The following is a 72089-nucleotide window of genomic DNA, read 5'->3' on the forward strand; positions in this document are numbered from 1 at the left end:
AATATAGTGTTATAGAATCAGTTTCAATATCTACATTCAAACAGCATCAAATATACGTGTATTCAATGTGAATATAGTGTTATAGAATCAGTGTATTCAATGTGAATATAGTGTTATAGAATCAGTTTCAATATCTACATTCAAACAGCATCAAATATACGTGTATTCAATGTGAATATAGTGTTATAGAATCAGTTTCAATATCTACATTCAAACAGCATCAAATATACGTGTATTCAATGTGAATATAGTGTTATAGAATGAGTTTCAATATCTACATTCAAACAGCATCAAATATACGTGTATTCAATGTGAATATAGTGTTATAGAATCAGTTTCAATATCTACATTCAAACAGCATCAAATATACGTGTATTCAATGTGAATATAGTGTTATAGAATCAGTTTCAATATCTACATTCAAACAGCATCAAATATACGTGTATTCAATGTGAATATAGTGTTATAGAATCAGTTTCAATATCTACATTCAAACAGCATCAAATATACGTGTATTCAATGTGAATATAGTGTTATATAATCAATTTCATGACCTACATTCAAACAGTATCAAATAAACGTGTATTCAATGTGAATATAGTGTGATACAGTGAGTTTCAATATCTACATTCAAACAACAAACAGCAAATATACGTGTATTCAATGTGAATATAGTGTTATAGAATCAGTTTCAATATCTACATTCAAACAGCATCAAATATACGTGTATTCAATGTGAATATAGTGTTATAGAATCAGTTTCAATATCTACATTCAAACAGCATCAAATATACGTGTATTCAATGTGAATATAGTGTTATAGAATCAGTTTCAATATCTACATTCAAACAGCATCAAATATACGTGTATTCAATGTGAATATAGTGTTATAGAATCAGTTTCAATATCTACATTCAAACAGCATCAAATATACGTGTATTCAATGTGAATATAGTGTTATAGAATCAGTTTCAATATCTACATTCAAACAGCATCAAATATACGTGTATTCAATGTGAATATAGTGTATTCATATAGTGTTATAATCAGTTTCAATATCTACATTCAAACAGCATCAAATATACGTGTATTCAATGTGAATATAGTGTTATAGAATCAGTTTCAATATCTACATTCAAACAGCATCAAATATACGTGTATTCAATGTGAATATAGTGTTATACAGTGAGTTTCAATATCTACATTCAAACAGCATCAAATATACGTGTATTCAATGTGAATATAGTGTTATAGAATCAGTTTCAATATCTACATTCAAACAGCATCAAATATACGTGTATTCAATGTGAATATAGTGTTATAGAAGCATCAGTTTCAATATCTACATTCAAACAGCATCAAATATACGTGTATTCAATGTGAATATAGTGTTATAGAATCAGTTTCAATATCTACATTCAAACAGCATCAAATATACGTGTATTCAATGTGAATATAGTGTTATAGAATCAGTTTCAATATCTACATTCAAACAGCATCAAATATACGTGTATTCAATGTGAATATAGTGTTATAGAATCAGTTTCAATATCTACATTCAAACAGCATCAAATATACGTGTATTCAATGTGAATATAGTGTTATAGAATCAGTTTCAATATCTACATTCAAACAGCATCAAATATATACGTGTATTCAATGTGAATATAGTGTTATAGAATCAGTTTCAATATCTACATTCAAACAGCATCAAATATACGTGTATTCAATGTGAATATAGTGTTATAGAATCAGTTTCAATATCTACATTCAAACAGCATCAAATATACGTGTATTCAATGTGAATATAGTGTTATAGAATCAGTTTCAATATCTACATTCAAACAGCATCAAATATACGTGTATTCAATGTGAATATAGTGTTATAGAATCAGTTTCAATATCTACATTCAAACAGCATCAAATATACGTGTATTCAATGTGAATATAGTGTTATAGAATCAGTTTCAATATCTACATTCAAACAGCATCAAATATACGTGTATTCAATGTGAATATAGTGTTATAGAATGAGTTTCAATATCTACATTCAAACAGCATCAAATATACGTGTATTCAATGTGAATATAGTGTTATAGAATCAGTTTCAATATCTACATTCAAACAGCATCAAATATACGTGTATTCAATGTGAATAATATGTTATACAGTGAGTTTCAATATCTACATTCAAACAGCATCAAATATACGTGTATTCAATGTGAATATAGTGTTATAGAATCAGTTTCAATATCTACATTCAAACAGCATCAAATATACGTGTATTCAATGTGAATATAGTGTTATAGAATCAGTTTCAATATCTACATTCAAACAGCATCAAATATACGTGTATTCAATGTGAATATAGTGTTATAGAATCAGTTTCAATATCTACATTCAAACAGCATCAAATATACGTGTATTCAATGTGAATATAGTGTTATAGAATCAGTTTCAATATCTACATTCAAACAGCATCAAATATACGTGTATTCAATGTGAATATAGTGTTATAGAATCAGTTTCTAATATCTACATTCAAACAGTATCAAATATACGTGTATTCAATGTGAATATAGTGTTATAGAATCAGTTTCAATATCTACATTCAAACAGCATCAAATATACGTGTATTCAATGTGTGAGTTTCAATATCTACATTCAAACAGCATCAAATATACGTGTATTCAATGTGAATATAGTGTTATAGAATCAGTTTCAATATCTACATTCAAACAGCATCAAATATACGTGTATTCAATGTGAATATAGTGTTATAGAATCAGTTTCAATATCTACATTCAAACAGCATCAAATATACGTGTATTCAATGTGAATATAGTGTTATAGAATCAGTTTCAATATCTACATTCAAACAGCATCAAATATACGTGTATTCAATGTGAATATAGTGTTATAGAATCAGTTTCAATATCTACATTCAAACAGCATCAAATATACGTGTATTCAATGTGAATATAGTGTTATAGAATCAGTTTCAATATCTACATTCAAACAGCATCAAATATACGTGTATTCAATGTGAATATAGTGTTATAGAATCAGTTTCAATATCTACATTCAAACAGCATCAAATATACGTGTATTCAATGTGAATATAGTGTTATAGAATCAGTTTCAATATCTACATTCAAACAGCATCAAATATACGTGTATTCAATGTGAATATAGTGTTATAGAATCAGTTTCAATATCTACATTCAAACAGCATCAAATATACGTGTATTCAATGTGAATATAGTGTTATAGAATCAGTTTCAATATCTACATTCAAACAGCATCAAATATACGTGTATTCAATGTGAATATAGTGTTATAGAATCAGTTTCAATATCTACATTCAAACAGCATCAAATATACGTGTATTCAATGTGAATATAGTGTTATAGAATCAGTTTCAATATCTACATTCAAACAGCATCAAATATACGTGTATTCAATGTGAATATAGTGTTATAGAATCAGTTTCAATATCTACATTCAAACAGCATCAAATATACGTGTATTCAATGTGAATATAGTGTTATAGAATCAGTTTCAATATCTACATTCAAACAGCATCAAATATACGTGTATTCAATGTGAATATAGTGTTATAGAATCAGTTTCAATATCTACATTCAAACAGCATCAAATATACGTGTATTCAATGTGAATATAGTGTTATAGAATCAGTTTCAATATCTACATTCAAACAGCATCAAATATACGTGTATTCAATGTGAATATAGTGTTATAGAATCAGTTTCAATATCTACATTCAAACAGCATCAAATATACGTGTATTCAATGTGAATATAGTGTTATACAGTGAGTTTCAATATCTACATTCAAACAGCATGAAATATACGTGTATTCAATGTGAATATAGTGTTATAGAATCAGTTTCAATATCTACATTAAAACAGCATCAAATATACGTGTATTCAATGTGAATATAGTGTTATAGAAGTGAGTTTCAATATCTACATTCAAACAGCATGAAATATATTCAATGTGAATATAGTGTTATAGAATCAGTTTCAATATCTACATTCAAACAGCATCAAATATACGTGTATTCAATGTGAATATAGTGTAAGACAGTGAGTTTCAATATCTACATTCAAACAGCATCAAATATACGTGTATTCAATGTGAATATAGTGTTATAGAATCAGTTTCAATATCTACATTCAAACAGCATCAAATATACGTGTATTCAATGTGAATATAGTGTTATAGAATCAGTTTCAATATCTACATTCAAACAGCATCAAATATACGTGTATTCAATGTGAATATAGTGTTATAGAATCAGTTTCTATATCTACATTCAAACAGCATCAAATATACGTGTATTCAATGTGAATATAGTGTTATAGAATCAGTTTCAATATCTACATTCAAACAGCATCAAATATACGTGTATTCAATGTGAATATAGTGTTATAGAATCAGTTTCAATATCTACATTCAAACAGCATCAAATATACGTGTATTCAATGTGAATATAGTGTTATAGAATCAGTTTCAATATCTACATTCAAACAGCATCAAATATACGTGTATTCAATGTGAATATAGTGTTATAGAATCAGTTTCAATATCTACATTCAAACAGCATCAAATATACGTGTATTCAATGTGAATATAGTGTTATAGAATCAGTTTCAATATCTACATTCAAACAGCATCAAATATACGTGTATTCAATGTGAATATAGTGTTATAGAATCAGTTTCAATATCTACATTCAAACAGCATCAAATATACGTGTATTCAATGTGAATATAGTGTTATAGAATCAGTTTCAATATCTACATTCAAACAGCATCAAATATACGTGTATTCAATGTGAATATAGTGTTATAGAATCAGTTTCAATATCTACATTCAAACAGCATCAAATATACGTGTATTCAATGTGAATATAGTGTTATAGAATCAGTTTCAATATCTACATTCAAACAGCATCAAATATACGTGTATTCAATGTGAATATAGTGTTATAGAATCAGTTTCTATATCTACATTCAAACAGCATCAAATATACGTGTATTCAATGTGAATATAGTGTTATAGAATCAGTTTCAATATCTACATTCAAACAGCATCAAATATACGTGTATTCAATGTGAATATAGTGTTATAGAATCAGTTTCAATATCTACATTCAAACAGCATCAAATATACGTGTATTCAATGTGAATATAGTGTTATAGAATCAGTTTCAATATCTACATTCAAACAGCATCAAATATACGTGTATTCAATGTGAATATAGTGTTATAGAATCAGTTTCAATATCTACATTCAAACAGCATCAAATATACGTGTATTCAATGTGAATATAGTGTTATAGAATCAGTTTCAATATCTACATTCAAACAGCATCAAATATACGTGTATTCAATGTGAATATAGTGTTATAGAATCAGTTTCAATATCTACATTCAAACAGCATGAAATATACGTGTATTCAATGTGAATATAGTGTTATAGAATCAGTTTCAATATCTACATTCAAACAGCATCAAATATACGTGTATTCAATGTGAATATAGTGTAATACAGTGAGTTTCAATATCTACATTCAAACAGCATCAAATATACGTGTATTCAATGTGAATATAGTGTTATAGAATCAGTTTCAATATCTACATTCAAACAGCATCAAATATACGTGTATTCAATGTGAATATAGTGTTATAGAATCAGTTTCAATATCTACATTCAAACAGCATCAAATATACGTGTATTCAATGTGAATATAGTGTTATAGAATCAGTTTCAATATCTACATTCAAACAGCATCAAATATACGTGTATTCAATGTGAATATAGTGTTATAGAATCAGTTTCAATATCTACATTCAAACAGCATCAAATATACGTGTATTCAATGTGAATATAGTGTTATAGAATCAGTTTCAATATCTACATTCAAACAGCATCAAATATACGTGTATTCAATGTGAATATAGTGTTATAGAATCAGTTTCTATATCTACATTCAAACAGCATCAAATATACGTGTATTCAATGTGAATATAGTGTTATAGAATCAGTTTCAATATCTACATTCAAACAGCATCAAATATACGTGTATTCAATGTGAATATAGTGTTATAGAATCAGTTTCAATATCTACATTCAAACAGCATGAAATATACGTGTATTCAATGTGAATATAGTGTTATAGAATCAGTTTCAATATCTACATTCAAACAGCATCAAATATACGTGTATTCAATGTGAATATAGTGTTATAGAATCAGTTTCAATATCTACATTCAAACAGCATCAAATATACGTGTATTCAATGTGAATATAGTGTTATAGAATCAGTTTCAATATCTACATTCAAACAGCATCAAATATACGTGTATTCAATGTGAATATAGTGTTATAGAATCAGTTTCAATATCTACATTCAAACAGCATGAAATATACGTGTATTCAATGTGAATATAGTGTTATAGAATCAGTTTCATGATCTACATTCAAACAGCATCAAATATACGTGTATTCAATGTGAATATAGTGTTATACAGTCAGTTTCAATATCTACATTCAAACAGCATCAAATATACGTGTATTCAATGTGAATATAGTGTTATAGAATCAGTTTCAATATCTACATTCAAACAGCATCAAATATACGTGTATTCAATGTGAATATAGTGTTATAGAATCAGTTTCAATATCTACATTCAAACAGCATCAAATATACGTGTATTCAATGTGAATATAGTGTTATAGAATCAGTTTCAATATCTACATTCAAACAGCATCAAATATACGTGTATTCAATGTGAATATAGTGTTATAGAATCAGTTTCAATATCTACATTCAAACAGCATCAAATATACGTGTATTCAATGTGAATATAGTGTTATAGAATCAGTTTCAATATCTACATTCAAACAGCATCAAATATACGTGTATTCAATGTGAATATAGTGTTATAGAATCAGTTTCAATATCTACATTCAAACAGCATCAAATATATACGTGTATTCAATGTGAATATAGTGTTATAGAATCAGTTTCAATATCTACATTCAAACAGCATCAAATATACGTGTATTCAATGTGAATATAGTGTTATAGAATCAGTTTCAATATCTACATTCAAACAGCATCAAATATACGTGTATTCAATGTGAATATAGTGTTATAGAATCAGTTTCAATATCTACATTCAAACAGCATCAAATATACGTGTATTCAATGTGAATATAGTGTTATAGAATCAGTTTCAATATCTACATTCAAACAGCATCAAATATACGTGTATTCAATGTGAATATAGTGTTATAGAATCAGTTTCAATATCTACATTCAAACAGCATCAAATATACGTGTATTCAATGTGAATATAGTGTTATAGAATCAGTTTCAATATCTACATTCAAACAGCATCAAATATACGTGTATTCAATGTGAATATAGTGTTATAGAATCAGTTTCAATATCTACATTCAAACAGCATCAAATATACGTGTATTCAATGTGAATATAGTGTTATAGAATCAGTTTCAATATCTACATTCAAACAGCATCAAATATACGTGTATTCAATGTGAATATAGTGTTATAGAATCAGTTTCAATATCTACATTCAAACAGCATGAAATATACGTGTATTCAATGTGAATATAGTGTTATAGAATCAGTTTCAATATCTACCTTCAAACAGCATCAAATATACGTGTATTCAATGTGAATATAGTGTTATAGAATCAGTTTCTATATCTACATTCAAACAACATCAAATATACGTGTATTCAATGTGAATATAGTGTTATAGAATCAGAGTTTCAATATCTACATTCAAACAGCATCAAATATACGTGTATTCAATGTGAATATAGTGTTATAGAATCAAAAATATCTACATTCAAACAGCATCAAATATACGTGTATTCAATGTGAATATAGTGTTATAGAATCAGTTTCAATATCTACATTCAGAGAGATCAAATATACGTGTATTCAACACAGGTATTAGATATCGTCAGACCGCTGATTTAGCTTTGGAACCGTTTCAATATCTACATTCAAACAGCATAAAATATACGTGTATTCAATGTGAATATAGTGTTATAGAATCAGTTTCAATATCTACATTCAAACATCATCAAATATACGTGTATTCAATGTGAATATAGTGTGATAAAGTGAGTTTCAATATCTACATTCAAAAGCATCAAATATACGTGTATTCAATGTGAATATAGTGTTATAGAATCAGTTTCATGACTACATTCAAACAGTATCAAATATAAGTGTATTCAATGTGAATATAGTATGATACAGTGAGTTTCAATATCAACATTCAAACAGCATCAAATATACGTGTATTCAATGTGAATATAGTGTTATACAATCAGTTTCAATATCTACATTCAAACAGCATGAAATATACGTGTATTCATTGTGAATATAGTGTTATAGAATCAGTTTCAATATCTACATTCAAACAGCATCAAATATACGTGTATTCAATGTGAATATAGTGTATAGAATCAGTTTCAATATCTACATCCAAACAGCATCAAATATACGTGTATTCAATGTGAATATAGTGTAATACAGTGAGTTTCAATATCTACATTCAAACAGCATAAATATACGTGTATTCAATGTGAATATAGTGTTATAGAGTCAGTTTCAATATCTACATTCAAACAGCATCAAATATACGTGTATTCAATGTGAATATAGTGTTCTAGAATCAGTTTCAATATCTACATTCAAACAGCATCAAATATACAGTGTATTCAATGTGAATATAGTGTGATACAGTGAGTTTCAATATCTACATTCAAACAGCATCAAATATACGTGTATTCAATGTGAATATAATGTTATAGAATAAGTTTCAAAATCTACATTCAAACAGCATTGAATATACGTGTATTCAATGTGAATATAGTGTTATAGAATCAGTTTTTGCGTATCTACATTCAAACAGCATCAAATATACGTGTATTCAATGTGAATATAGTGTTATAGAATCAGTTTCAATATCTACATTCAAACAGCATAAAATATACGTGTATTCAAAGGGAATATAGTGTGATCATTTAATATCTACATTCAAACGACATGTTATTTTTCAATGAGAATATAGGGTTTAACAGTTGTGAATATCTACATTCAAACAGCATTAAATATACGTGTATTCAATGTGAATATAGTGTTATAGAATCAGTTTCAATATCTACATTCAAACAGCATGAAATATACGTGTATTCAATGTGAATATAGTGTTATAGAATCAGTTTCAATATCTACATTCAAACAGCATGAAAATATACGTGTATTCAATGTGAATATAGTGTTATAGAAACAGTTTCAATATCTACATTCAAACAGCATCAAATATACGTGTATCCAATGTGAATATAGTGTTATAGAATCAGTTTCAATATGAGCATACAAACAGCATGAAATATACGTGTATTCAATGTGAATATAGTGTTATAGAATCAGTTTCTTTATCTACATTCAAACAGCATGAAATATACGTGTATTCAATGTGAATATAGTGTTATAGAATCAGTTTCAATATCTACATTCAAACAGCATGAAATATACGTTTTCAATGTGAATATAGTGTTATAGGGATCAGTTTCAATATCTACATTCAAACAGCATCAAATATACGTGTATTCAATGTGAATATAGTGTTAAAGAATCAGTTTCAATATCTACATTCAAACAGCATTTTTATACGTGTATTCAATGTGAATATAGTGTTATAGAATCAGTTTCAATATCTACATCTCTTTACAGATGGAATATACTGCATTCAATGTGAATATATTAACAGAATCAGGAATATCTCATTCAAACAGCATCCCTTATACGTGTATTCAACGAATATAGTGTCATCAATGCGAGTTTCAATATCTACATTCAAACAGCATCAAATATACGTGTATTCAATGTGAATATAGTGTAATATAGTCAATCATGGGACTAGACAAGCGACTATCGCTACATTCAAAGGTTTTCAGGCTATAAACAACGTCTGGACATTCAAACAGCATCAAATATACGCAATGTGAATATAGTGTCGCAGCGGTTTCAATATCTAATTCAAACAGCATCAAATATACGTGTATTCAATGTGAATATAGTGTTATAGAATCAGTTTCGATATCTACATTCAAACAGCATCAAATATACGTGTATTCAATGTGAATATAGTGTTATAGAATCATCCTCAATATCTACATTCAAACAGCATCAAATATACGTGTATTCAATGTGTATAGTGTTATAGAATCGGTTTCAATATCTACATTCAAACAGTTGGAATATACGTGTATTCAATGTGAATATAGTGTAATAGAGACGCCAATATCTACATTCAAACAGCATCAAATATACCGTATTCAATGTGAATATAGTGTTATAGAATCAGTTTCATGATCTACATTCAAATAGCATCTAATATACGTGTATGCAATGTGAATATAGTGTTATCGAATCGGTGGTCAATATCTACATTCAAACAGCATCCACAATATACTTACCAGTCGGCCTGGAACAATTGGCTCGGTTGGTGCCTCAGGCGGGATCTTGATCCCGTGTCAGTACTTTGAATTCTGTGCTAGAGTATCTGGCGGAATACACGGAGAACTGTTCCTATCTACATTCAAACATCCATAAATGCTGTCGACCACCCTTCAATGTGAATATAGTGCTATAGAATCCGTTTCAATATCTACATTCAAACAGCATGAAATATACGTGTATTCAATGTGAATATAGTGTTAACACCTGGGATCTTATTCAAACAGCATGGTATACGTTATTCAATGTGAATATAGTGTTAACGACCAGTTTCAATATCTACATTCAAAAAGCATTAAATATACGTTGTTTCAATGTCATATAGTGTCTAGAATCAGTTTCAATATCTACATTCAAACGCATCAAATATAGAGATTCAATGTGAATATAGTGTTCAGCCGACCGAGGAAGGCAGTTTCAATATCTACATTCAAACAGACATAAATATACGTCTATTCAATCCTGAATATAGTGTACAGTGAATTGGGTGCCTATCTACATTCAAACACAAAAATATACGTGTATTCAACAGTGAATATAGTGTTATAGAATCGATTCAATATCTACATTCAAACAGCATCCAATATACGTGTATTCAATGTGAATATAGTGTTATAGAATCAGTTTCATGATCTACATTCAAACAGCATCAAATATACGTGTATTCAATGTGAATATAGTGTCAATAGACCCAGATTGAATATCTACATTCAAACAGCATCAAATATACGTGTATTCAATGTGAATATAGTTTATAGAATACAGTGGCTCCTAGCATTCCGATTTCTACGGGCGGTTCTTGAACCCCACTCAGCATACTTTGAAATCATAAAAGTTGTATTCAATGTGAATATAGTGTGATACAGTGAGTTTCAATATCTACATTCAAACAGCATCAAATATTCGTGTATTCAATGTGAATATAGTGTGATACAGTGAGTTTCAATATCTACATTCAAACAGCATCAAATATAAAAATTCAAAGTGATTATTAGTGTTATATTTTTTATCTACATTCAAACAGCATAATTAAAAGTCTTTGTTTGTGAATATAGTGTTCCCAATGCAGAAGCAGTTTCAATATCTACCATTAAGACAAAAGGAAGCATCAAATATACGTTCATTCCATGTGAATATAGTGTTATATTCAGTTTCTGGCATATCTACATTCAAAAATCCTTCCAAATATACGAAATTTTTTCAATGTGTTAATGTAGTGTTATAGAATCCCTACTTTCCTCAATATCTACATTCAAACAGCATGTCAAATATACGTTTTTCCCATTCAATGATAAATATAGTGAATATAGTGTTATAGAATCAGTTTCAATATCTACATTCAAACAGCATCAAATATACGTGTATTCAATGTGAATATAGTGTAATACAGTGAGTTTCAATATCTACATTCAAACAGCATGAAATATACGTTTATTCAATGTGAATATAGTGTTATAGAATCAGTTTCAATATCTACATTCAAACAGCATGAAATATACGTGTATTCAATGTGAATATAGTGTTATAGAATCAGTTTCAATATCTACATTCAAACAGCATCAAATATACGTGTATTCAATGTGAATATAGTGTAATACAGTGAGTTTCAATATCTACATTCAAACAGCATGAAATATACGTTTATTCAATGTGAATATAGTGTTATAGAATCAGTTTCAATATCTACATTCAAACAGCATCAAATATACGTGTATTCAATGTGAATATAGTGTTATAGAATCAGTTTCAATATCTACATTCAAACAGCATCAAATATACGTGTATTCAATGTGAATATAGTGTTATAGAATCAGTTTCAATATCTACATTCAAACAGCATCAAATATACGTGTATTCAATGTGAATATAGTGTTATACAATCAGTTTCAATATCTACATTCAAACAGCATCAAATATACGTGTATTCAATGTGAATATAGTGTTATAGAATCAGTTTCAATATCTACATTCAAACAGCATCAAATATACGTGTATTCAATGTGAATATAGTGTTATAGAATCAGTTTCAATATCTACATTCAAACAGCATCAAATATACGTGTATTCAATGTGAATATAGTGTTATAGAATCAGTTTCAATATCTACATTCAAACAGCATCAAATATACGTGTATTCAATGTGAATATAGTGTTATAGAATCAGTTTCAATATCTACATTCAAACAGCATCAAATATACGTGTATTCAATGTGAATATAGTGTTATAGAATCAGTTTCAATATCTACATTCAAACAGCATCAAATATACGTGTATTCAATGTGAATATAGTGTTATAGAATCAGTTTCAATATCTACATTCAAACAGCATGAAATATACGTGTATTCAATGTGAATATAGTGTTATAGAATCAGTTTCAATATCTACATTCAAACAGCATCAAATATACGTGTATTCAATGTGAATATAGTGTTATAGAATCAGTTTCAATATCTACATTCAAACAGCATGAAATATACGTGTATTCAATGTGAATATAGTGTTATAGAATCAGTTTCAATATCTACATTCAAACAGCATCAAATATACGTGTATTCAATGTGAATATAGTGTTATAGAATCAGTTTCAATATCTACATTCAAACAGCATCAAATATACGTGTATTCAATGTGAATATAGTGTTATAGAATCAGTTTCAATATCTACATTCAAACAGCATGAAATATACGTGTATTCAATGTGAATATAGTGTTATAGAATCAGTTTCAATATCTACATTCAAACAGCATCAAATATACGTGTATTCAATGTGAATATAGTGTTATAGAATCAGTTTCAATATCTACATTCAAACAGCATCAAATATACGTGTATTCAATGTGAATATAGTGTTATAGAATCAGTTTCAATATCTACATTCAAACAGCATCAAATATACGTGTATTCAATGTGAATATAGTGTTATAGAATCAGTTTCAATATCTACATTCAAACAGCATCAAATATACGTGTATTCAATGTGAATATAGTGTTATAGAATCAGTTTCAATATCTACATTCAAACAGCATCAAATATACGTGTATTCAATGTGAATATAGTGTTATAGAATCAGTTTCAATATCTACATTCAAACAGCATCAAATATACGTGTATTCAATGTGAATATAGTGTTATAGAATCAGTTTCAATATCTACATTCAAACAGCATCAAATATACGTGTATTCAATGTGAATATAGTGTTATAGAATCAGTTTCAATATCTACATTCAAACAGCATCAAATATACGTGTATTCAATGTGAATATAGTGTTATAGAATCAGTTTCAATATCTACATTCAAACAGCATGAAATATACGTGTATTCAATGTGAATATAGTGTTATAGAATCAGTTTCAATATCTACATTCAAACAGCATCAAATATACGTGTATTCAATGTGAATATAGTGTTATAGAATCAGTTTCAATATCTACATTCAAACAGCATGAAATATACGTGTATTCAATGTGAATATAGTGTTATAGAATCAGTTTCAATATCTACATTCAAACAGCATCAAATATACGTGTATTCAATGTGAATATAGTGTTATAGAATCAGTTTCAATATCTACATTCAAACAGCATCAAATATACGTGTATTCAATGTGAATATAGTGTTATAGAATCAGTTTCAATATCTACATTCAAACAGCATCAAATATACGTGTATTCAATGTGAATATAGTGTTATAGAATCAGTTTCAATATCTACATTCAAACAGCATGAAATATACGTTTATTCAATGTGAATATAGTGTTATAGAATCAGTTTCAATATCTACATTCAAACAGCATCAAATATACGTGTATTCAATGTGAATATAGTGTTATAGAATCAGTTTCAATATCTACATTCAAACAGCATCAAATATACGTGTATTCAATGTGAATATAGTGTAATAGAATCAGTTTCAATATCTACATTCAAACAGCATCAAATATACGTGTATTCAATGTGAATATAGTGTTATAGAATCAGTTTCAATATCTACATTCAAACAGCATCAAATATACGTGTATTCAATGTGAATATAGTGTTATAGAATCAGTTTCAATATCTACATTCAAACAGCATCAAATATACGTGTATTCAATGTGAATATAGTGTTATAGAATCAGTTTCAATATCTACATTCAAACAGCATCAAATATACGTGTATTCAATGTGAATATAGTGTTATAGAATCAGTTTCAATATCTACATTCAAACAGCATCAAATATACGTGTATTCAATGTGAATATAGTGTTATAGAATCAGTTTCAATATCTACATTCAAACAGCATGAAATATACGTGTATTCAATGTGAATATAGTGTTATAGAATCAGTTTCAATATCTACATTCAAACAGCATGAAATATACGTGTATTCAATGTGAATATAGTGTTATAGAATCAGTTTCAATATCTACATTCAAACAGCATCAAATATACGTGTATTCAATGTGAATATAGTGTTATAGAATCAGTTTCAATATCTACATTCAAACAGCATGAAATATACGTGTATTCAATGTGAATATAGTGTTATAGAATCAGTTTCAATATCTACATTCAAACAGCATCAAATATACGTGTATTCAATGTGAATATAGTGTTATAGAATCAGTTTCAATATCTACATTCAAACAGCATGAAATATACGTGTATTCAATGTGAATATAGTGTTATAGAATCAGTTTCAATATCTACATTCAAACAGCATCAAATATACGTGTATTCAATGTGAATATAGTGTTATAGAATCAGTTTCAATATCTACATTCAAACAGCATGAAATATACGTTTATTCAATGTGAATATAGTGTTATAGAATCAGTTTCAATATCTACATTCAAACAGCATGAAATATACGTGTATTCAATGTGAATATAGTGTTATAGAATCAGTTTCAATATCTACATTCAAACAGCATCAAATATACGTGTATTCAATGTGAATATAGTGTAAGACAGTGAGTTTCAATATCTACATTCAAACAGCATGAAATATACGTGTATTCAATGTGAATATAGTGTTATAGAATCAGTTTCAATATCTACATCCAAACAGCATCAAATATACGTGTATTCAATGTGAATATAGTGTAATACAGTGAGTTTCAATATCTACATTCAAACAGCATAAAATATACGTTTATTCAATGTGAATATAGTGTTATAGAATCAGTTTCAATATCTACATTCAAACAGCATGAAATATACGTGTATTCAATGTGAATATAGTGTTATAGAATCAGTTTCAATATCTACATTCAAACAGCATGAAATATACGTGTATTCAATGTGAATATAGTGTTATAGAATCAGTTTCAATATCTACATTCAAACAGCATCAAATATACGTGTATTCAATGTGAATATAGTGTTATAGAATCAGTTTGAATATCTACATTCAAACAGCATCAAATATACGTGTATTCAATGTGAATATAGTGTAATACAATGAGTTTCAATATCTACATTCAAACAGCATGAAATATACGTGTATTCAATGTGAATATAGTGTTATAGAATCAGTTTCAATATCTACATTCAAACAGCATCAAATATACGTGTATTCAATGTGAATATAGTGTAATACAGTGAGTTTCAATATATACATTCAAACAGCATCAAATATACGTGTATTCAATGTGAATATAGTGTTATAGAATCAGTTTCAATATCTACATTCAAACAGCATCAAATATACGTGTATTCAATGTGAATATAGTGTTATAGAATCAGTTTCAATATCTACATTCAAACAGCATGAAATATACGTGTATTCAATGTGAATATAGTGTTATAGAATCAGTTTCAATATCTACATTCAAACAGCATCAAATATACGTGTATTCAATGTGAATATAGTGTAATACAGTGAGTTTCAATATCTACATTCAAACAGCATGAAATATACGGGTATTCGATGTGAATATAGTGTTATAGAAGCAGTTTCAATATCTACATTCAAACAGCATCAAATATACGTGTATTCAATGTGAATATAGTGTAATACAGTGAGTTTCAATATCTACATTCAAACAGCATCAAATATACGTGTATTCAATGTGAATATAGTGTTATAGAATCAGTTTCAATATCTACCTTCAAACAGCATCAAATATACGTGTATTCAATGTGAATATAGTGTTATAGAATCAGCTTAAATATCTACATTCAAACAGTATCAAATATACGTGTATTCAATGTGAATATAGTGTTATAGAATCAGTTTCAATATCTACCTTCAAACAGCATTTTCTACCTGGAAAAAGGTTCGACTACCTGAAAAAGGTTCGACTACCTGAAAAAAGGTTCGACTACCTGAAAAAAGGTTCGACTACCTGAAAAAAGGTTCGACCTGCCTACGGCTCAGCTTAACCTTTTCCCGTTTTATGTTTTTCCTTTTTTTAATCATTTCCAATCACCAGATTCCGCATTTTAGCAATCCGTTTTCACCATCATTGACACATTGACGTCAGACGAAATTCAGCTACCAAACGACGTAGACAAAAACGTCCTGCTGTCATATTTTAACTATGGTAAGCGATTTCTTATACCACAATTTTTTTCCAAAATTCAACATTTCTGTTTGTTTCAATATAATTTTCATTTAAACAGGTGATAATTCAGTTGCCAGTGGTTTCTTTTGATGTCTCTTGTTGTACTAGAAAATTTTTTTTTTCCCTGCTCATTTAAACAGGTAACATCCTACATTCAAATTTGTATAACTCATTTGCAGATATTAGCTTGCAACAAGTTCCATTACCCTCAAGTTAACGTTGTTCAACTTTTTCAACATTGTCCAGTTGAACGGGCTTGGCATTTCTAATTCAGTTTTATTTTTAGATGGGTCAATGTTTGTGTTGACTAATTGACTATTGCCTACATTCCAGAACGGCAGTGGCATCATCTGAAGTCAACAAATTTCTTTCGCTCACATTTGATCAACAAAAGGCAATGTCACCTTATACGTGCACAGCACTACTGGTCTACGATAGTAATCTTTTACATTAAGTTTAACAAAACATGTTTGCTTAAGGTATTCAACATGTATTTTTCATCAGGTACCTCAAACCTCCACATATAAACATTCAACAGGAACCTCCATCCTCACCCGCTCTTCACTTCCACTTCAGTTCTCCTTCAACAGGTGTTGATATGGTATGGTAAGCAATAGACTATGGTTTACGTTCTCAAAAAGTGTTGCTTCATCTGAATCACACAAATTTTCTAATATTTACAGGTGAAATATTACTTGAGTTTCAATCTGCAAATTTTTCAAACACACTCTATTTGCAACTTTCACAGTGTAGTGCTACGTGAAGGAGGACTGCTGAGCAAAAAGTGTAATACCAGACTTACAGGTGACAAGCATACAGCAAATAACAATGACAGCATTACAGTAATACCACAACCAGTAATATAAAACAAGCATCATTCAACCTTTCATTGTTCATTTGTCAATAGGTACCTCATTGAAACGGTGACGCAAGGGCAAAAACAAAAAAAAACCTTAAAATACTTTAAAAAAACCTGCTGCTTCTTTGGTTCCGTTACATTTTAACAATGTTGGTGCAATACAGTGACAGGCTGCAGCTTGTATTGGAATATGAATTGGCAGTTTCTGAAATTTGCAAATTGTGTTCTAAAAGTGACTAATGCAGAACAAGCTGCACTCAGATGCTTGCTGCAAATTTCACAAACACAATTGGTTCCCAACTTTGTTTAGCCGTGAACAATGTGAGAAAACGATCGTTTACTAATTCAATTGTGGCCCATAAATCAGATACCGACGGAATAGTGCAAGTATTATAATTTCAAAGTAAAAAAAAACCGTTTCAAATAATTCACAAACGCTTAGTTTTATTAGTCTGCTGTTACAAGGAACTACCGTTACAGAAAAGTCGCCTTTATTTACAATTTGGTTTCAGGTTTTTCAATTTTATCATCCATTTGTTCGAGTGCCACTCTCCTGCATGTGAGCAAATGTACGTGTTGCCGTGCTAAGCCTACCATCGTCTCCATAGCTGATGCGTGCATGAAAGCCCTAGGAAACAATGGTAATTTTGATTTAGAACATGCGATTCATATATGATTTTAATATACAACAATATAGGTTTTAGCTGCAAATATACACGATAATTAAACATGATTTAATGCATACTTACTGTTTTGCAGCAGTTCTCGCTTCTGCTAATCTCTTCTCCATTTCCTTCATTAAACTGATGGCCTGGTTCTCTGGATACTTGCGATATCGCAGCAGTGCCGCTGCTTCCTTTTTTCTTTTTTCTTCGATGTTTTTCTTCTCCTTGATTTCCCTAAGTTTTTGTTCTATTTCCCTGCTTTCACGATTGATTTTCCTCTTTTTTTCTAACAATTCCTTTTCGATCATACTACCTTCTTCTTCGTCATGGTGTTTATCTGTTTCTTCCTCTACTTTTCTCTTTTCTGTATTATTTTCATCTCCATCATTACCGGCTTCACCTACTTCTTTCTCTGCGATTCTCTGCTCCATCTTTCTTTCATCTTCACGCTCACTATCTCTGCCTACTTTTTCCTCTATGTTTTTCTTCCCGTCCCCCAGTGCAGCGACCGAAACTTGATTTTCTTCTTCTTCTTCTTCTTCTTCCATGATCGTTTCAAAGACAGACACAACGACTTCTTCGTCAACGAGAGGCATTTGCGACAAAATGTGGTCTACACTATCATCGTCTGACTCCATGCTTTCTATTGAAGAAACTAGCTCTTGTGAATATGCTGACGCCATTAATCCACTTTGACAACTTTTACTGGTGTGCTTGATTGAAAAAGAAATACAACGCGGCTACCCACATAGCACATCTCTGCCGTCGGATGTCCGACTGGGATCCGAACATCCGTTAGATATCCTGTGCCATATCGGGTTGTTCCATGGATGTCCGTCGGCTATTAGAATTTGAAGCCCGGTGGAGGTGCCAAAACAAAATCCTGAGGACGTCCCTACAACAGCAAATAGGAGTTCAAATATTTTTTCTTTTTTCTAAATAAACGTTGTTAAAAAAAATTTAAACCATGTTTTAAATCGTTTTCGAAAAGGATTTAATATATAATGTAATAAAAATGTCCGTTATAAAATTGAACTCTCGTAGAAAAAATTTTTTTATTAAAAATTAGACCACGGCAAATGACATGATAAAATGTTAAACACATTACGTAACACATTGTTTTTGATCGGATTGCTGCATACTAGCCTGTTAATTTATTGACAAAATAATAATTGTTAAGTTAGTATTACTACTGTAAGAATTAGTTGCTTTTTTTAGTTTCTTTTTTCAATGCGTTGGGATGCAATGGATTAAACTCATTAAAAAAAATAGAGAATGAAAAAAAGAGTAAATCAAGAGTTGAGCAGGAGAGAGAGCGGCTGACTGGACTAGGGGATCTTCAGTATAGGTGCGTTGATTCACATGCCTTGTGGTAAAGCGACAGACTGCTGCCCATCGGCCACATCCTGGACCAGTCGATTCAATTCGGGAGCTTCTTTCAAAGCTACCAGAGTTGCGGCCAAATCTTCTGGATCCAACAATCCCGGTAGTGTCACGGAATCGCTCAACGCCGACAAAGGGTAGCCATCGCCATTGTCCGAACAACTGAACGAAAGATCGGAATCCATATTGGTTACGGCTGCATTCAAAATAAATTAATTACAATAACACTTCCAATCCAAAGAAGGTCAGATAAACATACCAGAATTAGATCCTTGAAAATGAATTTGGGAAAAATTGGCGGAAGAAGGATCTTGTAAAGCTTCCGCACCTAATCTATCTAGGCATGGAGCCAATTCCTGATGATTATTGGCGTAAACCTCGCTAATGATTTCGTTGAAGCTTTCCAATTCCTGTTGGGCAGCATCGAGCTGAACGAAGCCCTCCGTTCCTGCATCGCCTTTGGGTACAAGAGGATCAGTTACGTAAAAAAAAAATACAATTCTCTTTTGATTTGAATTCACCATTGTTGGCATTCGAATTGAAATCGTTCCATTCGGCGGGTACGGGCGTGGCCGTGTAGCTGTACGGGCTGCTGGTGGCGGATGCGTTGTACGTGGAATTCCTGCTGCCGCAAGCGAAGGGCGTGCTGGGTTGCGACGCGGTCGCATAGCCTTGTCCAACTACCATACGACCGTACGAGACATGACTTACAGTGGGGTTGCGATCAGTTTCATATCTGGTGATACCTTGAGACTGGAATTGCTGGAACATGCGGTGAGGCGGGACAGACTGTGAGCGATTCATGACCGAGTCATTGACAATGCTCGGAGCTGAATCTAGAAGACCCTCGATCTCTTGGGCGAGTGGGTCGCTACCCCATAGATGTGGCACAGCATTGTTAAGCGTGGTCTGGACTAGGCCGGAAGCGGATATTTGGTGAGGACTCAAACCCAGAACTACGCTGGCCGAAACATGGCGTTGACGCAAATCTTGGCAGATGCGCTCACTTCCTCTTGGTTCCGTCTAATATGTGGGGGAGCAATTTTAGGTATGACGTCATATATGAATAAACGTGTTTTGTTTTTTTTACCTGTTGCGGGAAGGATTGAACGAGAAGCGACAGAGGTGCGGATCGAGGCAATGAAGGTGATCCACAGGAACTGTGACGTGAGCGCACAGAGGCATTAAACAGTCCATCTTGACCGTGATTCATCAGAGAAGGCGTTGCATATGGCGTGTGACGGACTGTAATTGAGGCTCCGGATCAGTGACGAACTCGATTGACCAGCAGATTAGAGGCTGAATTATGGCGCGATCGGTTAACCGATATCGGCGTATTGAGCGGCGATACAAAAGCCGAATCGTTGCTGACGCTACTGGCCTCTGTAACGAAAGAAGTCGGGGTGTCCATGGTCATGGCCAAAAATTCATTTTTTTAACGTTTTTCTTTCTTTTTCCAGCTGAAATCGGATAGCGGATAGCGCCGTAAATAATCAGTAAGTTCTTATGCTGATATTTGCTAAAAGCGTAGACAACCGTTTCCAGAATAAAGCCCAAGTAAGGTACTAATTCTGTGCATGCTTCTTCCTCAAGAGTGGATAAAGCTGAACAAGCTGCCTGTTTAACTTGCTTGTTGCCATTCAGGATCCGTTTCAGCAACTGTAGAATATTTTAAAAATTTAAAGGATAAAACTAGAGAAATTTTTTATTAATTGTAGCAACCTCAGTCATTAGCGGTTTTACACAGTGATCGTGTGGTTGTTTGAGTTGTTCCAAGAATTGTTTGAGTTGTTTGATGAAAACGAGGAATATTAGGTAACCATTTACCACCAAGAATCCCATCGATACCTTAAAAAAGAACAAGTAAGTATTTACTGAAACGTATATGTTAATGAAACTGTTCGTTGAACTCACCAATTGTGTGGAGTGCAAATTTCTGCTTCATTTTGGGATTATTTTGGCTCGGGGAGCCACAACATCAATAATAGGAATACAAAATATCTTTTGGGCCCTAATTAAACCAAACAGCTTTAAAAGGTATTTTTAAATGATATTAATACAGGCATATTGAATGGAACGTTACCTCCAAATAATGCACAATGTTTAAAAATACTTTTTCAATGGCAATTCTGAAGTGAACTTCTTCATCATTTGGAAGGGAGCAGTTGTAAATAATCCCATTCATCTCTAAGTATATACTGTCGACCTCTGATATCTAAATATAAGAAAAATGTTACGTTAAGCGAAATAAACTACTGTAAATGTTAACTTGCCTGGTGTTCTTTTGCTGTTTCACTAGCGCAGACGTATCGTTAACACTCGCCATTCGTCAACTGAATCGAAGTTTAGCATCGACAGGTTACCCAATGTTTGCCATATTTTTTTTGTTGTTTTTTTAAGTAATTCGCAATTATTATTTGAAACAGACTTTACAAACTTACAGTAATATTTAAACTATCTCCGTGTAAAAAACTGTTTCAATAAAGGAAGTTGTTCTATAAAAGGATTTTTGAGAAGAAACTATTCACCAGTGTTTAGGGAAAGACTACTAAAATGGCAAATAATGGTAGTTTCGACTTCCAAATTTTCGCATGCGGATTCAGAATTTCAGCCAGTCATTGTTGAGTTGTTTATGGTGAAGGTTATTGTTCGTGCCGTGCGTGTGCTGTTTCAGGATTTTTTTGTGTAACACTTAGTGAACTTCATCGCGTTAGAAACTTTTCTCGTTAGCGACTGATTTAGTGCTTCTGTTAACTGTGGGCTACTGCCGTCTTACGAATTAGTGTTAACAGTGTCGATCCCGATTGTTTTCTCTGCGTAAGTGCTTCTGTCGGACCTGTCCAGCGGTCCCCCCTGTTCCTGGCCGGCTGCCCGTTTGGTTCCTGCCCAGCGTCCCGCGCTGTTCCTGCCTAGCTGCCCGCGCTGTTCCTGCCTAGCTGCCCGCGCTGTTCCTGCCTAGCTGCCCGCCTCTGTTCCTACTGAGGCCCCTTCACATTTTGGATTATTCATATGGAATCTCAAACCGTAAGTAATTATTCATTTTACTAGTGCTGGGCCGATCCCAGACACAGTGTATCAGGCTCGGGACGGATAGGCAACGGTCCGAGTGCTGACATTGTTACTATAAGTTTAAGGGCATTGAGACTTGTCACCTCAATGGGCACAGGTATCGGGATTGGTTTCACAGTGTCGTCGTGAAACCAATTGTCTGGCCATGGTCAGTGGACCTTCAGTTAGATGAATATCTTAGTCGGGACATAGGCCGACTAGGATTAGAAATAATTGCGGTAGTTATTTAATTATATATGGAAATTATGTATGCTACTTTTTCAAATGCAATGAATTGCCTTCTTTCTTCACACAACTTAATGCTTTTGTTCATTCTTTTTATGGTTTTTCAACTGGACTTAACTTACGTCTTACTAATTAAATTTTTTCTTTTTTTTTCTTCTTTGTCGATTTTGGCAGGGGGCTTTGCCTGGCAATTTTTTAAATTGTTTCCTCAGGCCGTTCTAATGCTTTAGTTCTTTCTTAATTTTTTCTCCTTATTCTTTACTTAAATTTCTTTTTTTTTTCGCTGGTGCTGGTAGGGCGCTTTTAACAACGAAGTTTTTAACAGTTTTTCTTATGGCGCTTGAAATGCTTTTCCGTTTTTTATCACTCTTTTGGCAAATGATTTTGCTTTTGCGTGATTAGATAAATTTTTTTGTTTCCTTTTCTTTTCGTTTTTACATTTTTGAAACCTTTTTTTCCGACGGCTTCAATCTTTGCTGTTTATTACTACTTTTTTGGCAATTGATCTTTGCTTATGCAAGATCAGTTAATCATTTTTTTCTCTTTTTTTGCGGGTGTTCTCACGGTGCTTTACCAAGCGCCTTTTAATTTTTCTTCAATCCGCTTCAGATTGCTATTCCCTTACAACTCTTTTTGGCAATTGATTTCTGCTTATGCGAAATTAATTTTTTTTTCTTTTCTCGTGTGTGTTGATTGGGGTATTTTTTCAAACCATTCTTTAAACGGCTTCGTCAGGCCGCTTTTACGCTTTGGTTATTTCTTATTCTTTTTCCAATTGATTATTGTTTTTGTCTCCTTTGCCTTTTCACAGTTAGGCTTTTTGTTATTTTTAATACTTCCGTACATTATCGATGCTTTCCTTCAGTACCAAGCTTTTGTTAGAATTATTTTAATATAAAATCGTTTTATATTAAAATGAATTCCCGTTATCGACCATATAGTGCTAGATATAAGAGGAAAAGAGTACGCGAAGATATGGAATACATCCGGGAACTTAATGATGATGCAGATTTTGATGCTGCCTATTCAAGTAGTTCTTCTGATGTCGTTGACTTTAACGATAATAGCGGTGATACAGAGGAAGCTGAAGATTTTGTCAGTTGCGTAGGGGATGAAAATTTAAATGTAAATGAAATTTTTAGTGACGGTTCACCGTTATCGACGGACGCTGAAGACGGTTTCAGTGATGATGACATTGAGATTGTAGGCATATCTAGCGCTGACGAGGTGGAAGAAAGTAGTGAGGAAGAAGGGGTTCCCAACTTTCGCGAATTATTTGCTTTATGGGCAGTTACCTGGGGAATTAATCAAAATGCAGTTGATGCTCTTTTAGCAATTTTTCGTTTGTTTTCATGGGGTATGAACTTTCCGAAATCTTGCCGAACTTTGATAAAGACACCTCGTAAGGTTCCGGTAAAAAATCTTACTCCAGGAAATTATTACCACTTTGGAATACAAAAAGGTATTGAAATGGTTCTACTTTGCGTTAATGCAAGACACATTCCAGAAACAGTTGAAATTTTTGTAAATATAGATGGGCTTCCTATTTCCAAAAGTAGTGGGGATCAATTTTGGCCTATTCTGGGAATGATTAATAACGTAAAATGCAGGCGTGTGTTTTTAATTGGTCTTTACCATGGAAGCGCAAAGCCTCTTTTTTGTAATGAGTATCTTGCTGATTTTGTTGCCGAAACAGGAACGCTTATGGAAAGTGGATTTTCATTAAAGGACCGTCATCATAGCTTTCGCGTGTCATCTTTCATATGCGACACACCTGCGCGTTCATACATATTAAATATTAAAAGTCACACGGCGTATTTTGGGTGTTCAAAGTGTATCCAACAGGGCGATTATGAAGGAAGGGTGGTTTTTTTGGAAAATGACTCGGATCTTCGAACTAATTATTCTTTTCGCAACCGCATTCACGAGGAGCATCACAATGGTGATTCAATTTTAGAAAATATTGAGATTGACATGGTTTTTGATTTCCCGAATGATCCGATGCATTTAATAGATTTAGGTGTAACTCGGAAATTGCTTCTGACTTGGATTCGTGGTCCATTGGAAACTAGGCTGTCTAGAATTTTGCTTGAATCCATTAGCTATAGATTAGAAGCAACAAGAGAATATATACCTAGGGAATTCGCTAGAAAAGCCAGATCTTTAAAATTTATAGATAGATGGAAGGCCACGGAATTCGGACTTTTCAACAGTTATGTCGGCCCTGTTGTCCTTGCTGGTATTTTGCCAATTCGGTCCTTCAACAACTTCCTTGTTTTCCATGTCGCCGTGCGAATTCTTTCTTCAAACAGTCTGTGCGTTTTGCATAATGAATATGCTAGGCAACTTCTACATTTATTCGTTAATGAATGTAAAGAAGTTTATGGGGCGTATTTTCTGTCTTTTAATGTTCACAATTTGGTACACCTGTGCGGCGATGTGTTGCGCTTTGGATCGTTACCAAATTTTTCAGCCTATCCATTTGAAAATTTTCTTCAAAAATTAAAAAAACTTTTGCGTAAGTCTAATCAAGCTTTACAGCAAGTAGTAAAGCGCCTACTTGAAATTGTAAATGTAAATTCAACCCCCCTGAAACTGGAATTCGATCTCCGTCACCGTTGTTTTCGAGTACAACACGATAGCGGCCCTGTACCACATAATTTTAAAGTAACCGTAGAATACAAAGAAATGCGGTTAGGCCCCTGGTTTCTTAGCTGCAAGGCACCAGATAATTGTGTCTTTCTTAAAGATTTGTCTCTCGTCCTGATTGACAATATAATAAGAAACCAGGAAGGGGATTTCATTGTGGGAAGAAAATTTCGCCGTAAAATTGATTTGTTTTCGTATCCTTTAGCTTCTTCTTCATATAACATTTTTATCGTCGGAGATCCTTGCCCAAGGTCAAAAGCATTGCCTTTGAATCAAATTAAATTTAAAGCAGTAAGATTGCCGACTTTTAAAGGCAATGGGATAGATATTGAGAATTCTTTTGCAGTTTTTCCACTTGCCATGGAAGAACATGCTTAATCTCGCTTCTTCAGCATGGCATCTTTCAGTTTCCGCAATTTTTTTTTCTTCATTAGTACATTTGCGAGATTTTCTTTTTTACTTGATTAATTCTTAAGTTTGTATTCGATTACAAACGTATGTTCTAAATGTTACAATATAGGTTTACATATGAATCGTAGTATAGTTTTTTTCAGCCAAAATGCAAATGTTTGTTTTTGTAGGGGAAGTTCCTTATTTTGGAAGGCACCGAAGAACCATGGGTTACAACGGTGCCCATATCGTGGTTTGACGGCGAAGTTTGTTGGTGGCCTCCAAAGTGCAAAGACTTAACAAAGTTCATTGAGTTAGGGTATGAACCAGATAGGGAGAAATGGGAAAAGCACCCTGCCCGTGTTAGAAAAGGCTTCGGTATGGGTATTCTGTTCTAGATTACATAGCGATCCTTTTTTTCAATTATTATTGATTTTTAAACGTAACATGTCCTTTAGATACATATCAAGAAGCACGGCGCAATGAGAAAAAGGCCTTAGAAATGGAAGAAATTATAACTACTGATTCGGAGAAGGACAAGCGCAGTAGGAGCGCCAGGAAAGCTAAACAAATTTTTGACAACAGCAGTTTAGCCCGAACAAAACCCCCCTTGAAAAGAACTTCCGTTCCAATATTGAGTGATGAGTCCGAAGACGAGTCCCCACCACCTCCTCCTCCTCCATCTTCTTTTTGTCTTTCATCTTCTATAGGTAATTATTAAATAAAATTCACATAAATAAGAAAACAAATAATCTTTTTAATCAGTTTTCCGCCCAGTTCCGCTTCAGTATTAGACTTACTTTGTTTATTTTTGAATAAGGCACCCCAGTTAGGCGACCTGCATCCTCATTACACGAATTTACACCTTTCGTAGTTGATGATAATGACAGGGATTTCTATAGTAGTCAGGAAAAAGAGTTGAGAAATAATAAAGGTAATATTAACTATCCTAACTTATGCATTCTGTTTTTGTTTGGGATTTCAATATTTGTTTTGTTGTTTATTATGTAGGCTGCAGGGGAAATGGTAATTCTTCAGACGTTTCGAACACGTCTGGAAATTACATGTCAACAACTTCAAACAGCCCCTTATTGATGCCCACTGGAAACGGAGCCAACATCCGACGGCACCGAATTGCTAAAACTCATGGTGGTATATGTTTTTTAAATTTTTAATTCCGTCCGTTACTTTAAAGCAACTTTTTTGTAATGTAGAATCTCGCGATGAATTTGTTCATCGCGGGATAGTGTCTCTTTCACATGAAATGCGAGACCAAAGCTCCGTAGGAATGGCCGTTCTAGACCGACTCAACAATATAGAGTCGGCTCTGAAACAAAAGGATATCGAAACTGACCAAAACGAAGAATTTTTGGAAACGCTGCCTCTAACCACAATGGAGGAGTTTAAGAAGTTTAACGAAGAACTCAACAAACCCTGTATTAAAAAATGCTTGGTAAGTTTATTTATAATTATAAGTAATACATACGTTTAATTATGGCAATTTTATTTTTTAGAACATTCATCTTATCGGGATTGGTGGTCACGACGCAAAAACCATCGTTCGGCTTATTACACGGCGCTTATTCACAAAGGATGTTGGGAAGCACTTCAGTTGGTTTGGACAGAGAGGAAATGAATGCCTCTCCGCTACGAATATCGGAAAATCCATTATAAGTATAAAAAATTAAAGTAATTAATTTTAATAGTATGTAATATTTTCAATTATAGTGGCCGCGAAAAGGACTCAACCAATGATTACCGAGCAAGATGCCATCAAGGTGGTCCAAGCTTTGCTGCGCCATTGTAAGGATAAGGAAAAAAATAATAATGTGAGGGGGTTTAACTTAAGATCAGTTTTTTTATTTGTCTTCTAAACTTGACAGTTACGTGTTGTATGTTGTGGCAAATGTGAATACAAAGAAATTTCTCACCATAATTTGTGTTATATTATTTATTATTCATTTTTTTACGGTAGCCAGAAATGCTTAAAAAAAGGTATTAACATAATTCTCACATGTTCAGAGCATGTCCTTTTCCCGCCCAGCAGGACGTCCCTCGGATATCAATCGGCATATTCTCGGGAGGTCTTCCAATATTCAGTCGAGATCCGAAGGACATCCAACTCGGAGGTCAGGCAGTTCCACGGATGTCCGTAAGATGTCGCCGTTATCCAACTAGGATATACCACGGATGTCCGTGGGACCGAATTGTGCTATGTGGGTAGAGGCAACGTTTGTAACAGTTTTCTTCCTAATACAACGAGTAAAGTTGCTCAACTAAAAGCCGTCCCTTGCTTTCATTTCACACCGCATGAAAAACAAATGTGTGGCTAATTTAACGACCGGAAGATGGCATAGTTAAGCAAACCAACTGCCATAAGCCACACAAGAAATCAGCAAACACAGATTGCACGTACTGAGAACGGTTCATCAATTAGTAATCCCTAAAATACATTCTGAAAAGTTTTTTTTTTCAATTTTTCCTCCGTTATCTTCATTGGACGACCCTGACAACAAATAACCAAAAAAAAATCATTTTTTTTTTATTTAAAGTAAGTATTTGTATTTGTTGTATGTATATATACTATGTATTAGTTGAATTGACGTGACATTCAGTGTACGTTGGCCAACATCTTGCAATTGAACCAAGAAATTGGTAAATGGAATGCTGTGTCATACAAATAGGGAAAACTACATGTGTTTCCGAGATTGTAAGAGACCACTGCCGTGTTCTATCTTTACAAACCATTTCAGAGTTCCTATTCAGGAACAGTTCCTGTAAACACTAGAACACACACCTCCACTTTTTTAGTTTTTAACAGAAAGCTTTTTTGCAATCGAAAATTAATATTTCACATTCGCAGCAATTTATTTGGGTTTGAAAATTGTATTTTTCATAAAGATGTTTGAACAAGACTATTTATGGAAGACATATAGCATAAAGATTGACTGCGTACAACATTTCTTATAGTGGAGTGGTCTATTTTTTAATACTGACTGCGTTCCAAGTTTTGGGGGAAGGCAACAATGTTCCAACTTTGAACAGAATAATTCATGTATGCCAATTAGGGAGCAGTTACTCACCATCTGGAAAAATATTTATTTTGTGATTGATATTTCTCATAGACATATTCACTGCGTTCCAAAGTTTTTGGGGGACCGTTACATTTTTCAACTTCCCAAGAATGAATGTATTGCTCATAAAGGGAATGCTTTATCCACACATTCCAAAACAAATTTCTCCTGGATAACATGTGTATTGGAATGGTAGTGCTTTTCAACATTTTCACAGAATTTTATTTTCAGTCGTGGATTTTGGTAACAAGAAGGTTGACTGTTTTTCAAAATTTTCAGGGGACGTTCCAAGTTTAACCTTTAAAGTAATCTATTGTGTTTATCAAATGAATTGTTTCAAAAAGATTCTGGAACGCAATCCATTTGTGGAGGAAATATGTAGCATAAAGATTCACTGCGTACAACATTTCCTAAAGTGGAGTGGACTAAATTTTAAGACTGACTGCGTTCCAAGTTTTGGGGGAAGGCAACAATGTTCCAACTTTGAAAAAAACAATTCATGTATGCCAATTAGGGAGCAGTTACTCAACAACTGGGAAAAATATTTATTTTGTGATTGATATTTCTAATAGAAATATTGACTGCGTTCCAAAGTTTTTGGGTGACCGTTACATTTTTCAACTTCCCAAGAATGCATAAATTGTTCATAAATAGAATGTTTCATCCACACATTCCAGAACAAATATCTCCTGGATAACATGTGTATTGGAATGGTAGTGTTTTTCAATATTTTCACAGAATTTTATTTTCAGTCGCTGATTTTAGTAACAGGAAGGTGATGATGACTGTTCTCCAAAATTTTCAGGGGACGTTTTAAGTTTAACCTTCAAAGTAATCTATTGTGGTTTTCAAATGAATTGTTCAAAAAGATTCTGGAACGCAGACTATTTCTGGAGGACATATGGAGCATTAAGATTGACTGCGTACAACATTTCTTAAAGTGAAGTTGGTTCTTTAGCTTCGTTTAAAAAATAGTCGGTTAATTCTTTGATGAATAACATTTGTAATACTATTAAACGATTAAGATTTCACACAACTGGCTTTTTTCTCCTTGATTTGGTAATACTTTGACTGCGCTCCAAGATTTAACAGACACGCTACATGATTCAATTTTCAAACAAGAAATTTAGGTTTTTTAAATGGAATGGCACATTAAAAATGTTGGAAGACATGGTGTAGTATACCAGAATCTTGGAACGCAGTCATCCCAGAAAGACATATCCAACATGACACTGATTTCAATTGAATGAAAACGCAAAAATATACTTCTGTGCTTATTTGAAAATTTCACCTTTAATTAAAGTCTGCCCAAACAAGGACCTTACTGCTTTTTCAAATTAATTTTATTTTTTGTTTATTTTTTCCTTTTATTAGAAAGACGTCGAGTTCTTCTATACTGCCACATCGAAATTCTTCCGTGACGCATACAACCGCCCCGCTGCAAACAAGAGCATCTGCACTTGAATATTCAAGTAAGTAAATATTTCCGTCATTCTGGTCACTTGAGAACAGTCCTTCAATACACTGAAGAGATCGTGTTACGTGTTTTGGCAAGCAACTTTATAAGGTTTTAGCAGATAACACTTTGAGCAACCATCTGGTGCGATGTCTTGAACGGTTCTACTTACCAATCATTGTTGCTATTGTTTGTGTTACTGTTTCTGCTATTGTTTGTGTGGACCTCCAAAAGCCCCTTCCCATCAACTATTAAGGAACCACGAATTATTTGCTAACAGAGATGCCACCTCGCCGTCAACTGACCGATACTGAAAAGGAGGAAAAAAATAAAAAACAAAGAGAAAAAAGAGCTCAAGAAGCTGCAGAGGCCAAGGAAAAGCGTTTAGAAGACAAAAGAAACAGGGCTAAATACCTCCGTGATGAGAATAAACGGACTTTAAATCAAGAAGATCTGGACCGCAAAAATGAAGAAGAAGAAAATAGAAAGAGACTGCGTCAAACGAAAAACGAAACAGAAAGGCCAGCACGACTAAACGTTGAGGCTGAAAAAAGAGGAGAGAGTCGATCTAATGAACCAGAAGAAGTGCAACAAGATTGGCTACGAGAGCAAGCATTGCGACAGCAATCCCTGCGTGAAGAAGAAAACGAAGAAGAAAAACGTGCAAGGCTACAGGACAAAGCAAAACGGCAGCAAACTCTGCGCATGGCTGAAACTGTTGAAGACAGGAAGATAAGATTGATCGAAGATAACTTGCGACATCGACTCCAACGCGAACGATGTACAGCAGAAGAGAGACTTTCACGTGCAACGCTGGATCGATTGCGTCACCAAATGTATCTCATCGATGAAACGCATGAAGAGGCTGAGGCACGGCGGGAATTCAACAGAGAACAGACTGCCAGCTACAGAGCGGTTGAGATAGAAGACGAGACAGAAGAAAGACGAGAAGAAAGTCGTATACGGATGGAAACACTCCGTGAGGAGCAAGACGAAGACGAAGAATTACTTCGCGCAATAAACGCATTGGAACATGCAGAGATTATGGCTCTTGAAACAGAAGAAGAACGCACTTTCCGCGAACAGTTGTTAGCTGCCCGCAACCGCGATGGAGTACCGAGAACTCATCGTGCGGCTTGCAAAATCTTTGTTACTGAAGAGAGCGTTCCATTGCATGAGTGTGGGGATATGGATATTTTGTGCGGAGAATGTAATGCCATACATTTCAAGGGTGAGCAACCAACAGACAAGAAATTTACTCAATGCTGCGGAAAAGGCAAGGTAATTCTTCCACCTCCAAAGGAGTGCCCTCAACCGCTGGCTAAACTGTTGCAGAACGACCATCCAAAGGCTAAAGCGTTCATGACCAAGATCCGCAGCTACAACAGCGCACACGCTTTTGCATCGTTGGGAGCAAATATTTCATCACCAACAGGGCGTGGACCCTATTGTTTCAGAATCCACGGTCAAGTGTACCACAACACCACAACCGTCGGTCCTAATACGAACAATCCCAAGTACGCCGATCTTTATTTCATTGACGCTGCTCAGGCCAGCGAGTTCAGATCCAGTTTCTCATCAAATGCAGGGTGCTGCAGGAACTTAATGGAAGAATTGGACGCAATGCTTCGAGAAAAGAATCCATACGCAGCCATTTATAAGATGATGCGTCAAGTGCTTGAAGAAGAATACCGCCGAGCCCAACATGAGAATCTCCCGCATCAAACAGTGGGTATGATCATCAGCAGTGATCGGAAAAATCTCGACAAAAGACGTTACAACAGCCCGATGATAAACGAGATTGCAGTAATTTTCAAAAGCTCTAACGGTGAGCCGCCAGCGAAAAGGGATATCCGGGGCCATCTCTTTATTCCAGTCGTGGGGAGAAAATTTATACAAATAGACACACAACAACCCATGTGCGACCCCATGACTTACCCTTTGCTATTTCCTAACGGGGACGACGGATGGCATGTTAACATGCCTTATAGCAGAACCACACGTCGCGAAAGAGAGGAAACAGCAGCGCAAGCATTGGATGGGAATGAAGAGGACGAATTCAATTTCCAAAGGCTCAACGAAATACTGCAGATGGTAAATCCACCATTAGAAGCCGTTGATGGTAACGACCCGTTAGTGGAAGAACCAGAACCGGAACCAGACGAGCAAATTGATAACGACGAAAATGATCCACAGCGATTGAATCGTGGCGGAGGAAAACGGAAGAGGGTGACGCAGTGTGAATTTTACAGCTTTCTGATATCGATTAGGAATTACTTTAACAACGTCTTGGCCGGCGGACCACTCACTCAGCAATGGTTGGTAGATTCTTACGTCAAAATTGAAGCCAACCGCGTGAAGTACATCCGCGAACATCAGGCAGAACTTCACGTGGCTCAATACGATGGTCTCTTGGACTACATAAACAATCGTGCAGAACGAGAAAACTTGACGGTCGGATCATTTCACGTTCTACCATCGAGTTTCATCGGTAGTCCAAGAGCGATGAAGCAAGCGTACCAAGATGCAATGGCTATCTGCGGAAAATTTGGCAAACCCATATTTTTCTTGACGTTCACCTGCAACCCCAAGTGGAAAGAGATCACGGCCAACATTCCCAGTCATCTGACGTCGTCTGATCGACCCGATATAGTAGCAAGAGTATTTCGACAAAAGATGATTGAGTTGGTCAACGACATTGAAAAGCGCCAGGTGTTGGGATTTGCAACTGCACGGATACACGTCGTTGAATTTCAAAAGCGAGGATTGCCCCACTGCCACATGCTTATTTGGATCGACAAGCGTGACGCCCCCGCTACAGCAGAAGATGTCGATGCAACTATCAGCGCAGAAATTCCAGAAAGAACTACGCATCCGAGACTGTATAAAATCGTCATGGCCCACATGATTCACGGTCCATGTGGGTTAATCAACAAAAAGTCCCCTTGCATGGACGGAGACCGATGCTCAAAGTCTTTCCCAAAGCAACACAGCCAAGAGACCATAGTCAACGACAACGGCTATCCTACTTATAGGCGACGAGATACAGGAGTTGTACATTACTTGAAACGAGGACAGATGGATTTCACAGTGGACAACAGATGGGTTGTTCCCTACAACCCTTGGTTATTGCTCAAGTTTGATTCCCACATCAACCTCGAATATTGCGCTTCCATCGTCAGCGTCAAGTACATCTTCAAGTACGTCTACAAAGGGTATGACTGTCTGAAAATAGATCAAAAAGTGGGAACATATCAGCTCGAAGACGGGGACAAACCCAGGGTGGAGTGGGACGAAATAACATCCCATCTTGATACGCGGTACGTCAGCGCCCCAGAAGCTTGTTGGCGAATATTCAAGTTTCCACTTTCTGACCGTTCGCACGCCATCTATCGCCTGGCCGTCCATTTGCCTCGAGAACAGCCCGTCTTTTTCCAGCCAGGAAACGAAATGCAAGCCGCCATGAATGCCGCCTCGAGAGATACCAACCTGACTGCTTACTTCAAGTTGAATTGCATCGATGAAGACGCCCGTCAATATTTCTACAGAGAAATACCCCACCATTACGTTTTCGTCAAGAAAACCAATTCGTGGAAACGTCGGGCGAAAAGGGCGAAGATCATCGGTCGCCTATACACGGTTGGCGTACGGCAAGTTGAACGTTATTGCCTTCGGTTGCTTCTCATCAACGTCAAGGGGCCAACGAGCTTCGAAGATCTTCGAACGATTGACCAGGTTGTCCATCCTACATTCAAAGCTGCAGCAATAGCTTGGAATTTGTTGGAAGATGACATCGCTTGGGCTAGAGCCATGGAAGAAGCGGCAGCATTTCAAATGCCTCTTCAGCTGAGGCAGCTCTTTGTCGACATTTGCCTCTTCTGCAATCCCTCTGACGCTCTGCATCTCTTTGAAACCAACCTGACCCATCTGATGGAAGACTTCATAAACAGCGGACTCGAAGTCAACGTGGCCAAGAATTTGACGTTGAAATGGATTCAGGATAAGTTACGTCTCCACAATCAGACCATGGAAGATCTCTCCTTGCCTATTCCTGATTTCTATCTGATAAACCAAATGATCGATGTTCAGATAGAAGAAAACAACGAAAACACTCGAACAGAAAAGAGAATGATTGGCGAAATGCTGCTGGCTCAACTCAACGACGGGCAACGCGCTGCCTTTAATCAAATAATGGCTGCCGTTAACGATGTCGACAACTTACATCCGCGACAGTATTTTCTGGATGGTCCTGGAGGAACGGGAAAGACTTTTCTCTACAACACCCTCATAACCGTCCTACAAGGCCAAGGAAAGCAAGTCATCGCAGTGGCTTCAACAGGGATCGCATCGACTTTGTTGCTAGACGGGTCAACTTACCATTCTCAATTTAAGATTTACCCTCCAATAACAGAGACGACAAGGTCGAAAATCGAAGAAGGAAGCTACAGTGCGCAAATGATCAGGAACGCCAGCCTTATAATTTCGGACGAAGCTACCATGAAAACCAACCACGCCCTCGACGCGCTCAATCATCTTTTCCAAACCGTCATGAATAATGGTGTTGAACCCTATGGTGGTAAAGTTCTCTTGCTCGGTGGGGATTTTAGGCAGTGCTTGCCCGTTGTGAGACACGGAAACAGAGTCAAAGTCATGGAAGCGACCATCATCAACAACGCTACCTGGCATCTTTTCCGACAGCTTCGATTAGTGCAGAACATGCGCACCGAAGCCAGTAGTCAAGATTTCGCCGATTGGCTTATTCGACTCGGAGACGGATCCTTGCAACAAACACCGCGACTCAACGACCCAGAACTCATCGAAATTCCGCAAGACTTTCTCAACATTCGAACAACTTTGATCGAACACGTATTTGGAAATCCATCGGATCTCTTAAACGAAGGCGTGACTGAACAAATTTGTAACCGAGCTATCTTATGCCCCAAGAACGAAGATTGTCTCAGGATCAACGACAAGATTATTGGAGAGATGCCTGGCGCACTTAAAGTCTGCAAAAGTATTGACACCATCGATTCAGAGGACCCAGAAGAAATATCCAACTACCCTCCAGAAATTTTAAACACCTTCAACGTGTCTGGGTTACCTACGCACCAACTCAAACTGAAAATAGGAGCTATCGTCATTCTCCTAAAGAACATTGACTCGCGACAGGGACTTTGTAACGGCACGAGGCTCATCCTCAAGGCACTCCGCGAGAACCTCATTGTAGCAGAAATCGCGGCCGGGAAACACAAAGGGCACAATGTCTTCCTCCCACGGATGTCCATGTCTCCCACCGACTCTGACTTGCCCTTCAAACTCAAGAGGTTGCAGTTCCCTGTACTTGTGGCTTTTGCCATGACCATAAACAAGTCGCAGGGACAGACCTTCGACCGAGTTGGGATCTACCTTCCGAAAGCCGTTTTTAGCCATGGACAGCTTTACGTTGCATTCTCGCGGGCGACGTCAAGACAAGGTGTCAAGGTTCAGTGCGAAGAAACCGAGAAACAAGGCAAACTGCTTAGAAATCTTCCGCATTCTACGGCAGAAGAGAAAAACAAAGTATTCACCAAAAACGTTGTTTACAAGGAAGTTCTTCTTTAGTAGTAAGCCGCCAAAAAACGAAAAAATCAACGACCCATTGATATCGACAAACATAAAAAACAGGAACTAACTTCCGCCTGCGTCTACGGACCAAAAAAGGAGCACGGGCATGGCCTTGGGGGCAGTTCCCAAGCGCGCTCAACCGTGAATTGTCTATTTATTTTCTTTGACGAAACAAATGGTAGGCGCACACTATACATGATTGAATAGATGAAAAGTGATTTTTTTTCTAGCTGCGAAAGAGGTTCCACTGCCTGCTAAACGGCTTAATCTGCCTCCAGTTAGGGTTAGCCTTTTTTTCCCTCTTTCCATCGTCTTCCGCCATCAGTACGAATGAAAATCTACGTCACACTCGACTATGGGGGAAAAGGTTTGACTATTTGAAAAGGGTTCAAGTGTCTCCTACTGGGATTAACCTTTCTTTTATTTTCATCAGGCGGTTGTTGTACATGAACAAGAGAAAAACGAAAAATAGGTAGCAAAAATCAAATAAGAAGACAGAAATCGCTGAAATATACAATACCATAGGGCAGATACTTAAAACTAGACTCTACCTATTACCGTCCTGGGACGGGCCGCCATATACTAGTAGTGTTATAGAATCAGTTTCTATATCTACATTCAAACAACATCAAATATACGTGTATTCAATGTGAATATAGTGTTATAGAATCAGTTTCAATATCTACATTCAAACAGCATGAAATATACGTGTATTCAATGTGAATATAGTGTTATAGAATCAGTTTCTTTATCTACATTCAAACAAAATCAAATATACGTGTATTCAATGTGAATATAGTGTTATAGAATCAGTTTCAATATCTACATTCAAACAACATGAAATATACGTGTATTCAATGTGAATATAGTGTTATAGAATCAGTTTTAATATCTACATTCAAACAGCATCAAATATACGTGTATTCAATGTGAATATATTGTTATAGAATCAGTTTCAATATCTACATCCAAACAGCATCAAATATACGTGTATTCAATGTGAATATAGTGTTATAGAATCAGTTTCAATATCTACATTCAAACAGCATCAAATATACGTGTATTCATTGTGAATATAGTGTTATAGAATCAGTTTCAATATCTACCTTCAAACAGCATCAAATATACGTGTATTCAATGTGAATATAGTGTTATAGAATCAGTTTCAATATCTACATTCAAACAGCATGAAATATACGTGTATTCAATGTGAATATAGTGTAATACAGTGAGTTTCAATATCTACATTCAAACAGCATCAAATATACGTGTATTCAATGTGAATATAGTGTTATAGAATCAGTTTCAATATCTACATTCAAACAGCATCAAATATACGTGTATTCAATGTGAATATAGTGTAATACAGTGAGTTTCAATATCTACATTCAAACAGCATGAAATATACGTTTATTCAATGTGAATATAGTGTTATAGAATCAGTTTCAATATCTACATTCAAACAGCATCAAATATACGTGTATTCAATGTGAATATAGTGTTATAGAATCAGTTTCAATATCTACATTCAAACAGCATCAAATATACGTGTATTCAATGTGAATATAGTGTTATAGAATCAGTTTCAATATCTACATTCAAACAGCATCAAATATACGTGTATTCAATGTGAATATAGTGTTATAGAATCAGTTTCAATATCTACATTCAAACAGCATCAAATATACGTGTATTCAATGTGAATATAGTGTAATACAGTGAGTTTCAATATCTACATTCAAACAGCATCAAATATACGTGTATTCAATGTGAATATAGTGTTATAGAATCAGTTTCAATATCTACATTCAAACAGCATCAAATATACGTGTATTCAATGTGAATATAGTGTAATACAATCAGTTTCAATATCTACATTCAAACAGCATCAAATATACGTGTATTCAATGTGAATATAGTGTTATAGAATCAGTTTCAATATCTACATTCAAACAGCATCAAATATACGTGTATTCAATGTGAATATAGTGTTATAGAATCAGTTTCAATATCTACATTCAAACAGCATCAAATATACGTGTATTCAATGTGAATATAGTGTTATAGAATCAGTTTCAATATCTACATTCAAACAGCATCAAATATACGTGTATTCAATGTGAATATAGTGTTATAGAATCAGTTTCAATATCTACATTCAAACAGCATCAAATATACGTGTATTCAATGTGAATATAGTGTTATAGAATCAGTTTCAATATCTACATTCAAACAGCATCAAATATACGTGTATTCAATGTGAATATAGTGTTATAGAATCAGTTTCAATATCTACATTCAAACAGCATGAAATATACGTGTATTCAATGTGAATATAGTGTTATAGAATCAGTTTCAATATCTACATTCAAACAGCATGAAATATACGTGTATTCAATGTGAATATAGTGTTATAGAATCAGTTTCAATATCTACATTCAAACAGCATCAAATATACGTGTATTCAATGTGAATATAGTGTTATAGAATCAGTTTCAATATCTACATTCAAACAGCATCAAATATACGTGTATTCAATGTGAATATAGTGTTATAGAATCAGTTTCAATATCTACATTCAAACAGCATGAAATATACGTGTATTCAATGTGAATATAGTGTTATAGAATCAGTTTCAATATCTACATTCAAACAGCATCAAATATACGTGTATTCAATGTGAATATAGTGTTATAGAATCAGTTTCAATATCTACATTCAAACAGCATCAAATATACGTGTATTCAATGTGAATATAGTGTTATAGAATCAGTTTCAATATCTACATTCAAACAGCATCAAATATACGTGTATTCAATGTGAATATAGTGTTATAGAATCAGTTTCAATATCTACATTCAAACAGCATCAAATATACGTGTATTCAATGTGAATATAGTGTTATAGAATCAGTTTCAATATCTACATTCAAACAGCATCAAATATACGTGTATTCAATGTGAATATAGTGTTATAGAATCAGTTTCAATATCTACATTCAAACAGCATCAAATATACGTGTATTCAATGTGAATATAGTGTTATAGAATCAGTTTCAATATCTACATTCAAACAGCATCAAATATACGTGTATTCAATGTGAATATAGTGTTATAGAATCAGTTTCAATATCTACATTCAAACAGCATCAAATATACGTGTATTCAATGTGAATATAGTGTTATAGAATCAGTTTCAATATCTACATTCAAACAGCATCAAATATACGTGTATTCAATGTGAATATAGTGTTATAGAATCAGTTTCAATATCTACATTCAAACAGCATCAAATATACGTGTATTCAATGTGAATATAGTGTTATAGAATCAGTTTCAATATCTACATTCAAACAGCATCAAATATACGTGTATTCAATGTGAATATAGTGTTATAGAAGTCAGTTTCAATATCTACATTCAAACAGCATCAAATATACGTGTATTCAATGTGAATATAGTGTTATAGAATCAGTTTCAATATCTACATTCAAACAGCATGAAATATACGTGTATTCAATGTGAATATAGTGTTATAGAATCAGTTTCAATATCTACATTCAAACAGCATGAAATATACGTGTATTCAATGTGAATATAGTGTTATAGAATCAGTTTCAATATCTACATTCAAACAGCATCAAATATACGTGTATTCAATGTGAATATAGTGTAATAGAATCAGTTTCAATATCTACATTCAAACAGCATCAAATATACGTGTATTCAATGTGAATATAGTGTTATAGAATCAGTTTCAATATCTACATTCAAACAGCATCAAATATACGTGTATTCAATGTGAATATAGTGTTATAGAATCAGTTTCAATATCTACATTTATAGTGTATAGAATCAATTTCAATATCTACATTCAAACAGCATCAAATATACGTGTATTCAATGTGAATATAGTGTTATAGAATCAGTTTCAATATCTACATTCAAACAGCATCAAATATACGTGTATTCAATGTGAATATAGTGTTATAGAATCAGTTTCAATATCTACATTCAAACAGCATCAAATATACGTGTATTCAATGTGAATATAGTGTAATAGAATGAGTTTCAATATCTACATTCAAACAGCATCAAATATACGTGTATTCAATGTGAATATAGTGTTATAGAATCAGTTTCAATATCTACATTCAAACAGCATCAAATATACGTGTATTCAATGTGAATATAGTGTTATAGAATCAGTTTCAATATCTACATTCAAACAGCATCAAAAATATAGTGTGAAATATACGTGTATTCAATGTGAATATAGTTTCAATATCAGTTTCAATACAGCATGAAATATACGTATACGTATTCAATGTGAATATAGTGTTATAGAATCAGTTTCAATATCTACATTCAAACAGCATGAAATATACGTGTATTCAATGTGAATATAGTGTTATAGAATCAGTTTCAATATCTACATTCAAACAGCATCAAATATACGTGTATTCAATGTGAATATAGTGTTATAGAATCAGTTTCAATATCTACATTCAAACAGCATCAAATATACGTGTATTCAATGTGAATATAGTGTTATAGAATCAGTTTCAATATCTACATTCAAACAGCATCAAATATACGTGTATTCAATGTGAATATAGTGTTATAGAATCAGTTTCAATATCTACATTCAAACAGCATCAAATATACGTGTATTCAATGTGAATATAGTGTTATAGAATCAGTTTCAATATCTACATTCAAACAGCATCAAATATACGTGTATTCAATGTGAATATAGTGTTATAGAATCAGTTTCAATATCTACATTCAAACAGCATCAAATATACGTGTATTCAATGTGAATATAGTGTTATAGAATCAGTTTCAATATCTACATTCAAACAGCATCAAATATACGTGTATTCAATGTGAATATAGTGTTATAGAATCAGTTTCAATATCTACATTCAAACAGCATGAAATATACGTGTATTCAATGTGAATATAGTGTTATAGAATCAGTTTCAATATCTACATTCAAACAGCATGAAATATACGTGTATTCAATGTGAATATAGTGTTATAGAATCAGTTTCAATATATACATTCAAACAGCATCAAATATACGTGTATTCAATGTGAATATAGTGTTATAGAATCAGTTTCAATGATCTACATTGAAACAGCATTATTATTCAATGTGTTATAGAATCTGTTTCAATATCTACATTCAAACAGCATGAAATATACGTGTATTCAATGTGAATATAGTGTTATAGAATCAGTTTCAATATCTACATTCAAACAGCATCAAATATACGTGTATTCAATGTGAATATAGTGTTATAGAATCAGTTTCAATATCTACATTCAAACAGCATCAAATATACGTGTATTCAATGTGAATATAGTGTTATAGAATCAGTTTCAATATCTACATTCAAACAGCATCAAATATACGTGTATTCAATGTGAATATAGTGTTATAGAATCAGTTTCAATATCTACATTCAAACAGCATCAAATATACGTGTATTCAATGTGAATATAGTGTAAGACAGTGAGTTTCAATATCTACATTCAAACAGCATGAAATATACGTGTATTCAATGTGAATATAGTGTTATAGAATCAGTTTCAATATCTACATTCAAACAGCATCAAATATACGTGTATTCAATGTGAATATAGTGTTATAGAATCAGTTTCAATATCTACATTCAAACAGCATCAAATATACGTGTATTCAATGTGAATATAGTGTTATAGAATCAGTTTCAATATCTACATTCAAACAGCATCAAATATACGTGTATTCAATGTGAATATAGTGTTATAGAATCAGTTTCAATATCTACATTTCAAACAGCATCAAATATACGTGTATTCAATGTGAATATAGTGTTATAGAATCAGTTTCAATATCTACATTCAAACAGCATCAAATATACGTGTATTCAATGTGAATATAGTGTTATAGAATCAGTTTCAATATCTACATTCAAACAGCATGAAATATACGTGTATTCAATGTGAATATAGTGTTATAGAATCAGTTTCAATATCTACATTCAAACAGCATCAAATATACGTGTATTCAATGTGAATATAGTGTTATAGAATCAGTTTCAATATCTACATTCAAACAGCATGAAATATACGTGTATTCAATGTGAATATAGTGTTATAGAATCAGTTTCAATATCTACATTCAAACAGCATCAAATATACGTGTATTCAATGTGAATATAGTGTTATAGAATCAGTTTCAATATCTACATTCAAACAGCATCAAATATACGTGTATTCAATGTGAATATAGTGTTATAGAATCAGTTTCAATATCTACATTCAAACAGCATCAAATATACGTGTATTCAATGTGAATATAGTGTTATAGAATCAGTTTCAATATCTACATTCAAACAGCATCAAATATACGTGTATTCAATGTGAATATAGTGTTATAGAATCAGTTTCAATATCTACATTCAAACAGCATCAAATATACGTGTATTCAATGTGAATATAGTGTTATAGAATCAGTTTCAATATCTACATTCAAACAGCATCAAATATACGTGTATTCAATGTGAATATAGTGTTATAGAATCAGTTTCAATATCTACATTCAAACAGCATCAAATATACGTGTATTCAATGTGAATATAGTGTTATAGAATCAGTTTCAATATCTACATTCAAACAGCATCAAATATACGTGTATTCAATGTGAATATAGTGTTATAGAATCAGTTTCAATATCTACATTCAAACAGCATCAAATATACGTGTATTCAATGTGAATATAGTGTTATAGAATCAGTTTCAATATCTACATTCAAACAGCATCAAATATACGTGTATTCAATGTGAATATAGTGTTATAGAATCAGTTTCAATATCTACATTCAAACAGCATCAAATATACGTGTATTCAATGTGAATATAGTGTTATAGAATCAGTTTCAATATCTACATTCAAACAGCATCAAATATACGTGTATTCAATGTGAATATAGTGTTATAGAATCAGTTTCAATATCTACATTCAAACAGCATCAAATATACGTGTATTCAATGTGAATATAGTGTTATAGAATCAGTTTCAATATCTACATTCAAACAGCATCAAATATACGTGTATTCAATGTGAATATAGTGTAAGCAGTGAGTTTCAATATCTACATTCAAACAGCATGAAATATACGTGTATTCAATGTGAATATAGTGTTATAGAATCAGTTTCAATATCTACATTCAAACAGCATCAAATATACGTGTATTCAATGTGAATATAGTGTTATAGAATCAGTTTCAATATCTACATTCAAACAGCATCAAATATACGTGTATTCAATGTGAATATAGTGTTATAGAATCAGTTTCAATATCTACATTCAAACAGCATCAAATATACGTGTATTCAATGTGAATATAGTGTTATAGAATGAGTTTCAATATCTACATTCAAACAGCATGAAATATACGTGTATTCAATGTGAATATAGTGTTATAGAATCAGTTTCAATATCTACATTCAAACAGCATCAAATATACGTGTATTCAATGTGAATATAGTGTTATAGAATCAGTTTCAATATCTACATTCAAACAGCATCAAATATACGTGTATTCAATGTTAATATAGTGTGATACAGTGAGTTTAATATCTACATTCAAACAGCATCAAATATACGTGTATTCAATGTGAATATAGTGTTATAGAATCAGTTTCAATATCTACATTCAAACAGCATCAAATATACGTGTATTCAATGTGAATATAGTGTTATAGAATCAGTTTCAATATCTACATTCAAACAGCATGAAATATACGTGTATTCAATGTGAATATAGTGTTATAGAATCAGTTTCAATATCTACATTCAAACAGCATCAAATATACGTGTATTCAATGTGAATATAGTGTTATAGAATCAGTTTCAATATCTACATTCAAACAGCATCAAATATACGTGTATTCAATGTGAATATAGTGTTATAGAATCAGTTTCAATATCTACATTCAAACAGCATGAAATATACGTGTATTCAATGTGAATATAGTGTTATAGAATCAGTTTCAATATCTACATTCAAACAGCATCAAATATACGTGTATTCAATGTGAATATAGTGTTATAGAATCAGTTTCAATATCTACATTCAAACAGCATCAAATATACGTGTATTCAATGTGAATATAGTGTTATAGAATCAGTTTCAATATCTACATTCAAACAGCATCAAATATACGTGTATTCAATGTGAATATAGTGTTATAGAATCAGTTTCAATATCTACATTCAAACAGCATCAAATATACGTGTATTCAATGTGAATATAGTGTTATAGAATCAGTTTCAATATCTACATTCAAACAGCATCAAATATACGTGTATTCAATGTGAATATAGTGTTATAGAATCAGTTTCAATATCTACATTCAAACAGCATCAAATATACGTGTATTCAATGTGAATATAGTGTTATAGAATCAGTTTCAATATCTACATTCAAACAGCATCAAATATACGTGTATTCAATGTGAATATAGTGTTATAGAATCAGTTTCAATATCTACATTCAAACAGCATCAAATATACGTGTATTCAATGTGAATATAGTGTTATAGAATCAGTTTCAATATCTACATTCAAACAGCATCAAATTACGTGTATTCAATGTGAATATAGTGTTATAGAATCAGTTTCAATATCTACATTCAAACAGCATCAAATATACGTGTATTCAATGTGAATATAGTGTTATAGAATCAGTTTCAATATCTACATTCAAACAGCATCAAATATACGTGTATTCAATGTGAATATAGTGTTATAGAATCAGTTTCAATATCTACATTCAAACAGCATCAAATTACGTGTATTCAATATCTACATTCAAACAGCATGAAATATACGTGTATTCAATGTGAATATAGTGTTATAGAATCAGTTTCAATATCTACATTCAAACAGCATCAAATATACGTGTATTCAATGTGAATATAGTGTTATAGAATCAGTTTCAATATCTACATTCAAACAGCATCAAATATACGTGTATTCAATGTGAATATAGTGTTATAGAATCAGTTTCAATATCTACATTCAAACAGCATCAAATATACGTGTATTCAATGTGAATATAGTGTTATAGAATCAGTTTCAATATCTACATTCAAACAGCATCAAATATACGTGTATTCAATGTGAATATAGTGTTATAGAATCAGTTTCAATATCTACATTCAAACAGCATCAAATATACGTGTATTCAATGTGAATATAGTGTTATAGAATCAGTTTCAATATCTACATTCAAACAGCATCAAATATACGTGTATTCAATGTGAATATAGTGTTATAGAATCAGTTTCAATATCTACATTCAAACAGCATCAAATATACGTGTATTCAATGTGAATATAGTGTTATAGAATCAGTTTCAATATCTACATTCAAACAGCATCAAATATACGTGTATTCAATGTGAATATAGTGTTATAGAATCAGTTTCAATATCTACATTCAAACAGCATGAAATATACGTGTATTCAATGTGAATATAGTGTTATAGAATCAGAATCAGTTTCAATATCTACATTCAAACAGCATCAAATATACGTGTATTCAATGTGAATATAGTGTTATAGAATCAGTTTCAATATCTACATTCAAACAGCATCAAATATACGTGTATTCAATGTGAATATAGTGTTATACAATGAGTTTCAATATCTACATTCAAACAGCATCAAATATACGTGTATTCAATGTGAATATAGTGTTATAGAATCAGTTTCAATATCTACATTCAAACAGCATCAAATATACGTGTATTCAATGTGAATATAGTGTTATAGAATCAGTTTCAATATCTACATTCAAACAGCATCAAATATACGTGTATTCAATGTGAATATAGTGTTATAGAATCAGTTTCAATATCTACATTCAAACAGCATCAAATATACGTGTATTCAATGTGAATATAGTGTTATAGAATCAGTTTCAATATCTACATTCAAACAGCATCAAATATACGTGTATTCAATGTGAATATAGTGTTATAGAATCAGTTTCAATATCTACATTCAAACAGCATCAAATATACGTGTATTCAATGTGAATATAGTGTTATAGAATCAGTTTCAATATCTACATTCAAACAGCATCAAATATACGTGTATTCAATGTGAATATAGTGTAATAGAATCAGTTTCAATATCTACATTCAAACAGCATCAAATATACGTGTATTCAATGTGAATATAGTGTTATAGAATCAGTTTCAATATCTACATTCAAACAGCATCAAATATACGTGTATTCAATGTGAATATAGTGTTATACAGAATCAGTTTCAATATCTACATTCAAACAGCATCAAATATACGTGTATTCAATGTGAATATAGTGTTATAGAATCAGTTTCAATATCTACATTCAAACAGCATCAAATATACGTGTATTCAATGTGAATATAGTGTTATAGAGTCAGTTTCAATATCTACATTCAAACAGCATCAAATATACGTGTATTCAATGTGAATATAGTGTTATAGAATCAGTTTCAATATCTACATTCAAACAGCATCAAATATACGTGTATTCAATGTGAATATAGTGTTATAGAATCAGTTTCAATATCTACATTCAAACAGCATCAAATATACGTGTATTCAATGTGAATATAGTGTTATAGAATCAGTTTCAATATCTACATTCAAACAGCATCAAATATACGTGTATTCAATGTGAATATAGTGTTATAGAATCAGTTTCAATATCTACATTCAAACAGCATCAAATATACGTGTATTCAATGTGAATATAGTGTTATAGAATCAGTTTCAATATCTACATTCAAACAGCATCAAATATACGTGTATTCAATGTGAATATAGTGTTATAGAATCAGTTTCAATATCTACATTCAAACAGCATCAAATATACGTGTATTCAATGTGAATATAGTGTTATAGAATCAGTTTCAATATCTACATTCAAACAGCATCAAATATACGTGTATTCAATGTGAATATAGTGTTATAGAATCAGTTTCTATATCTACATTCAAACAGCATCAAATATACGTGTATTCAATGTGAATATAGTGTTATAGAATCAGTTTCAATATCTACATTCAAACAGCATCAAATATACGTGTATTCAATGTGAATATAGTGTTATAGAATCAGTTTCAATATCTACATTCAAACAGCATCAAATATACGTGTATTCAATGTGAATATAGTGTTATAGAATCAGTTTCAATATCTACATTCAAACAGCATGAAATATACGTGTATTCAATGTGAATATAGTGTTATAGAATCAGTTTCAATATCTACATTCAAACAGCATCAAATATACGTGTATTCAATGTGAATATAGTGTTATAGAATCAGTTTCAATATCTACATTCAAACAGCATCAAATATACGTGTATTCAATGTGAATATAGTGTTATAGAATCAGTTTCAATATCTACATTCAAACAGCATCAAATATACGTGTATTCAATGTGAATATAGTGTTATAGAATCAGTTTCAATATCTACATTCAAAAAGCATCAAATATACGTGTATTCAATGTGAATATAGTGTTATACAATGAGTTTCAATATCTACATTCAAACAGCATCAAATATATTTGTATTCAATGTGAATATAGTGTTATAGAATCAGTTTCAATATCTACATTCAAACAGCATCAAATATACGTGTATTCAATGTGAATATAGTGTTATAGAATCAGTTTCAATATCTACATTGAAACAGCATGAAATATACGTGGAGTTAAGTTCCTACGTTGTGTATTTGGCGTAAATTCGCCGTTGAATAGATGTGCTGATGCACCACTTAACAGATAGAGAGTTACAACGAGACTGTCTTGGTGGTCACAATGAGGACCCGAAGGGTTAGAAAAACAAAAGAAGTGCGAAAAGTAGCGTGGTTTTGGGGTGGAAAAGGAAGGGGTAGACGCGAGGAGGCTTAGTGGGGTAAAGATGGAGATGGGGATGAAAATGCCCTTGGGGAAAGTGGAGGATATTTGGAAAATATCCGACATATTGCGGGCCAAACAAATTAGACATTGGACATAATTTTTATTTTTTCTTTCGCCTGCTCAGCTGCTTTCCTCGACGGACGGGCTGGTTTTTCAGATCCACACTGGATGGCTTCTATCTCCTCTGGTTCAGACAACTGTAGCGGATGTAATTTAGATATAGGGCGGTTGGTTTTTCCCTTAGCTGTGCGGACCTCAACGGCTCGCACTTGATTGTCTTTTCCTCTGATGAGCGTTTCTACTACCGCGAGTTTCCACTTCTTCCTTGGTCCTTCGTCTTGAATGAGTACAACATCCTTTTCTTTAACCACCGTTGGCTGCATTTTGTGAGTTGCTCGATGATATTCGCGTAGAGCGGGAATGTAATTTGCCATAAATTGCTTTTGAAATTGGTTCAGCAGCTTTTGATGTTTGACGACCGACTTTTTGATGTCTGAAGGTTCCTCCTTGAATGAGGGGTCTAATATTTCCTCCGCCATTTCGCTGTTGAACGGAAGGCTGACCATACGTCGCCCATACATTAAATGAGCCGGGCTGAGTGTCTCCCCGTCCTGGACGTCTGATGATGGTTCCTCCAGAGGTCTATCGTTGATTACTGCTTCCGCGTCCGCTATAAGGGCTCTAAATTCACTCATTGTCGGTTTTGAACGTCCAATGATTTTTGCCAGAGCTGTTTTTGTTACACCTACAAGCCGTTCCCAGAAGCCCCCGTACCATGGAGCCCTTTTTGGGATGAATCGCCACTCGACTTGAAGATCTGATAAATGTCGGACGAGTCCCGGATTGGTGAAGATTTTTCTAAAGGCTTTGGCTGCACATTCAAAAGTTGTTGCGTTATCCGACATGATAACTGATGGCATCGAATGATGTGTAGTGAAGCAGCGAAAAGCTTCAATGAATGCCTTTGTAGTTAATTCTTCCACGACTTCTAGATGAATTGCCCTTGAGGTCGCACACGTGAAAAGTAGAATGTAAACATTCTGATCTTGTTTCGGAGCTTCTTTTGGTCCCCTTATGACGTATGCTCCAGTGTAGTCCACTCCCGTTACCGTAAATGGCAAGGCATTGGTCACTCTTTCCGTTGGAAGTGGTGCGTCGTTCGGGGTTGCATACGGAGGTCCATTTACGCGGCGGCAAGTGACACAAGTGTGTAAGATGTTCTTGATTACTTGCCGGATTCTTGGAATCCAAAATCTTTGCCTTACAGCTGACACTGTGTGTTTCACTCCGCTGTGCATAACTCGTTCATGAACTGCTTGCACTATTGACTTGGTCACGTTCGATTTGGTGGGTAGTAACACTGGATATTTAGCTGTTGCACTGATGGACGCGTTTCCTAGCCGTCCATTGCACTGGATGAGTCCGTCTTTTCCGATGAATAAGTCAAGCTGGGAGACCAATGCTGGACGCCTGCCATCGGATTTTTTGAGATATTCCAGTTCGTCATCAAAATGTTGAATTTGAGCCGACTTAATCCATAACATCTCCGCTTCACGTAATTCTGCGACGTGAATAAGACCCAGTTGCCAACTTTTCTTAGATTTATCCTTCTTTTTAATGTTTTCTACAAATCGACGCACGATAGCTGTTACTCTTATCAAAGACGACCACTTATATCGAGCTACATCGAACACTGATGAAATGTTTGCACCTTTTCGTGATGAGATATGATTGACGAATGGCTTTTCTTTTATACTAGCCAGATGAATTATGGAAGTCGATGCTTGTGTAAGGTTCCATACTGGCCAACTTTCGCTGTCGGCAAGCCACGGCGGTCCACTAAACCAAGAGCTTGATGAGAATTGTTGAAAAGTTATTCCTCTGGTGAGAAGATCCGCCGGATTCTGATGCGTCGGGCAATACCGCCAGCTGGCTTCATGCTCATTATTAAAGTCACAGACCGTTTTCACACGGTTGACGACAAATTGAGATTTATTGGTTTTTGTTTGAGCCAACCAATAGAGAACTATTTGACTGTCCGACCACATGATGCATTTTGGTCGGTAGCGTAAGGGCGCAAAGGATTTTAGAATGGTCTTGGCTATTCGAATACCAATGATAGCTGCCATTAATTCTAGTTGAGGCAGTGTGAGCATTTTGTTATCACCTCGAAGAGGGGCTACGCGCGATTTTGAAAGGACGAACGTTCCCGTGCTATCATTTGCTAGATAGGCTACTGCTCCATAAGCATACTGGCTTGCATCTACGAACACATGCAGCATTTCGCATTCGAGTTTTGACTCAAAGTATTGCCTTCGAAGTTCGAATTTTGATCTTTCAATCCCTTGTACAATGCCGATCCAGCGGTCTTGTAGATCGATGGGCAGTGGATCGTCCCACTGCAGTTTTAATTTCCAAACATCTTGGATTAAAATTTTTGCCGGAATGGTGAGAGGCGATATGAATCCTAAAGGATCATATACAGTGGAAATTCCCCTGAGTACATTTCTTTTTGTTATCCCTGTCAGAGAAAACGATGAAATTTTCAATCCAGGTAGAGCGATGACATCTTTTGCACGAGACCACTGTAGTCCAAGAATTTTGTTCTGCGATGATTCATCATTTACCCCATCGGACGCACTACAGGAATTGAGACGTTGATCATTGGAGCACCACGATTTTAGCGTCAGGCCAGCCTTTTTGAATATAGAGTTCGCTTCTTTATAGTAGCTTAGTGATTCTTCGGTGGTGTCACATCCAGTCAAGAGATTGTCCACGTATATGTTTAAGTCCATATCTTTTGCTACTTCGCTTGTTTCGCATGATAGATGATTCTTGATGACTGATAAGAGGATGAAAGGTGAACTGTTCGCGCCAAAGGGAATGACTTTAAAACGGTACACTTCCATATCCGACTCCGGATCCTTGTCATCTTTGATCCAAAAAAATCGCACGAAATCGCGGTCGTCTTCATGCAGTTGGACTTGGTGATAAGCCTTTTCGATGTCCGCTGTTATGGCTATTGCGTGAGCGCGAAATCGAAGTAGAATCTCCACCATGTTATTTTGCAATGATGGTCCCGTTTCCAAACAATCGTTGAGACTTACACCTCCTTTACTTTTGCATGAGCAATTATACACGATGCGTAATGGAGTTGTACTTGATTCCTTGAAGACTCCATGATGCGGCACATAATGACCTTTTCGTTGATTTTGCTCTCCGATTGGAATTTTCTCAATGAACCCACTGTTCAGTTGTTCTTGGATGATGCGATGGTACGTTTGAAAACGAGATGTGTCCTTTGCTAGGCGTCGGATCATATGGCGCGTTTGTTGATGGCACATATACCAGTTTGATCCTAATGGCGGATGCTGATGTTTCCATGGGAGTCTGGCGATGTATCTGCCATTCCGAAGTTCAATGCAATTGGTTTGGTAAGTCATAGTTGCATCTTCCATCTCTGAATCTGGAGAAATGCCCAGCGATTCCAGGTCCCAAAATCTTGCCATTTCGAATTGTTCTTCCACGGATACATGAAAAGCCGTGGTGTCATGTTGACTGCATTCTGATGTTTGTTGCATGCATCCTGAGATGATGTATCCGAATCTTGAGCTTATAGCCGTTGGTCCTGGACCACGAACGACATGATCACCTACTATGTCCCAATAGTAATTGGCTCCCAACAAGATGTCAATGTCAAATGACGAGCTGCCAATATTAGGGTGTGCCAGTGGTAAGTTTTTGAGATGAGGAAGTTTGCACACTACACTGCGATAAGAATCTTCAAGGGGATTCACAATATGGTCTACTACCACGACTTGAATGTTCATTGTGGATCCTCTTCGGTCAATGAATGAGAGGTGACTCACGTCATAGAGTTGAGCACTTTTAGATGGTGCAGCGAAACCCACTATCATTAAACTTTCTCGATAAAGTGGTTGAAGATGTAAATTTCTCGCGAGTTTTGTTGTGATAAAGGATCTCTGTGCACCTTTATCTATCAGTACATTGGCTTGCCGTTTGATTCCTTTGGAGTGCACCGTAACTATGGCAGTTTCTAAAAACACAAAGGTTGATGTTGCACTGTCATTTGCACTTTCGAATGAAACTGTTTTTGAAACAGACGTATTGGTGACAGCAGCTTGCGTGGAGTCATTGTTTGATTTTGCCTTAAATTGGACCGGAATGTTATGGTCTTGTTGGTTTCGACTGGCGTAATGGAGACTGGTATGATGGCTTCTCTTGCATATGCGACACCGCTTCTTTGATGGACAATCTATACTTGAGGAGTGATTTGAGCTCAGACAGTTAAAACATAACCGCTTTACTTTAGCAATCGCGAAACGTTCTTCCACAGTTGGAGCAGTTGTACATTCAGTGGAATAATGGCTTCCTAAGCAAAACGCACATGAACGTTTGTTGAATTCTGGTGATGGTCGACGAGTTCCAGCAAACATTACTCCCGCTTGTTTACCTGGGTGCTGATTGCGTTTGTTATTGAACGGCGTTTCAGTGCTGTCTTCCAATATTTCAATTTCTTTCCTTAATGATACACGCAGGTCGTCTAATGACCATTCGATGGCACCGTGCTGTCTAGTTAAGTTTCGACGAACTTCAGCTGAGAGTTTGTCGAGAAGAATGCACACGAGTAGATCCCCGTAAGTGTCGATTCCTTTTCCCAACGCTTCCAATCCACGTATGTTGGACTCCAGATTGTCGGCAAAGGCACGTAAGCTATTGCGATCGTGAGTTGGCTTAGCTAGAGCCACCAATGCTCTCATGTGCGCCATTATGATCTTGTGTGGTTGACCATAACGTTGTTTAAGAAGATCGACTGCCTTTGGATAATTGAAATTGGTAGGCGTGAGACCCGCTAACAGAGCCTTAGCTTCGCCCATGAGGCGCGAATTGAGAAAATTAAATTTCGTCGCGTCAGAATATTTGGTCTTGGCATCCACTTCCACTTCAAAAACATCCCAAAACGAGCGCCATAATAGAATGTTGCCATCGAAGCAGGGCAACTCAAACTTTGGCAGATTGGACGAGTCGCTAATAGCTATGAGGGGAGGGGCCTGCGCTACGGGGTTCTCGACTGTTGCTGCTGCGGCCATGGCTGCTTGCTCGTTGCTAATTTCTTGCTTTAGCTTCATGAGGACGAATTCTGCTGCATCTCTGGCATCAAAGATAATAGAATTCGCTGTACTCGACGAATTAATCTCAGCTTCTAGATCGTTCTCGTCGATGACTTCTTGAATTTCGTTGTCGATGTTTTCGATGATTTTTATTTTGTTGTGTAAGTCCATCAGTTTCTTCTCAAGTTCATGAACCTTTTGATCTTTGTCCATGGTCTGGTCGTCGATGATCGCTTGAATCTTAGGGATGAGTCTCGTGACGGCACCACGATTGCCTGCCCTTCTACTTATGAGAGCGTTAAGAGACGCCATTGTTCACTTGGCGAATCCTGGTTACGGCACCAAATTTGTCGGGAATCTTTCACGGTAATCACGAGACAGTTGTGATTAGTGAAAGATTGACAATTAGTTTTAGAATGAGATGAGAGTTAAGTTCCTACGTTGTGTATTTGGCGTAAATTCGCCGTTGAATAGATGTGCTGATGCACCACTTAACAGATAGAGAGTTACAACGAGACTGTCTTGGTGGTCACAATGAGGACCCGAAGGGTTAGAAAAACAAAAGAAGTGCGAAAAGTAGCGTGGTTTTGGGGTGGAAAAGGAAGGGGTAGACGCGAGGAGGCTTAGTGGGGTAAAGATGGAGATGGGGATGAAAATGCCCTTGGGGAAAGTGGAGGATATTTGGAAAATATCCGACAAGCATGAAATATACGTGTATTCAATGTGAATATAAAGTTATAGAATCAGATTCAACATCTACATTCAAACAGCATCAAATATACGTGTATTCAATGTGAATATAGTGTTATAGAATCAGTTTCAATATCTACATTAAACCAGCATCAAATATACGTGTATTCGATGTGAATATAGTGTTATAGAATCAGTTTCAATATCTACATTCAAACAGCATCAAATATACGTGTATTCAATGTGAATATAGTGTTATAGTATCAGATTCAACTTCTACATTCAAACAGCATCAAATATACGTGTATTCAATGTGAATATAGTGTTATAGAATCAGTTTCAATATCTACATTCAAACAGCATCAAATATACGTGTATTCGATGTGAATATAGTGTTATACAGTGAGTTTCAATATCTACATTCAAACAGCATCAAATATACGTGTATTCAATGTGAATATAGTGTGATACAGTGAGTTTAAATATCTACATTCAAACAGCATGAAATATACGTGTATTCAATGTGAATATAGTGTTATAGAATCAGTTTCAATATCTACATTCAAACAGCATCAAATATACGTGTATTTAATGTGAATATAGTGTTATAGAATCAATATCTACATTCAAACAGTCAAATATACGTGTATTCAATGTGAATATAGTGTTATAGAATCAGTTTCAATATCTACATTCAAACAGCATCAAATATACGTGTATTCAATGTGAATATAGTGTTATAGAATCAGTTTCAATATCTACATTCAAAAAGCATCAAATATACGTGTATACAATGTGAATATAGTGTTATAGAATCAGTTTCAATATCTACATTCAAACAGCATCAAATATACGTGTATTCAATGTGAATATAGTGTTATAGAATCAGTTTCAATATCTACATTCAAACAGCATCAAATATACGTGTATTCAATGTGAATATAGTGTTATAGAATCAGTTTCAATATCTACATTCAAACAGCATCAAATATACGTGTATTCAATGTGAATATAGTGTTATAGAATCAGTTTCAATATCTACATTCAAACAGCATCAAATATACGTGTATTCAATGTGAATATAGTGTTATAGAGATCAGTTTCAATATCTACATTCAAACAGCATCAAATATACGTGTATTCAATGTGAATATAGTGTTATAGAATCAGTTTCAATATCTACATTCAAACAGCATCAAATATATTCAATGTGTATTCAATGTGAATAATATATGTTATAGAGATCAGTTTCAATATCTACATTCAAACAGCATCAAATATACGTGTATTCAATGTGAATATAGTGTTACAGAATCAGTTTCAATATCTACATTCAAACAGCATCAAATATACGTGTATTCAATGTGAATATAGTGTTATAGAATCAGTTTCAATATCTACATTCAAACAGCATCAAATATACGTGTATTCAATGTGAATATAGTGTGATACAGTGAGTTTCAATATCTACATTCAAACATACGCATCAAATATAAAGTTACGTGTATTCAATGTGAATATAGTGTTATAGATCAGTTTCAATATCTACATTCAAACAGTATCAAATATACGTGTATTCAATGTGAATATAGTGTGATACAGTGAGTTTCAATATCTACATTCAAACAGCATCAAATATACGTGTATTCAATGTGAATATAGTGTGATAGAATCAGTTTCAATATCTACATTCAAACAGCATCAAATATACGTGTATTCAATGTGAATATAGTGTTATAGAATCAGTTTCAATATCTACATTCAAACAGCATCAAATATACGTGTATTCAATGTGAATATAGTGTTATAGAATCAGTTTCAATATCTACATTCAAACAGCATCAAATATACGTGTATTCAATGTGAATATAGTGTTATAGAATCAGTTTCAATATCTACATTCAAACAGCATGAAATATACGTGTATTCAATGTGAATATAGTGTTATAGAATCAGTTTCAATATCTACATTCAAACAGCATCAAATATACGTGTATTCAATGTGAATATAGTGTTATAGAATCAGTTTCAATATCTACATTCAAACAGCATCAAATATACGTGTATTCAATGTGAATATAGTGTGATAGAGTGAGTTTCAATATCTACATTCAAACAGCATCAAATATACGTGTATTCAATGTGAATATAGTGTTATAGAATCAGTTTCAATATCTACATTCAAACAGCATCAAATATACGTGTATTCAATGTGAATATAGTGTTATAGAATCAGTTTCAATATCTACATTCAAACAGCATCAAATATACGTGTATTCAATGTGAATATAGTGTTATAGAATCAGTTTCAATATCTACATTCAAACAGCATCAAATATACGTGTATTCAATGTGAATATAGTGTTATAGAATCAGTTTCAATATCTACATTCAAACAGCATCAAATATACGTGTATTCAATGTGAATATAGTGTTATAGAATCAGTTTCAATATCTACATTCAAACAGCATCAAATATACGTGTATTCAATGTGAATATAGTGTTATAGAATCAGTTTCAATATCTACATTCAAACAGCATCAAATATACGTGTATTCAATGTGAATATAGTGTTATAGAATCAGTTTCAATATCTACATTCAAACAGCATCAAATATACGTGTATTCAATGTGAATATAGTGTTATAGAATCAGTTTCAATATCTACATTCAAACAGCATCAAATATACGTGTATTCAATGTGAATATAGTGTTATAGAATCAGTTTCAATATCTACATTCAAACAGCATCAAATATACGTGTATTCAATGTGAATATAGTGTTATAGAATCAGTTTCAATATCTACATTCAAACAGCATCAAATATACGTGTATTCAATGTGAATATAGTGTTATACAGTCAGTTTCAATATCTACATTCAAACAGCATCAAATATACGTGTATTCAATGTGAATATAGTGTTATAGAATCAGTTTCAATATCTACATTCAAACAGCATCAAATATACGTGTATTCAATGTGAATATAGTGTTATAGAATCAGTTTCAATATCTACATTCAAACAGCATCAAATATACGTGTATTCAATGTGAATATAGTGTTATACAGTGAGTTTCAATATCTACATTCAAACAGCATCAAATATACGTGTATTCAATGTGAATATAGTGTTATAGAATCAGTTTCAATATCTACATTCAAACAGCATCAAATATACGTGTATTCAATGTGAATATAGTGTTATACAGTCAGTTTCAATATCTACATTCAAACAGCATCAAATATACGTGTATTCAATGTGAATATAGTGTTATAGAATCAGTTTCAATATCTACATTCAAACAGCATCAAATATACGTGTATTCAATGTGAATATAGTGTTATAGAATCAGTTTCAATATCTACATTCAAACAGTATCAAATATACGTGTATTCAATGTGAATATAGTGTTATAGAATCAGTTTCAATATCTACATTCAAACAGCATCAAATATACGTGTATTCAATGTGAATATAGTGTTATACAGTGAGTTTCAATATCTACATTCAAACAGCATCAAATATACGTGTATTCAATGTGAATATAGTGTTATAGAATCAGTTTCAATATCTACATTCAAACAGCATCAAATATACGTGTATTCAATGTGAATATAGTGTGATACAGTGAGTTTCAATATCTACATTCAAACAGCATCAAATATACGTGTATTCAATGTGAATATAGTGTTATAGAATCAGTTTCAATATCTACATTCAAACAGCATCAAATATACGTGTATTCAATGTGAATATAGTGTTATACAATGAGTTTCAATATCTACATTCAAACAGCATCAAATATACGTGTATTCAATGTGAATATAGTGTTATAGAATCAGTTTCAATATCTACATTCAAACAGTATCAAATATACGTGTATTCAATGTGAATATAGTGTTATAGAATCAGTTTCAATATCTACATTCAAACAGCATCAAATATACGTGTATTCAATGTGAATATAGTGTTATACAATGAGTTTCAATATCTACATTCAAACAGCATCAAATATACGTGTATTCAATGTGAATATAGTGTTATAGAATCAGTTTCATATCTACATTCAAACAGCATCAAATATACGTGTATTCAATGTGAATATAGTGTTATAGAATCAGTTTCAATATCTACATTCAAACAGCATCAAATATACGTGTATTCAATGTGAATATAGTGTTATAGAATCAGTTTCAATATCTACATTCAAACAGCATCAAATATACGTGTATTCAATGTGAATATAGTGTTATAGAATCAGTTTCAATATCTACATTCAAACAGCATCAAATATACGTGTATTCAATGTGAATATAGTGTTATAGAATCAGTTTCAATATCTACATTCAAACAGCATCAAATATACGTGTATTCAATGTGAATATAGTGTTATAGAATCAGTTTCAATATCTACATTCAAACAGCATCAAATATACGTGTATTCAATGTGAATATAGTGTTATAGAATCAGTTTCAATATCTACATTCAAACAGCATCAAATATACGTGTATTCAATGTGAATATAGTGTTATAGAATCAGTTTCAATATCTACATTCAAACAGCATCAAATATACGTGTATTCAATGTGAATATAGTGTTATAGAATCAGTTTCAATATCTACATTCAAACAGCATCAAATATACGTGTATTCAATGTGAATATAGTGTTATAGAATCAGTTTCAATATCTACATTCAAACAGCATCAAATATACGTGTATTCAATGTGAATATAGTGTTATAGAATCAGTTTCAATATCTACATTCAAACAGCATCAAATATACGTGTATTCAATGTGAATATAGTGTTATAGAATCAGTTTCAATATCTACATTCAAACAGCATCAAATATACGTGTATTCAATGTGAATATAGTGTTATAGAATCAGTTTCAATATCTACATTCAAACAGCATGAAATATACGTGTATTCAATGTGAATATAGTGTTATAGAATCAGTTTCAATATCTACATTCAAACAGCATCAAATATACGTGTATTCAATGTGAATATAGTGTTATAGAATCAGTTTCAATATCTACATTCAAACAGCATCAAATATACGTGTATTCAATGTGAATATAGTGTTATAGAATCAGTTTCAATATCTACATTCAAACAGCATGAAATATACGTGTATTCAATGTGAATATAGTGTTATAGAATCAGTTTCAATATCTACATTCAAACAGCATCAAATATACGTGTATTCAATGTGAATATAGTGTTATAGAATCAGTTTCAATATCTACATTCAAACAGCATCAAATATACGTGTATTCAATGTGAATATAGTGTTATAGAATCAGTTTCAATATCTACATTCAAACAGCATCAAATATACGTGTATTCAATGTGAATATAGTGTTATAGAATCAGTTTCAATATCTACATTCAAACAGCATCAAATATACGTGTATTCAATGTGAATATAGTGTTATAGAATCAGTTTCAATATCTACATTCAAACAGCATCAAATATACGTGTATTCAATGTGAATATAGTGTTATAGAATCAGTTTCAATATCTACATTCAAACAGCATCAAATATACGTGTATTCAATGTGAATATAGTGTTATAGAATCAGTTTCAATATCTACATTCAAACAGCATGAAATATACGTGTATTCAATGTGAATATAGTGTTATAGAATCAGTTTCAATATCTACATTCAAACAGCATCAAATATACGTGTATTCAATGTGAATATAGTGTTATAGAATCAGTTTCAATATCTACATTCAAACAGCATCAAATATACGTGTATTCAATGTGAATATAGTGTTATAGAATCAGTTTCAATATCTACATTCAAACAGCATCAAATATACGTGTATTCAATGTGAATATAGTGTTATAGAATCAGTTTCAATATCTACATTCAAACAGCATCAAATATACGTGTATTCAATGTGAATATAGTGTTATAGAATCAGTTTCAATATCTACATTCAAACAGCATCAAATATACGTGTATTCAATGTGAATATAGTGTTATAGAATCAGTTTCAATATCTACATTCAAACAGCATGAAATATACGTGTATTCAATGTGAATATAGTGTTATAGAATCAGTTTCAATATCTACATTCAAACAGCATCAAATATACGTGTATTCAATGTGAATATAGTGTTATAGAATCAGTTTCAATATCTACATTCAAACAGCATCAAATATACGTGTATTCAATGTGAATATAGTGTTATAGAATCAGTTTCAATATCTACATTCAAACAGCATCAAATATACGTGTATTCAATGTGAATATAGTGTTATAGAATCAGTTTCAATATCTACATTCAAACAGCATCAAATATACGTGTATTCAATGTGAATATAGTGTTATAGAATCAGTTTCAATATCTACATTCAAACAGCATCAAATATACGTGTATTCAATGTGAATATAGTGTTATAGAATCAGTTTCAATATCTACATTCAAACAGCATCAAATATACGTGTATTCAATGTGAATATAGTGTTATAGAATCAGTTTCAATATCTACATTCAAACAGCATCAAATATACGTGTATTCAATGTGAATATAGTGTTATAGAATCAGTTTCAATATCTACATTCAAACAGCATCAAATATACGTGTATTCAATGTGAATATAGTGTTATAGAATCAGTTTCAATATCTACATTCAAACAGCATGAAATATACGTTTATTCAATGTGAATATAGTGTTATAGAATCAGTTTCAATATCTACATTCAAACAGCATCAAATATACGTGTATTCAATGTGAATATAGTGTTATAGAATCAGTTTCAATATCTACATTCAAACAGCATCAAATATACGTGTATTCAATGTGAATATAGTGTTATAGAATCAGTTTCAATATCTACATTCAAACAGCATCAAATATACGTGTATTCAATGTGAATATAGTGTTATAGAATCAGTTTCAATATCTACATTCAAACAGCATCAAATATACGTGTATTCAATGTGAATATAGTGTTATAGAATCAGTTTCAATATCTACATTCAAACAGCATGAAATATACGTTTATTCAATGTGAATATAGTGTTATAGAATCAGTTTCAATATCTACATTCAAACAGCATGAAATATACGTGTATTCAATGTGAATATAGTGTAATACAGTCAGTTTCAATATCTACATTCAAACAGCATCAAATATACGTGTATTCAATGTGAATATAGTGTTATAGAATCAGTTTCAATATCTACATTCAAACAGCATCAAATATACGTGTATTCAATGTGAATATAGTGTTATAGAATCAGTTTCAATATCTACATTCAAACAGCATCAAATATACGTGTATTCAATGTGAATATAGTGTTATAGAATCAGTTTCAATATCTACATTCAAACAGCATCAAATATACGTGTATTCAATGTGAATATAGTGTTATAGAATCAGTTTCAATATCTACATTCAAACAGCATCAAATATACGTGTATTCAATGTGAATATAGTGTTATAGAATCAGTTTCAATATCTACATTCAAACAGCATCAAATATACGTGTATTCAATGTGAATATAGTGTTATAGAATCAGTTTCAATATCTACATTCAAACAGCATCAAATATACGTGTATTCAATGTGAATATAGTGTTATAGAATCAGTTTCAATATCTACATTCAAACAGCATCAAATATACGTGTATTCAATGTGAATATAGTGTTATAGAATCAGTTTCAATATCTACATTCAAACAGCATCAAATATACGTGTATTCAATGTGAATATAGTGTTATAGAATCAGTTTCAATATCTACATTCAAACAGCATCAAATATACGTGTATTCAATGTGAATATAGTGTTATAGAATCAGTTTCAATATCTACATTCAAACAGCATCAAATATACGTGTATTCAATGTGAATATAGTGTTATAGAATCAGTTTCAATATCTACATTCAAACAGCATCAAATATACGTGTATTCAATGTGAATATAGTGTTATAGAATCAGTTTCAATATCTACATTCAAACAGCATCAAATATACGTGTATTCAATGTGAATATAGTGTTATAGAATCAGTTTCAATATCTACATTCAAACAGCATCAAATATACGTGTATTCAATGTGAATATAGTGTTATAGAATCAGTTTCAATATCTACATTCAAACAGCATGAAATATACGTGTATTCAATGTGAATATAGTGTTATAGAATCAGTTTCAATATCTACATTCAAACAGCATGAAATATACGTGTATTCAATGTGAATATAGTGTTATAGAATCAGTTTCAATATCTACATTCAAACAGCATCAAATATACGTGTATTCAATGTGAATATAGTGTTATAGAATCAGTTTCAATATCTACATTCAAACAGCATGAAATATACGTGTATTCAATGTGAATATAGTGTTATAGAATCAGTTTCAATATCTACATTCAAACAGCATCAAATATACGTGTATTCAATGTGAATATAGTGTTATAGAATCAGTTTCAATATCTACATTCAAACAGCATCAAATATACGTGTATTCAATGTGAATATAGTGTTATAGAATCAGTTTCAATATCTACATTCAAACAGCATGAAATATACGTGTATTCAATGTGAATATAGTGTTATAGAATCAGTTTCAATATCTACATTCAAACAGCATCAAATATACGTGTATTCAATGTGAATATAGTGTTATAGAATCAGTTTCAATATCTACATTCAAACAGCATCAAATATACGTGTATTCAATGTGAATATAGTGTTATAGAATCAGTTTCAATATCTACATTCAAACAGCATCAAATATACGTGTATTCAATGTGAATATAGTGTTATAGAATCAGTTTCAATATCTACATTCAAACAGCATCAAATATACGTGTATTCAATGTGAATATAGTGTTATAGAATCAGTTTCAATATCTACATTCAAACAGCATCAAATATACGTGTATTCAATGTGAATATAGTGTTATAGAATCAGTTTCAATATCTACATTCAAACAGCATCAAATATACGTGTATTCAATGTGAATATAGTGTTATAGAATCAGTTTCAATATCTACATTCAAACAGCATGAAATATACGTTTATTCAATGTGAATATAGTGTTATAGAATCAGTTTCAATATCTACATTCAAACAGCATCAAATATACGTGTATTCAATGTGAATATAGTGTTATAGAATCAGTTTCAATATCTACATTCAAACAGCATCAAATATACGTGTATTCAATGTGAATATAGTGTTATAGAATCAGTTTCAATATCTACATTCAAACAGCATCAAATATACGTGTATTCAATGTGAATATAGTGTTATAGAATCAGTTTCAATATCTACATTCAAACAGCATCAAATATACGTGTATTCAATGTGAATATAGTGTTATAGAATCAGTTTCAATATCTACATTCAAACAGCATCAAATATACGTGTATTCAATGTGAATATAGTGTTATAGAATCAGTTTCAATATCTACATTCAAACAGCATCAAATATACGTGTATTCAATGTGAATATAGTGTTATAGAATCAGTTTCAATATCTACATTCAAACAGCATCAAATATACGTGTATTCAATGTGAATATAGTGTTATAGAATCAGTTTCAATATCTACATTCAAACAGCATCAAATATACGTGTATTCAATGTGAATATAGTGTTATAGAATCAGTTTCAATATCTACATTCAAACAGCATCAAATATACGTGTATTCAATGTGAATATAGTGTTATAGAATCAGTTTCAATATCTACATTCAAACAGCATGAAATATACGTTTATTCAATGTGAAAATAGTGTTATAGAATCAGTTTCAATATCTACATTCAAACAGCATCAAATATACGTGTATTCAATGTGAATATAGTGTTATAGAATCAGTTTCAATATCTACATTCAAACAGCATGAAATATACGTGTATTCAATGTGAATATAGTGTTATAGAATCAGTTTCAATATCTACATTCAAACAGCATCAAATATACGTGTATTCAATGTGAATATAGTGTTATAGAATCAGTTTCAATATCTACATTCAAACAGCATCAAATATACGTGTATTCAATGTGAATATAGTGTTATAGAATCAGTTTCAATATCTACATTCAAACAGCATCAAATATACGTGTATTCAATGTGAATATAGTGTTATAGAATCAGTTTCAATATCTACATTCAAACAGCATCAAATATACGTGTATTCAATGTGAATATAGTGTTATAGAATCAGTTTCAATATCTACATTCAAACAGCATCAAATATACGTGTATTCAATGTGAATATAGTGTTATAGAATCAGTTTCAATATCTACATTCAAACAGCATGAAATATACGTGTATTCAATGTGAATATAGTGTTATAGAATCAGTTTCAATATCTACATTCAAACAGCATCAAATATACGTGTATTCAATGTGAATATAGTGTTATAGAATCAGTTTCAATATCTACATTCAAACAGCATCAAATATACGTGTATTCAATGTGAATATAGTGTTATAGAATCAGTTTCAATATCTACATTCAAACAGCATGAAATATACGTGTATTCAATGTTAATATAGTGTAATACAGTGAGTTTCAATATCTACATTCAAACAGCATCAAATATACGTGTATTCAATGTGAATATAGTGTTATAGAATCAGTTTCAATATCTACATTCAAACAGCATCAAATATACGTGTATTCAATGTGAATATAGTGTTATAGAATCAGTTTCAATATCTACATTCAAACAGCATGAAATATACGTGTATTCAATGTGAATATAGTGTTATAGAATCAGTTTCAATATCTACATTCAAACAGCATCAAATATACGTGTATTCAATGTGAATATAGTGTTATAGAATCAGTTTCAATATCTACATTCAAACAGCATCAAATATACGTGTATTCAATGTGAATATAGTGTTATAGAATCAGTTTCAATATCTACATTCAAACAGCATGAAATATACGTGTATTCAATGTGAATATAGTGTTATAGAATCAGTTTCAATATCTACATTCAAACAGCATCAAATATACGTGTATTCAATGTGAATATAGTGTTATAGAATCAGTTTCAATATCTACATTCAAACAGCATGAAATATACGTGTATTCAATGTGAATATAGTGTTATAGAATCAGTTTCAATATCTACATTCAAACAGCATCAAATATACGTGTATTCAATGTGAATATAGTGTTATAGAATCAGTTTCAATATCTACATTCAAACAGCATCAAATATACGTGTATTCAATGTGAATATAGTGTTATAGAATCAGTTTCAATATCTACATTCAAACAGCATCAAATATACGTGTATTCAATGTGAATATAGTGTTATAGAATCAGTTTCAATATCTACATTCAAACAGCATCAAATATACGTGTATTCAATGTGAATATAGTGTTATAGAATCAGTTTCAATATCTACATTCAAACAGCATGAAATATACGTGTATTCAATGTGAATATAGTGTTATAGAATCAGTTTCAATATCTACATTCAAACAGCATCAAATATACGTGTATTCAATGTGAATATAGTGTTATAGAATCAGTTTCAATATCTACATTCAAACAGCATCAAATATACGTGTATTCAATGTGAATATAGTGTTATAGAATCAGTTTCAATATCTACATTCAAACAGCATCAAATATACGTGTATTCAATGTGAATATAGTGTTATAGAATCAGTTTCAATATCTACATTCAAACAGCATCAAATATACGTGTATTCAATGTGAATATAGTGTTATAGAATCAGTTTCAATATCTACATTCAAACAGCATCAAATATACGTGTATTCAATGTGAATATAGTGTTATAGAATCAGTTTCAATATCTACATTCAAACAGCATGAAATATACGTGTATTCAATGTGAATATAGTGTTATAGAATCAGTTTCAATATCTACATTCAAACAGCATGAAATATACGTGTATTCAATGTGAATATAGTGTTATAGAATCAGTTTCAATATCTACATTCAAACAGCATGAAATATACGTGTATTCAATGTGAATATAGTGTTATAGAATCAGTTTCAATATCTACATTCAAACAGCATCAAATATACGTGTATTCAATGTGAATATAGTGTTATAGAATCAGTTTCAATATCTACATTCAAACAGCATCAAATATACGTGTATTCAATGTGAATATAGTGTAATACAGTGAGTTTCAATATCTACATTCAAACAGCATCAAATATACGTGTATTCAATGTGAATATAGTGTTATAGAATCAGTTTCAATATCTACATTCAAACAGCATCAAATATACGTGTATTCAATGTGAATATAGTGTTATAGAATCAGTTTCAATATCTACATTCAAACAGCATCAAATATACGTGTATTCAATGTGAATATAGTGTTATAGAATCAGTTTCAATATCTACATTCAAACAGCATCAAATATACGTGTATTCAATGTGAATATAGTGTTATAGAATCAGTTTCAATATCTACATTCAAACAGCATCAAATATACGTGTATTCAATGTGAATATAGTGTTATAGAATCAGTTTCAATATCTACATTCAAACAGCATCAAATATACGTGTATTCAATGTGAATATAGTGTTATAGAATCAGTTTCAATATCTACATTCAAACAGCATCAAATATACGTGTATTCAATGTGAATATAGTGTTATAGAATCAGTTTCAATATCTACATTCAAACAGCATCAAATATACGTGTATTCAATGTGAATATAGTGTTATAGAATCAGTTTCAATATCTACATTCAAACAGCATGAAATATACGTGTATTCAATGTGAATATAGTGTTATAGAATCAGTTTCAATATCTACATTCAAACAGCATCAAATATACGTGTATTCAATGTGAATATAGTGTTATAGAATCAGTTTCAATATCTACATTTAAACAGCATGAAATATACGTGTATTCAATGTGAATAGAGTGTTATACAATCAGTTTCAATATCTACATTCAAACACCATCAAATATACGTGTATTCAATGTGAATATAGTGTTATAGAATCAGTTTCAATATCTGCATTCAAACAGCATCAAATATACGTGTATTCAATGTGAATATAGTGTTATAGAATCAGTTTCAATATCTACATTCAAACAGCATCAAATATACGTGTATTCAATGTGAATATAGTGTAATACAGTGAGTTTCAATATCTACATTCAAACAGCATCAAATATACGTGTATTCAATGTGAATATAGTGTTATAGAATCAGTTTCAATATCTACATTCAAACAGCATCAAATATACGTGTATTCAATGTGAATATAGTGTTATAGAATCAGTTTCAATATCTACATTCAAACAGCATCAAATATACGTGTATTCAATGTGAATATAGTGTAATACAGTGAGTTTCAATATCTACATTCAAACAGCATCAAATATACGTGTATTCAATGTGAATATAGTGTTATAGAATCAGTTTCAATATCTACATTCAAACAGCATCAAATATACGTGTATTCAATGTGAATATAGTGTTATAGAATCAGTTTCAATATCTACATTCAAACAGCATGAAATATACGTGTATTCATTGTGAATATAGTGTTATAGAATCATTTTCAATATCTACATTCAAACAGCATCAAATATACGTGTATTCAATGTGAATATAGTGTTATAGAATCAGTTTCAATATCTACATTCAAACAGCATCAAATATACGTGTATTCAATGTGAATATAGTGTTATAGAATCAGTTTCAATATCTACATTCAAACAGCATCAAATATACGTGTATTCAATGTGAATATAGTGTTATAGAATCAGTTTCAATATCTACATTCAAACAGCATCAAATATACGTGTATTCAATGTGAATATAGTGTAATACAATCAGTTTCAATATCTACATTCAAACAGCATCAAATATACGTGTATTCAATGTGAATATAGTGTTATAGAATCAGTTTCAATATCTACATTCAAACAGCATCAAATATACGTGTATTCAATGTGAATATAGTGTTATAGAATCAGTTTCAATATCTACATTCAAACAGCATCAAATATACGTGTATTCAATGTGAATATAGTGTTATAGAATCAGTTTCAATATCTACATTCAAACAGCATCAAATATACGTGTATTCAATGTGAATATAGTGTTATAGAATCAGTTTCAATATCTACATTCAAACAGCATCAAATATACGTGTATTCAATGTGAATATAGTGTTATAGAATCAGTTTCAATATCTACATTCAAACAGCATCAAATATACGTGTATTCAATGTGAATATAGTGTTATAGAATCAGTTTCAATATCTACATTCAAACAGCATCAAATATACGTGTATTCAATGTGAATATAGTGTTATAGAATCAGTTTCAATATCTACATTCAAACAGCATCAAATATACGTGTATTCAATGTGAATATAGTGTTATAGAATCAGTTTCAATATCTACATTCAAACAGCATCAAATATACGTGTATTCAATGTGAATATAGTGTTATAGAATCAGTTTCAATATCTACATTCAAACAGCATCAAATATACGTGTATTCAATGTGAATATAGTGTAATACATGAGTTTCAATATCTACATTCAAACAGCATCAAATATACGTGTATTCAATGTGAATATAGTGTTATAGAATCAGTTTCAATATCTACATTCAAACAGCATCAAATATACGTGTATTCAATGTGAATATAGTGTTATAGAATCAGTTTCAATATCTACATTCAAACAGCATCAAATATACGTGTATTCAATGTGAATATAGTGTTATAGAATCAGTTTCAATATCTACATTCAAACAGCATCAAATATACGTGTATTCAATGTGAATATAGTGTTATAGAATCAGTTTCAATATCTACATTCAAACAGCATCAAATATACGTGTATTCAATGTGAATATAGTGTTATAGAATCAGTTTCAATATCTACATTCAAACAGCATCAAATATACGTGTATTCAATGTGAATATAGTGTTATAGAATCAGTTTCAATATCTACATTCAAACAGCATCAAATATACGTGTATTCAATGTGAATATAGTGTTATAGAATCAGTTTCAATATCTACATTCAAACAGCATCAAATATACGTGTATTCAATGTGAATATAGTGTTATAGAATCAGTTTCAATATCTACATTCAAACAGCATCAAATATACGTGTATTCAATGTGAATATAGTGTTATAGAATCAGTTTCAATATCTACATTCAAACAGCATCAAATATACGTGTATTCAATGTGAATATAGTGTTATAGAATCAGTTTCAATATCTACATTCAAACAGCATCAAATATACGTGTATTCAATGTGAATATAGTGTTATAGAATCAGTTTCAATATCTACATTCAAACAGCATCAAATATACGTGTATTCAATGTGAATATAGTGTTATACAATCAGTTTCAATATCTACATTCAAACAGCATGAAATATACGTGTATTCAATGTGAATATAGTGTTATAGAATCAGTTTCAATATCTACATTCAAACAGCATCAAATATACGTGTATTCAATGTGAATATAGTGTTATAGAATCAGTTTCAATATCTACATTCAAACAGCATCAAATATACGTGTATTCAATGTGAATATAGTGTTATAGAATCAGTTTCAATATCTACATTCAAACAGCATCAAATATACGTGTATTCAATGTGAATATAGTGTTATAGAATCAGTTTCAATATCTACATTCAAACAGCATCAAATATACGTGTATTCAATGTGAATATAGTGTTATAGAATCAGTTTCAATATCTACATTCAAACAGCATCAAATATACGTGTATTCAATGTGAATATAGTGTTATAGAATCAGTTTCAATATCTACATTCAAACAGCATCAAATATACGTGTATTCAATGTGAATATAGTGTTATAGAATGAGTTTCAATATCTACATTCAAACAGCATCAAATATACGTGTATTCAATGTGAATATAGTGTTATAGAATCAGTTTCAATATCTACATTCAAACAGCATCAAATATACGTGTATTCAATGTGAATATAGTGTTATAGAATCAGTTTCAATATCTACATTCAAACAGCATCAAATATACGTGTATTCAATGTGAATATAGTGTTATAGAATCAGTTTCAATATCTACATTCAAACAGCATCAAATATACGTGTATTCAATGTGAATATAGTGTTATAGAATCAGTTTCAATATCTACATTCAAACAGCATCAAATATACGTGTATTCAATGTGAATATAGTGTTATAGAATCAGTTTCAATATCTACATTCAAACAGCATCAAATATACGTGTTCAATGTGAATATAGTGTTATAGAAAGTATAATATCTACATTCAAACAGCATGTAATATACGTGTATTCAATGTGAATATAGTGTTATAGAATCAGTTTCAATATCTACATTCAAACAGCATCAAATATACGTGTATTCAATGTGAATATAGTGTTATAGAATCAGTTTCAATATCTACATTCAAACAGCATCAAATATACGTGTATTCAATGTGAATATAGTGTTAAGACAGTGAGTTTCAATATCTACATTCAAACAGCATCAAATATACGTGTATTCAATGTGAATATAGTGTTATAGAATCAGTTTCAATATCTACATTCAAACAGCATCAAATATACGTGTATTCAATGTGAATATAGTGTTATAGAATCAGTTTCAATATCTACATTCAAACAGCATCAAATATACGTGTATTCAATGTGAATATAGTGTTATAGAATCAGTTTCAATATCTACATTCAAACAGCATCAAATATACGTGTATTCAATGTGAATATAGTGTTATAGAATCAGTTTCAATATCTACATTCAAACAGCATCAAATATACGTGTATTCAATGTGAATATAGTGTTATAGAATCAGTTTCAATATCTACATTCAAACAGCATCAAATATACGTGTATTCAATGTGAATATAGTGTTATAGAATCAGTTTCAATATCTACATTCAAACAGCATCAAATATACGTGTATTCAATGTGAATATAGTGTTATAGAATCAGTTTCAATATCTACATTCAAACAGCATCAAATATACGTGTATTCAATGTGAATATAGTGTTATAGAATCAGTTTCAATATCTACATTCAAACAGCATCAAATATACGTGTATTCAATGTGAATATAGTGTTATAGAATCAGTTTCAATATCTACATTCAAACAGCATCAAATATACGTGTATTCAATGTGAATATAGTGTTATAGAATCAGTTTCAATATCTACATTCAAACAGCATCAAATATACGTGTATTCAATGTGAATATAGTGTTATAGAATCAGTTTCAATATCTACATTCAAACAGCATCAAATATACGTGTATTCAATGTGAATATAGTGTTATAGAATCAGTTTCAATATCTACATTCAAACAGCATCAAATATACGTGTATTCAATGTGAATATAGTGTTATAGAATCAGTTTCAATATCTACATTCAAACAGCATCAAATATACGTGTATTCAATGTGAATATAGTGTTATAGAATCAGTTTCAATATCTACATTCAAACAGCATCAAATATACGTGTATTCAATGTGAATATAGTGTTATAGAATCAGTTTCAATATCTACATTCAAACAGCATCAAATATACGTGTATTCAATGTGAATATAGTGTTATAGAATCAGTTTCAATACTACATTCAAACAGCATCAAATATACGTGTATTCAATGTGAATATAGTGTTATAGAATCAGTTTCAATATCTACATTCAAACAGCATCAAATATACGTGTATTCAATGTGAATATAGTGTTATAG

The 72089-nt window shown here is 32.5% G+C and overlaps 4 protein-coding genes and 1 long non-coding RNA gene across 6 annotated transcripts; 2 read left to right on the forward strand and 3 right to left on the reverse strand.

Moving 5' to 3' along the window:
- Nucleotides 1–17474: 17474 nt before the first annotated feature.
- Nucleotides 17475–18206, forward strand: LOC130697271 (uncharacterized). Of its 2 annotated transcripts, none has more exons than XR_009002799.2 (4): nt 17475–17589; nt 17657–17753; nt 17836–17994; nt 18060–18206. It is a non-coding gene; the product is annotated as an uncharacterized LOC130697271 (long non-coding RNA). The 2 variants fall into 2 exon arrangements; XR_009002798.2 differs by having other exon boundaries at nt 17901–17994.
- Nucleotides 18207–18711: 505 nt separating this feature from the next.
- LOC130697269 (uncharacterized) lies at nt 18712–19359 on the reverse strand. Its single transcript, XM_057520202.1, has 2 exons — nt 18761–19359; nt 18712–18715 (listed from the first exon to the last, which is right to left on the reverse strand). The coding sequence occupies exons 1-2, from the start codon at nt 19357–19359 to the stop codon at nt 18712–18714; spliced, it is 603 nt and encodes a 200-aa protein (XP_057376185.1).
- A 579-nt stretch (nt 19360–19938) lies between these two features.
- Nucleotides 19939–21471, reverse strand: LOC130697270 (uncharacterized). The gene is made up of 5 exons (XM_057520203.2): nt 21150–21471; nt 20806–21082; nt 20581–20739; nt 20319–20516; nt 19939–20255 (listed from the first exon to the last, which is right to left on the reverse strand). Exons 1-5 carry the CDS (start codon nt 21270–21272, stop codon nt 20035–20037), a joined length of 978 nt encoding a protein of 325 aa, XP_057376186.1. The 5' UTR covers nt 21273–21471; the 3' UTR covers nt 19939–20034.
- Nucleotides 21472–24268: 2797 nt separating this feature from the next.
- On the forward strand, nt 24269–36523 carry LOC130697268 (uncharacterized). Its single transcript, XM_057520201.1, has 10 exons — nt 24269–24766; nt 26584–26776; nt 26851–26937; nt 27213–27326; nt 27404–27544; nt 27607–27845; nt 27907–28066; nt 28121–28221; nt 28415–28544; nt 31440–36523. The coding sequence occupies exons 1-10, from the start codon at nt 24269–24271 to the stop codon at nt 36521–36523; spliced, it is 6747 nt and encodes a 2248-aa protein (XP_057376184.1).
- Nucleotides 36524–48584: 12061 nt separating this feature from the next.
- LOC130697267 (uncharacterized) lies at nt 48585–53948 on the reverse strand. The gene has a single exon (XM_057520200.1). The coding sequence runs from the start codon at nt 53946–53948 to the stop codon at nt 48585–48587; it is 5364 nt and encodes a 1787-aa protein (XP_057376183.1).
- Nucleotides 53949–72089: the final 18141 nt, after the last annotated feature.

The sequence above is a fragment of the Daphnia carinata genome, unplaced genomic scaffold (assembly GCF_022539665.2).
Source record: "Daphnia carinata strain CSIRO-1 unplaced genomic scaffold, CSIRO_AGI_Dcar_HiC_V3 NW_026453042.1, whole genome shotgun sequence".
In the NCBI taxonomy this organism is placed as follows: Eukaryota; Metazoa; Arthropoda; class Branchiopoda; order Diplostraca; family Daphniidae; genus Daphnia; species Daphnia carinata.

What these genes read in the sequence shown, in the direction of transcription:
- LOC130697269 (XM_057520202.1), bottom strand. Translation starts at nt 19,359, where the DNA reads ATGGCGTCAGCATATTCACAAGAGCTAGTTTCTTCAATAGAAAGCATG.
- LOC130697268 (XM_057520201.1), top strand. Translation starts at nt 24,269, where the DNA reads ATGAATTCCCGTTATCGACCATATAGTGCTAGATATAAGAGGAAAAGA. An exon ending in TAGAAAAGGCTTCGGTATGG is followed by an intron (nt 26,777 to 26,850) that starts GTATTCTGTTCT and finishes CATGTCCTTTAG; the next exon opens with ATACATATCAAGAAGCACGG. An exon ending in AGGCAGTTCCACGGATGTCC is followed by an intron (nt 28,545 to 31,439) that starts GTAAGATGTCGC and finishes AAAACGAAACAG; the next exon opens with AAAGGCCAGCACGACTAAAC.
- LOC130697270 (XM_057520203.2), bottom strand. Translation starts at nt 21,272, where the DNA reads ATGAATCACGGTCAAGATGGACTGTTTAATGCCTCTGTGCGCTCACGT. An exon ending in TTCAATCCTTCCCGCAACAG is followed by an intron (nt 21,083 to 21,149) that starts GTAAAAAAAACA and finishes CCCACATATTAG; the next exon opens with ACGGAACCAAGAGGAAGTGA. An exon ending in TTTTCAAGGATCTAATTCTG is followed by an intron (nt 20,256 to 20,318) that starts GTATGTTTATCT and finishes TTTTGAATGCAG; the next exon opens with CCGTAACCAATATGGATTCC.
- LOC130697267 (XM_057520200.1), bottom strand. Translation starts at nt 53,948, where the DNA reads ATGGCGTCTCTTAACGCTCTCATAAGTAGAAGGGCAGGCAATCGTGGT.